This window comes from Triturus cristatus, chromosome 3_2, assembly GCF_964204655.1.
Source record: "Triturus cristatus chromosome 3_2, aTriCri1.1, whole genome shotgun sequence".
In the NCBI taxonomy this organism is placed as follows: domain Eukaryota; kingdom Metazoa; phylum Chordata; class Amphibia; order Caudata; family Salamandridae; genus Triturus; species Triturus cristatus.
In genome coordinates this window covers 298493424-298565512 of record NC_140584.1, presented here as the reverse complement: position 1 = coordinate 298565512, position 72089 = coordinate 298493424, and the positions used below count along the sequence as shown (strand labels likewise).

The 72089-nt window shown below is 47.2% G+C and overlaps 1 long non-coding RNA gene across 1 annotated transcript; it reads right to left on the bottom strand.

Annotated features, from left to right (window-relative positions):
• Positions 1-20812: 20812 nt before the first annotated feature.
• On the bottom strand, positions 20813-28008 carry LOC146857197 (uncharacterized). Its single transcript, XR_014979867.1, has 2 exons — positions 26921-28008; positions 20813-23656 (listed from the first exon to the last, which is right to left on the bottom strand). It is a non-coding gene; the product is annotated as an uncharacterized LOC146857197 (long non-coding RNA).
• Positions 28009-72089: the final 44081 nt, after the last annotated feature.

The following is a 72089-nucleotide window of genomic DNA, read 5'->3' as shown; positions in this document are numbered from 1 at the left end:
AATCTCCAGAAATCTGGAAGCCTAGGTAAACAGTGGGCATAAGCCTAGAGTCGCAGTGTAATTCCGAATTTAGGCCCGAGCAGCGCTCACAAAATATGCAGACAGGGTGGGTGGGGCCTAATGCCAACAAGGCAGACACCAACCCCGCTTCCACAGGCCCCAGACACAGAAGCAACGACAATAGATCTTGCCGAAGCGAAGCAGCGCATGCGCTGCATTCGCAGGCGAGACCTAAATAGGGGCTTGCAACCTGCCCATTGCTTACCATTGGTTGGCCTTCCTGTTACTCTCATTTACCAGCTTTTTATTTGTATCCCAGCTTCTCAATCTTTTGTTTGTTCCTTCCATGGAGCATAGCTTCTTTCCAGTCTCTTTTGATTGTCTGACTTTTATGCTTCCAATGCTTGCTATTGAAGCACAGTTTTTTTCTTTTGAGTTAAGCATTCCATGGGAGTGTGTGTGTTTTCCAGCTGTCTCCCTGATGTAACCCTTTCCCTAGCACCCCATGTGCTTCTCCCCAACCTCTCAACGTTGCGCTCACTGTTGTGTATTTCCCCTTTGTTTTCTCTCCCGTGTATTCTTCCTCGTCCGCTCCACGTTGCTCTCTTTCGCCCGCTTGCTGCTTTCTCCCCTTCCAATGCTCCATTTTGATATCTCTTTCTTTCTCTCCCTGTTGAATGCTTTCCCTCAACAGCATCTCACGCCTCGAGTATGACTACTGCCTCTATTGATGCTAATTGTTCCACTTTCATGATTAGTACTGATAGTACTAGGACTGCCATATGGCCAGGTATTGCCGCGGTCCGTCCCACAGGTTTAATTGTGTACCCCCAAACTCCTTCTTTTTCCAGAGGCACCGATAATAAAGTCATCCAAACACAGAACTTGGATTAGGGGTCGGATAACCCTGGCCGTATTTTTTTAAAAATTAATAAATCATAATAAAAAAAATATTGATACAATTTTAATACGCAGAAAACCCAAACATATTCAATTCCATTCCAAATACACATATTTACACATTTTTATGGATAACCTTAACATGAGTCTAATACATAGCCATACCTAACCTAAAACTAGAGAATGTACACTTTGTTTTCTGCGTATCCCGGATGAGCCTGCAAGGTCATGACTGTTCCCAACTACTTGTCAGGTCCCCCTTTACCGGAGTGACCTTGCGCAGGAGGCCCGTTTGCCCATCAGAATCCTTTCCTGCGGGCATCCTCCACGCCCTCCAATACTACCTCCCAGGGACTGATGTTATGCCACGTTGGCCCCCATGCGCCTGCGCAGGGGTTGGCCCAAGGGGCCTTCCGGAAGCGTAACTTCCTAACCCTGCGCCCTTCAGCCTACCGGCCGTAAGCACCCCTTGGAGTGTGATGAGGGACTTCTGTCCCCCCCATGTAAAAAATTGACCTAGCAATCATGAACTTACCGCCACAGACCACCATAGTTGACCGTCTAACCGGCCCCCCACCCGCTGCTAAAAAAAGGTCATGCCCTGTTAGTTGCCCCTAACATCCAGGATAGTACATTCTCCAGGAAAAAATCATTTCCCAGTTTAGAAAAGTGAACTCTGTCCTGCAGAAAGAACCACTCCCCCCTGAGAACCACTCCCCTCTGATGCAACCATGTGCAATCGTCTGCAGTTTGGAGACCGGAAAAGCCAATCAATCCTGTTATTAATCCTCTTTACAGAGTGATTCAAAGCCCACACAGACTCACTCCCCCCTGCCATTGGCACCTTGGGATCATGTGAGACCATACTAATACTGCCTGTGGGCAATGCTTGGCCAACCATCTTATTTCTGTGATTATTGCCTCCACCACTCCTTTCCTACCCATGTGTACCGGGTCATTGCCTCCAAGATATATTATTACCACAGCGGGTGTCGCTGGAGACCTAAGCAGTAAAGCACCAACAACCTTACCGAACGGACTCAATCACAATCCCACGACCGTGCAATGACACCTTAAAACCCACCTGGCGGTCCCTGTCCACGAAATTTCCTGCGACAAAATGCTGTTTCAACCTGCTCATATATGAATGGCCCACGATCCAGACTTCTCCGTGGCCTGGCACCCAGGTGGGTATCTGGAATGGACAAGGCTCCATTGACCGGCAGACGACGGCTAGCTTCCCTCCTGCGGCACAGGACATGGAAACTTCAGAGAAGTGAAATAAGACCAAACATTAGCAATGATACTTAGAGTAAATGTAGCCGCACATATCGCTTGTAGCAATCCGAAGACCAACGCCCTATTCTTTGAACGTCATGTCCCATCAGTCCCCGAGCCGTGGCTTCGGTGGCTGCCCCAATGCTGAAGAAATGTGTACCAAATTTGGATGCATCCAGGCCTGCCGCCCCCAGCGCTAATGTCAAAATCCTCCCAAACTGAAATCTTGTGAGGGGAGTCCCATGCTGGTGGATTAATAATCGCCCCCCTGCGCCCCGTTGTCTGCAGGCCATATACATCTCCAGGTTGCCCACTGGACAGCATTAGCTCCCTAGAGCTTTGTGCAAGATAACATGTTCCCCCCTCCCATTCTGATCCATTTTTTATCTGGGTAGTGATAAGGATACTTAATAATAGGCCAGGGAAAACGCCGACCTGAACACTTGGACCTCACTGGTGGATCTACATACTTTCCCCAATGACTCCAGGAGGGCTGAGAGTACTTCAATGCTAATGAGGTGTCTAATGTCCGGCTGGGCACCTTGCAGGCGTTGCCACCCCTTCAGAGCCCTCTGAACCAAAAATGAGCCTGTGGGATCCCTATGCCCCAGTATCTTTGCAAAAAAAGGCTATTGCTGTCTTGGGCCGCTTTGCGCATGCCACAGAACGCCGTCTGTCCCTCAATTCCGTTATAAATAAAATGACGGACGCTGGCTCGTGCCATGCCCCTTCCCAGCCTTCCCCTAGAGACACGCAGTATGTGGTAAAGGTCCCCTCATAAACCCGTCTAGTCCTGGGTTCTAGGCTAGCTGCCACGAGGTCTGGTAGGTTGGGGCACCAAGCTGCCACAGATGCCCGCGAAAAGGTGCGGGACAGTCCGCTGCTTCTGGATCGTAGGACCTGGAAACCTGCATCTTGAAACGAGACAATGCGTCAGCCGCGTGGTTGAGTATTCCTGGGACATGCTTAGCCATAAACATCACATTAAGTCTCATACAGTGCAGCACGATTTCTTTAAGCAAGTGAAGCATCATCTTTCATTTGACAGACTGCTGATTGATGCAGTCTACCACCGCCATATTGTCTGACCAGAAAACCACAGACTGAATGTGAAACTGATGTGGCCAAATGGTCACAGCCACCAAAATGGGGAATAGATCCAGAAATTAAATGTTATGTGTTACACCAGTGTCAACCCACAACGCATGCCAATGTTGCGCCGCCCATTGAGAACCCAGGATGGCTCCAAATCCCTCACTCTCTGCCGCGTCTGTCATGAAGCCAAGTTCGGGACTGGACCTGGCGGGGCTGGGCCATGCTACTGTGCCATTGAAATCACGCAGAAATGCCATCCAGATCTGCATATCCTGCTTAACCTCGCTGGACAACTGAGTGTGGTGATGCTTTTCCTTCAGCCCTGACATTGCCTGCGCAATGGAACGTGAGAAAGGGCAGGCCATCGGGATGATTCTCAATGCAAAATTCAGCATACCTACTGCCTTCTGCAGTTGACACAAAGTAACCTTCTCTTTGCGCAAACATTCCGCCATAGCTAGTGTGAAACCTTCTACCTTACTCAATGGCAAGCGTGACACACCCTCGATAGAGTCCAATTCTATGCCCAGGAACTCAATTTGTGTGACCGGCCCAACTGTCTTAGCTTGCGCCAGGGGACCCCAAGGTCCCTCATGAGTGCACAAAATCCTTCTAAAGCCCTGCCACACTCCTGTGACTGTGGTGCCCCCAACAACAAGAAGTCATCTAAGTAGTGCAATACCCAGTGGTGCCCAGTCACCTGCCTGAAAACCCACTCCAGAAAAGAGCTGAATTTCTCAAAATATGAGCAAGAGACCAAGCACCCCATTGGCATGCACTTGTCCATGTAGAACCTCCCCTCTACCTGGAACTCCAAAAGGTGGAAATCCTGTGGATAGTAACCGGAAGGCAGATTCTATGTCAGATTTTGCTAGCTAAATGCCTGGGCGAAGCGATTGCAGCATTGCAATCGCCTGATCCAATGAAGCGTATCTCACGGTGCACAGGGCCCCATCAATAGCATCATTCAGTGACTGGCCCCTGGGAGCGGATAAGTTATGGATCAATTGGAATTCCCCGGGTCCTTTTTGGGTACTACACCCAGAGGTGATCAAACAAAATCATCAACAGGGATTGAGTCAAAGGGACCGCCAGCCTCCCCAAATGCAGTTCCTTCAACACTTTATCTACTGCCACCGACATGTTCTCCCTTACCAACTGCTTATTGCGGCAGTAAGAGACCCCAGAATAGCCAGGAGCAGGAATCCTGAAACTATCCCTGAATCCTTCCAACAACAACTGGGCTGTGTTTGGGCAGCAGTATTTATTGAGCCAGGGAATCAAAGCAATTGTGTTTATGGGTGACTGTGCCTTCGTAAGTAAGAAACCCTCTTTCCTGCTTTTACCTCCCTTGTCCTTCGATTTCTTGAAGCATTTGGATTCTGGTTGGGAGGATAAGCCACAGAAAGAGCACGCATGCTTGAATTTACATGAACCATTGGTCTTGGTGCATGTCCGTTTGTTGAAATCCCAACACACTCCCTTCTTGCTATCCCTTCCCCTGCTATGGGGGGTACTTGACCGAAAGAACTGCCCTTTTGGTGCGTCCTGGCTTGGGCTTTTCATGTGCCTCAACCACAAAATTATATCCATTTGATCCCATGTTAGTGCTGGCTCAGAGGCCTTTGCCCTTCTGAATTCCTTGTCATATTCCTTCCAACACATTCCCCCGTACTCATCATGTGCACATGTGATCCTATTCTGATAGCACACCAATTCAGCGCCCAGCCCTGGGAATTTCCCTACCATTATCGCATGGAAGTTTGAAAATGCCTTTATCCAGTTAATTAAGGTTTCATCAATCTTTTTTCTATTGGGCCAATTGCCCCAATCCCTTGGGTGAGCCCATTCCTTTAACATTTTAGCCTCCTCCCTATCATCCTTATCAACTAACAAAGAAAACATGTTCACATATTCCCCTTTCCAGATTTGCTCTTTCACATCCTGTGCAATGTGCCTCCCCAGACGCTCTCGGGCTGTGCGCATCTCCCCCAAACCTAAACTTGGTGACACTGGGACCGTACCTGCAGACGTGCCTGCTTGCGTCTTTGTGTGTTCAGATCCTGTAGAGCTGTGACCGGTTTGGGGAGCTCTAGGCTACTCTTGCCGCTTCCTCCGCTCTTTTGCCCAGCCCCGCTGGCAGGCCCTACAACTGCTGATGAGCCCGTCTCAACCGTCTGTGGCACCACCTGCTTAGCCCTTTCTACCTGCACCACCAAACTCTTGGCCCTCTCCACTGCATCCCCTTCCGCTAACAGGGCCCCACTGCCCGCAGAAGGAATTACTGTCCCTGCCTTGGCCAGCCATGGGAGCACTGCAGCTAGATTTGCCACTAAATCAGGTGGACATGGCCCCACATTAGGGGTATCGCAGAGGTGTACCACTGGCTGGAATGGAGCCCCCCTAAACCAAGACCCCCCGGTGTCCTAGGCTGACTTGGGCCATCTGTGCCCCACGGTGGTGTCACTACCACTGGCACAGCTCCATTCCCCTCCTCTGGCTGTGCCCCCCCCCCCGAGCTGGGACTGAAGGTCCTGGAATTGCTGGGCATGGCAAATCTGCCAGAACAACCCCCCAGCTGGGACTGAAGGTCCCGGAATTGCTGGGTTTGGCAAATCTGATGGAGCTGCCCCCCCAGCTGGGACTGAAGGTCCCAGAATTGCTGGGCTCGGCAAACCAACTGGAATAGCCCCCCTCCCACGTTTATGCTTGGATCTCCAGGATACCGGAGGGAAAGCCGCCCTAGGTGCCACCCCAGAGCGCCTGGACCTGTCCTCAGCTTCCTCCTGCCCATCCACTCTCCTGCGTAGCACTGCCACGATCTGATTCAAATCAGTCATTGTGCGCATCATTGTCGCCATCCACTCTTCCATTCGAGTTGGAACCTGCCCCCTCTTTGCCTTGGGTGCAATAGCTAGGATTAATCCTGCTCAAATAGATGCCTGCCGCTAGACTGTACTACGATCCAGGTAACGTGGGCCTAGGCCAAAGAGCAAACCTCAATCACCCAGCCTGCCCCCGCTACTAAAACTGGCTCCTGCACAGACAAAAACCTCGGCCCTACCCACTTCAGCATGGCTCAACCAATATTCGTGCTACCAACAGGCCAACCCTTGAGGCACAAAGCACAACTGGCCTGGTCTGGGACAATGCCCAAACCCTTACCTCCCTGTTGGGTGAGCCACCGCAAGCCCATGGTCTGCCACAAGCACTCCCACAGCCAGAGCCACTCCCACCAGCTAATCCAGTGGGTCAGGTGAGTAGCACTTCAACCCGAGTGGCTCCCGGCTGCGGCTAAATGCAGGCCTACCAGGGGGGCAAAAACGCGTGTCCCTAGCTGCCTGCTTCTCCTCGCTGAAAAAACGCCTCTGAACAAACTCCAGCTGATCGCCTGTATCCAGCAAAATCTGCTAAAGGACAAGAAAAAAGAAACAGGGGATTCCTAGCAGCCTCTGGCGCGTGGTGAGGGCGAAGATCTGCTGATTCCAGAAGTGGAGCGGCGAGGAAAAGACCGTGCCGCCGCTCCGCGCTCCTTTTAAAGGAGCCTGGCCCCCACAGCTGGATCAAACAGGTCCCGGCAAGATCTGGGACCTGTTTTGCCTATGTTGCCCCGGAAGTGCTTGATCTGCTTCCGGGGCATCGGCAGGCCATCCAATTGCTGAGCGTGGGGTGCGGCCCCTGGCCATGTCATCGCCGTGCTGCCCACCCTCCCCCCGCAGGAGAAGTGTCCCGGGGACAGGCACCACCGCGATATTGGCGTCGGGCCCGAGTTTCCCGGTGGTGCCTTGTTAGTACTCTTAGTACTACTACTGTTGTTAGTGGTGCATCAAGCAATAGTGTTAACACTGCTACTAAGTCTATTACTACAAGCACTGATACCAGTCATACCCCAGGTATCACTTTTACTACAAGTACTTCTCCTGACACGAATACAATGCCTGTTTCTACCATTAGTGCTTCTACTGGTACCACATCTACTAGTAATAATACTACTAAGACCAGTACTTTCACTGTTATAAGCACCGTCCAAACTACCACCAGCACTATTATTCATGTATGTTACTACTGCTAGTTGCAGTGAAGTGACACCTGCTGGTACCACCATCATTTCTACAGCTGCAACTACCACCAGTCGCGCCACTACTTTCAGTACTATCATTAATACTACTACTCTACTACTACCATTAGTATTACTACTTCTGCCAGCAATAAGCCTAGAACTGAGTTTCAATGGCGAGGTAATCCACGCTGACCTCTGACAGTTTGCCACTTCAAAATTTCCCACTTCTGGAATCTCCAGCTTATTCTGGGATTTTATAAACCACAAATACCTCACACGTTGCTCCAAAGGAATTCCATTGGCTACCACATAACGGTTCCAATCAGGGCCAGACTGGGGAACCAAAAACAGACCTGGCAAAAATGCTCAAACCAGCCCCACTCCCTTCCTCTCCTCTATCAACACCCATCCATCCATCCACCCCCTCCTTTTCTCCTCTCTCTGTTCTCTTTTCCTTTCCTTTCCTTTCCTATCCATTCCTCCCTCTCTCTCTCTCTTGAAGCCTCCCCTACCTGCTGCAGTTAACCTCGGGGAGCTCGGTAAAGTGACAGAGGCAGCAGCAGAGGTCCTGGACTTTCAAACCCAGCCTCCAAGTGCTCCAGCCTACCGGGGAAGTGCCCGGTGGCATGAAGGGCCTGTCCAGCCCAGGTCATCACTTAAGCTTGCGTCCTCAAGGTCACATTTCAGAACCTGTAAGACTAGGTGTGCCTAAGGGAGCAATGATCAATAAAGGAACTCAAGCCCCTACCCGCGGCACTGCGGGAACTGCCCTCCTCTCTCAAAGTACACAAGCCCGTTGTATCCCTTCCTTGCCTTTGCTGTGAGCAGGGTTCCTTTTTCCTCACAGCCAAGCTTACGCTATTTATGTCTGAACTAGTAATATAAAGAAAGGATTTCCTTGGAGACCATGAAATCGAAAATGTCTCGAGCTCATTCATATTCTGGGGCTCGCTCAAATAAATATTGCACCTGGGTGTAATATTTTGACTCCCATGTTTGCCTTAGCAGGTTCCAAGAGATACATGGAATGTAGAGTGAGTCATCCAGTGGGCAGGGAGTTTATGGCGCATAACCACAGGGTTTTATACCTTCAGAATAGGCTTTGTACTCACATAACAAGGTGGCCCATGCTTGTTTGACCCGGAAATACGCAGATTATTGTGCTGCGCCTCGGCATGTTAACACCAGATAATCAGACCGAGGCTATCGCCAGCTGTCTCACAGGGCCGGTGCTGCTTTGACCTAGACACCGCTCTAGGCGTCGCCCCACTTGAGCTGACAAGATGAGTTTCATGTTTCAAGTTTCAAGTTTATTTATTAGCATAGTTCGTTAAAACCATTGCAATACAAAAATATTTCATTTTAAAACAATATATACATATAAAACTCCATACTTCAAAATACCTTGTGTTGAAACTTCTTCTAAAAACTGTTCTATAATTATACAAATTTACAAAAACGGGGTCAATTTCTTAGCCACATTATTTCTTTCTGACTTTGCACATATCATTTGTTAGTCAAGGTATCTAATTCAAGTCCGTACATTTCTTTATTGATTATATCAAATATTAATACGTGCAAATAAGGTGCTTACAGCTCAAATAGAGTTCATTAGTGCCTGACAGGGAGCTCCTCCTGATCCTGCATTTATTCCACATGGCTGGGTTGTGTATGCGGTTTGGTTGTTTTAATAACTATGATGCCGACATTTTATTTTCGCATATCCTCAAGAACGTTACCAAGAAGCAGTTCAGTTGTGGGTCGCTAGGTGTAAAACATGCCAGAACTGCTTGCCTCCTGTTTCGAACCCCTCGCTGATTACATTTACCTTTTAGTAATTGTTTCCGTTCTTGTAAAAGTTCTTTGCAAGAGCATAATAGATGCAGCAGATCTTCCGGTGCTGAACCGCATAGGCGGCACATAAGGCCCACTTTCTCCTTTAGCCAGGGTGGGAGATGCTGTATGCAGGGTAACAGACCAAGTCCATACTTCATAATGCTAATTTTTATATACTTGGCGTAGCCGAAATTAAAGTACTTTTGAGCGACTGGTTCGGTGTAGGTATTCAGAGTCATCCATTCGTGAGCCCTTTCTGAAAGAGATGCCTTGTCCTCCAGCCATGAAATATGTTTGAATGTTTTCCAAACCTGTTTCTTGAACATGCTGGTGACTATAGGCGTTCCCCAAAGTTGATTCAATCCCATCTTGAGTAACCCATTTTTAAGCTAACTTGCTGCAGGTTAAGCGGTATGTTGTTGTAGCTCCTTCCATAGCTGTTCATTTAGAGTTCCCGGATGGGCTTTACGCACTTTGTCCCAGGTAATGATGTATGCCCCTTGTCTTGCGATAGATTGTTTCTGTATGCCAAACTCAAGTCTAATTTGCGAGGGCGAAGTATATTTGGGCAGCCCAAATATGACCCTATACGTAGTTGTTACTGTAGAGTTAAGTATTGTTGGCAGTAGCTTTGCACGAACCACCTGCACTATAGGCAGAATTAATGGCCCATTTAGTTTAGAGTTTAATGGTTTTAAAGAAGTTGCCAGGGCAAGGCCTTTATGCCTGATGCTATTCCTCTGTGCAAGAAATCGGCCACCTTTGTCTATCTTCACGCCAAGATATTTATATTCCAATGTGTCCTGAATTTTTTACTGACCGTCATGGTTCTTGTTTTGTCCAGATTTATCGTTAGGCCATTTGCTTTGGAATAGTCCTGTGTGGCGTTTAGAAGGTGTTGACGGCCTACTTTTGTTTGGCTGATCAGGACTATGTCGTCCGCATATAGGAGACATGGCAATAACATGACTCCCAATTTTGGGGCGTGTGAGTTACAAGCATTTAGTATCGGTACAGGGTCAGCTATAAACAAGTTAAAGAGTGTAGGTGCTAAAACACATCCTTGTTTAAGCCCTTTATCCGTTGATATGCGTCTCGACAGGAATGATCCATCGCCCAACTTAATCTGAACCCATGTGTCAGTGTGCAGGTTTATCAGCAGGTTTAATAGAGACTGTGGCAGCCCCCAGCTGTGCAGTTTGGACCATAGTCTATTGCAATTGACGTGGTCGAAGGCTGCCTTATAATCAATAAAACATGCACGGGGCCTCCTTGCAGTTTCAGCCTTATCAAAAAGCATTGTCATAGTTATTATGTTTGTAGTTGTCCCAACTGATTTCACAAAGCCAGTCTGGTTTAATGGAATTGTGTATTTCTCTTTCGCCCATGCCTGAAGCTCCTTTAGTAGCATTCCAGAAAAATGTTTTGCCTTGTTGTCCATTAGTGCCACTAGCCGATAGTTCTGTGGTGTTGACTTTTCCCCTGACTTGTCAATTGGTGAGATAATAGATCCTCTCCAAGAGTCCGGCAAGGTGTTTGTCATCCTTATTTCCCCGAACAATGGTTCTAGCGCTTCAGCCCAAAAAGTTGTCTCTTGCTTATAACGTGCCGGTGGTATACCATTTTGGCCGGGTGCCCCTTCTCTCCTACCCTTGCCTATTTGCCTTTTGATGATACTAATTCGGCTCGTTGGCAAATCCTCAGTTGAGAAATCTCCTTCTGATTTCCCAAGTGTTGTCTGGTTACTTGTTGCCCAGGCCATGCTGATGTCGTGGCCTTTTGTTGCATCCAAAGATTCTTTCCCCTTTACACTAAGCTCCATGTCTTGATGGAAATGAGACCTAAGGTATTTTACCCATACTTCTTCTGAAATGTTCGAAGAAATCCCATTGTCGTTAGGGTGAATAAATTGATTTATGGTTCACCAGAAACTGGCGCTATTATTTTGTTTAATGTCAGCATGTGATTTTGCCCAGAGGTTGTTCTCCGCATATCTGTTTGCATCACTATTTTGATTTTTTCAATAGTGCCTTGTTCTTTCGTAGTAAGTTTAATTGTATTGTATCGTTTGGCTTACACCGAAGCTGTCTCAATGAGCGATAGATGGAATTTTTAGTGAGCTTGATTTCTTTCTTTGCGGTTAGTGATATGGACTTCACTCCGCCAAATCTCTGCTGGGTTTGTGGTTTGATCTTGGTGGCATATACTGCCATAGTTGTAGTGAAATGTTTTCATTTCCTAACTTCGTCTTGTCCAGCCCTCAATTCAAAGTGTTCTTTTGCAGTTTCCAGCATCCTGCAGACTGCGGGAGTCCTGAGTTTGATTCTTTTAAGGTCAATGGTGAAATCTGATCCTTGAGGAGCCCGGCACCGCTCAGACATAGGAACAATTATTCTGAGCTTGATTTCTTGTGGCCGGTGGTCACTATCTCCTTTGTCACCCAGCTGGAATGAAAAAATTTGATGAAACAACTCTAGGGAGACAAAAGTGTAGTCCAGTATCGTATTTGTTCTTGTTGAGCTGTGTGTTGTTACAGGAGGGTTGTCTCCAGCTGATCTGCCATTTAGTGCTCTTAAATTTAGGTGTCCTGCTTTAGTTTGTTTGCATGGATGCGGTTCCCCTTGCAGTGGGATGTTCCAAATTGTATTTTGTATTAACACTTCTTCTTCTTCATCCAAGGAGGAACCCATTTGATTGAAATGTAGGTCCCTGGTGAGAATGAGGTCAGTTGTGGGCCCTTCTCTGATACATGTTTCTACAAAATTACACATTTCCTTTGCTAATTTGCTTTTTCGTTTTGGTTGAATATAAACATTTATTATTATGATGTTGGTGTCCATTACGTGTGTTGATGTTGGGGAGAATACGTTTACAGCTAAGGTTGCTGGTGATGTAGGACCAAATTCACAGGCAATGAGATTGGTTGTACTTGCAACATATATGACCAAACCTCCCTGCAGGTGTCCGTACTTTGCCCCTGTAAGTGCACTTGTGAAAAAACACAGGAAACCCTGCAAATGAGGAGGATCAATCAGCCAAGTCTCTTGTAACGCCACAATATCAAACGCCTTGATATGGGGGACAAAGTCCAGATCTGATCATTTGTTTGCCAGTCCATTCACATTCCATGAGCATATCCGTATAGACCCTTTCATGCCGGACCTTTGTAGTGGACAAGGAAGTTGACAATCTTTTTTATTATTATTTATTGTTCTCGAGATCCATCTTATGTCAGAAACTCAATTCTGCAGTGTAATAGCATCATGCTGGGTTTCAGGTTCCGCTAGAGGGTGCTCCCCATTCGTTTAACAGTGCCCCATAGCTCCTTTCAGCACCGATGTAGTAGGCCTGTTTGCGGTCACCTCATTTTCCCTTGTGTGCTTTGGCATTAACAGGTCCGGGTATCCTGGCTTGATGTATGGGGTAATAGTATCCCCCAGGTCTTAAAAATGTCGCTTTCTAAGAATATTCTTTGTGCAATTGTAGGTGATCTCCATGTTGCTCTCGTTTTTTCTCCCGCCATGGAGTCCTTGTATTTGATGAATTCTATCGAGTCTAGGTCCGTTGTCTTTATCTCTGTCAAGGATGGAATGTGGGATAGCAGACGCAGTATATGGCCTCGATTCATGATATCATGCCTTTCTTTAGAGGTATATTCTGGTATAAACCATAGGGGGCTTGTTTTGCTTCCCACTTATCCCTTTAGGGTCAGTTTTTTGCTTTGTATATGAAAGGGCAGCATTATTTTGACATCCTCCTATTTCCCACAGGTTCCCTTCTGCTCCTTCAGTTGTGCCTCTTGTTCGAATTCTGTCAATCGTCCTGCAGATTCTATCCGATTTAATCCCAAACTAATTCTGTAATGGTCTGGGAGCGCCTCAAGATGCTGTCACCGGTGATGCTCTGTGTTTATAGAGAAAGGTGTTTGTGTGTCAATCATGTCCTTATGGAGAAAATGGCTGGTCCTTGTGTTCTCCACTTCCTTGTGAACCTTGACCTTATTGAGAAAATGGCTGTGCCTCTGATCACTAAAGACCTGCTTGGACGCTCTGCTGCTCGAGGGGAAAGGTTGCTGAACTGCCCTGCTGCGGGACTGCGAGGACCATGGTGCTCAGCGCCTAGCTGATTGGACTCACCTGGTTCCTCTTCCCGCCCCCGTCATCTGCATCCATCCACACAGCGCCTCGCGGCCCCCGCTTCGCGGGAGCCGCTCGTTGGTACATCGTTATAAATATCCTGGCTGACAATCATTCTGCGTGTGCCTCTGATCACTAAAGACCTGCTTGGACGCTCTGCTGCTCGAGGGGAAAGGTTGCTGAACTGCTCTGCTGCGGGACTGCGAGGACCATGGTGCTCAGCGCCTAGCTGATTGGACTCACCTGGTTCCTCTTCACGCTCCCGCCCCCGTCATCTGCATCCATCCACACAGCGCCTCGCGGCCCCCGCTTCGCGGGTGCCGCTCGTTGGTACATCGTTATAAATATCCTGGCTGACAATCATTCTGCGTGTGCCTCTGATCACTAAAGACCTGCTTGGACGCTCTGCTGCTCGAGGGGAAAGGTTGCTGAACTGCCCTGCTGCGGGACTGCGAGGACCATGGTGCTCAGCGCCTAGCTGATTGGACTCACCTGGTTCCTCTTCCCGCTCCCGCCCCCTCCTGCCCTTTGGTTCTTCTTAAGTCCCCGATTGGACGCGCCAGCGGTACGCGCGCGGTACGTAGCTCGGGGCGAAGACCGGGCAAAGAGCGGGCCGTTTGTGGCCATTCGTGGACGGCCGTGGACGGGACGGGCCACCCCCCTGACAGGTGCTACCATACATGGACTATACTCATCGTGAGTAGTAGTAAAGCTGCTGATAGGCGGGTCCTGCCTTATAGTGTTTTATGTTGTTGCTGTGTAAGTTAACATCTTAGCATTTATTCCCAATTGTGTTCCCTGGTGCATTACTGGTGCATTACTTTAACTGTTTTGAGACCCCTCCATTTTACGTAGGTAGCCTCCCAATAGTCTGACCCGCAACTATCAGTATGACCTCCCTCAGATCTGGTAGGAAGGTAATGCAGGCCACTAAAGGGGGTCAAGTACTAGGGACTCTCGATAATTTTATTACAAGAGCGGCCCGTGTTCTAGAACAAGAGATTATCTTAACCGAGAAAAGATTGTCCCTAGAAATTCAAGAGAAAAGATCATCACTGGGTAATATAATGACGGCTTTGTCCCCAGATAATAGACTGCCGCAAACTGTTCTCGTTATATCGCCCAGTCTTACTGAAGCGCAGTCGGACCAAACGGATCTGGGCTCAGTGGACACTTTACTAGAGCAAACGCCTATCCCCGAACCCAATGCTCCTCTTACATCTGTTAGCACCTCTCACCCACAGTCTATCTCCGAGCAATCGTACACTGTTGCTCCGACTGTGAGTAATAAGCCCAAGCCTACTTTTGGTAAAAGAAAGCGTAGGGGAGTACTGCCCAGGGGTAAATGTGCAAAAAAGTCTAAAATGTTTAAACCGCATGATTTTGTTATTAATCGAGATGCTCCCAATTCCTCAGTACCTGGCAGTGCTACTCCTGCTATAGGGAGCTCTAGGTTTTTACACACTGCTATTACTCAAACTAATGAAGACCCTCTATCCTCTGATTTTCTCCAGCATCTAGAGAAATTAGTTAAATCTCTTCTTTTACCCTTATATGAGAGAGTAAACCGGCTTTCCTCTTCGCTGGAGAAAATAGAGGGCATGGTGCGTACAAATACGACCATGTTGGAGAAATTCACACTGTCCTCCAACTGCTCTAAGTCTCTAACCACCCTTGAAATTGATGATAAAACTAGGTCTGATTCCAATATTAAGACCCGTAGGGGTGGAGCCCCACCCAACTTCCCTGGTCGCAATGACCCTGTTGTTGAAGTACCTTTCTCTCCTGCTAGTGTAGAGGTGCCGACTGATCCAGGGTGTAATAATAATGCTACCTCCACAGACATTAACAAGAGTGCTACTATTAGCAAGCCTAGTATGGAGAGTGTTGATCTCCCTCAAAAGCTCCCATGCATTAATCTTCCCCCTGAGTCGAAACCCTATACTGCTATATTGGTTGGTGTCCCAAGGCTTACCCAGGCTAAGCCTGAGTCTCACAGTGAGCTGAAAAACAAAGTTATACACTGGCTTAATAATAACAGGCCACTACCTCCTAGCTTAAGTGCTGAGATCCTGACTGTCCGCAGGGTGTGCTGGTTGGGAAGTAGAGTTAAGAAAGTGGAGGGTGACTGTGTGATCATCAACTTTCGGGACCCTAGGGTGGTGAGCCATATCTGTTCCTACCCCAATAATTTGAGTGGTACTGGAATATCTGCATTGGACATGTCCTATTTTTATTCATATCACTCCCCTGTTTTACCTTTTGACATGTCCATTCCTTCGAGAAGGGTTACCAAGAGATCGCATCGACAGATTGGATGGGACTTCCATCTTCCACTGTCTAATTCTTATGCTCCATTGAATGCCCTAGACGGGGTCGACTGACTCCCACCAATTACAATTAATAGGGCCAGCCCTGGCGTGGATAATGTGGGACTAGTAGGGAGGGTTGGGTCAAGGAGGGCACTTTTGGGTTTGAGCTTATTGCCAGTTACTCCTGCTCGGGTTTCACCTAGTGGCTCACTTAATATCCACCGCTATTCTGATACTCCTAAGAGCGTGAACAACGGTATGGGCCACACCTCTATTCAACCCGCAATACGAGGTGTGGTTTCTGTACCTTTGCTGCCCATTCCTATCGACCCTCCTTTAATATCTATGGTTTCATGGAACATTGCTGGTTTGAGCAGTAAAATAATCCTGGAAGACTGGTCCGTATGGGTGAATACCCAGGACATTCTGGTCTTCCAGGAAACATGGGCAGTGGAACCCATTCACATCTCCGGGTATTTAAACTTTTTCAAGGGTGCTATACGTGGAGCAAAGGGACGCCCATCTGGCGGCCTCTGCATCTGGGTTAAGCAAACCCTTGGGTATAGTATAAGGGAATTGGTCATAGATAGCCCAGATTTACTAATCATCTCACTTCAGCTCAATGATGATCCTGAAATTCTGATTGTAAATGTTTACAACAGGGGTCTACCTGGTGGTCGTGGCACAAATACTTTTTTACAATTGGAAGGGTTCTTGGACACGGTGAATCTGCGTTCCAATGTTTTAATAGTGGGAGACCTAAACTGTTGTTTTGAGCCTCTACCCATTGCCCCTGAGTCACTCACAGGGGATGTGGACGTAATTTTCAACATTCCACCTCTTGAACTTCCACCCATCAAGAGGTGGACTGAATCCGCTACCCAGTGGATGAGTCTATGTATGGAGCGGGGCTACAGAGCTGCCAATGGACGAACTCCCTCGGATAAAGAGGGAAGGGCAACTTTCTCCGATGGTCGACGCTGTAAAAGTCGAATCGACTACGCCTTAATCAAAGTGGAGTATTGGTCCATATTATGTGATATGGTGGTCCTCGACCGCCCTGAGAGCGATCATAATCCACTGGTTTTGAACCTATTACTCTGTCCAGCACATAGAAATAAACCCACAGAAATAGCGACCGCCGAAACATTATTAACTAACAACCAACGGCGAGTTCGTTGGGATAAGGTAGCTATCGATAGCGCATTATTATCAGAGATTAATCAGAAGGCTTCCTGTGCTCTGGTGGATTTACAGCTCCTACAGAGCACAGAAGATATAATTACAGGGGCCACCCAAATACATGATCATTTATTTTCTGATCTTAAGTCCATCTTCTCCAAGCCAAGTAAGGCCAAGAAATCTACTATGTTAATCTCGAAATCTTGGTATAACAAAGCGTGTCGAGCTTCTTATAGCAAATTGAAACTTGCTATTGCTACTAAAAACCCGGCTGTTATTAGACAATCTAGAAAAGACTATAGTAAGGCTAAAATAACGGCCAAACGAGAATGGGATAACAACCATTGGAATGATCTCCTGGCTGCTAGCAAAAAAAGGAATTTAACCCTGTTTTGGCATATTGTTAAGTGGGGTAACTCACCCAGTACCCAGGTCCCAACCAACCATGTTCCCCCAGATTCCTGGGTTTCGCATTTCGAATCCCAGTTCTCGGACGGAAATCGTGTTGAGGGGCTTGTTCCCATAGAAAGCAGGGACCTGTCCATTTCCCCTATTCTCAATTTTGACTGTGATGAGGTCGCGGCGGCGCTGAGAAAGGTGCCCAGCGGCAAAGCACCCGGAATGGATTGTGTCCCTGCTGATCTTTTTAAATCTGATTTTGATATATGGGTACCTTATATTGCACATCTTGCCAATGCTTTAATTAGAGGGGCAGCTATCCCTGACTCCTGGAGGGGCGCAGAGATTCTCCCGATTTTTAAGAAGGGTGATCGTTCCTGTCCGGGGAACTATCGCCCTATTAGTCTTATTGATTCTGTTCAGAAGATCATTGCTAGAATGACACTGGCAAGAATCCAGATTTGGATTGATCAGGAGGATATCATCTCTCCCCTACAGGCCGGTTTTAGACCCTGCACCAGTACCATCGACCAGGCATTTAAATTCCAACTAATTGTCTGGAAAACAGTTTATCTGTGTGGTGGTTCCATATATGCTGCCTTCGTAGATCTTCGATCAGCATTCGACTTGGTCAATAGGTCCAAGCTATGGGACGCCTTGGTGGAGCTTGGCATTCCGGGAGATCTCTTGAACATTATCATTAAGTTATACGACAACAACTTTGCCCAAGTTCGTTGGGGGAAACAGGGTCAGGTTACAAAAAGATTTAGGGTAACCAGGGGCGTCAGACAGGGGTGCGTACTTGCGCCCACACTATTTTTACTGTTTATTAACAGAGTGGTTCAGTACTTCTCTTCCACCCCTACGGATGCCCCTACGTTGGGTGGTACCAAAATACCACTCCTTATGTTTGCTGATGATACCCTTCTTCTTTCCCAGACCCTCTCAGGGTTACAGTCAGCTTTGAATGTCTTTTCTAATTTTTGCAATGATTTTGATTTGTCAGTGAATGTATCTAAGACCAAGTACATGGTGTTTAACAAAGGGAAAGGTGTGAAGGGTCATATATACATGAATAATGATTTGCTTGAAAGAACTAATGTTATGACCTATTTGGGGGTAGTATTTGAAAATAAACTGGATTGGAGGCCGCAAATTGATGTGCTTAACCTTAAATTTTCTCAGCTTTCGGGATGCCTTGTTAAAGATCAGAAATTATCCCAATCGAAAATAATTGGCCCCCCCATTAAAATATTTAATGTAAGGATAAATTCAGCGATCCTTTATGGAGCTGAACTCTGGGGCTTTGCCAATCTTTCCGCTCTGGTCAAGGCACAACATAAATTTTTCCGAATGCTTACGGGCCTGCCCAGTTCTACCCCATTGAAACCGTTGTTACTGGATCTTGGTTGCCACTCTTTCGATGACATTGCTAGGTACAAACCTTTGGCCTATTGGAGGCGACTATGGACAGTACCTGAACTAGGCCCCTATGCTAAAGCCTTTCTCGACGTCCGTTCCATCATGGGAGCAGGTAATATTCCCTGGTTCCGACAGGTTAGGCAACTACTAGACTCCATGGGTTTGGGAATTTTGTGGTCAGACCCAGGTAACAACTCCTTCCCCTCTAAAAAAGATTTTAAAAGCCTGTACTGGTCAATGGTCCTACAAAAACAACTATCCTCAGTTGCAGCCGACTCTTTGACAGGCAGATTTCTTGTTCAAAAGAAAACCCCACTCCTTGAACCTTATTGGGATACCATTACCAGACCCAAAGACAGGAAACTTTATCACCAGTTTAGAGTTGGTACATTACCAACTAATCTTTTTACAAAAAAATGGAAGGGTGCATCTCGCTATTCCTGTAACTGGTGTACGGACTGTGTTGATTCAGTGGGTCATGTTTTCTTTGTCTGCCCCGCTTACGCTGCCCCACGGGCTAAATGGCTTAAACCCCTATGTCGAACGCTGGGAACGAGACAAAGCCTAGAAGCACTGGATATTTTGCGTTTTGATACTAGTGAACTTATCGTAATTGCAGTCGCTAAATTCTTAGCTTGGGCCTGGCTCATCAGAATTAGGAGGCACCAAAATTAATGTACAATGGTTTCCTGTGATTTTATTGTGAATTGTAGTAACAGTTTTAATACTTGTTTGGTTGCATTTTTATTTTGTAAAATGTCTTTTTTGATGAAATTATCGATAATAAAGACTTATGAATTGAATTGAAAATGGCTAATCATTGTGTTCTCCGCTTCCATATGAACCATACATTTGATTTCCTGAAGGGAAACCTTCATTGTTCAAACAGCTTATCACCCGTGGGGTCCTGCCACATACTCGCCTGCTCTTTCGCCGCTACTGGGGGTCCAACGCTGTTTGTCTTCCCTGCTGCCGCTTTTCCACCGCGCGGCTGTGAGCAGGGGGAGACATCAGCTCCCAGGTACCTGTTCTGCTTGGGTTTTTCCTCCTGATAGAACCTGCTCCACAGAGCCTTTTTAACCCAAACCAGAACGTTACCCCCTCCCTAGGGCCTTTTTACACCTAAATAACCACATATATATGTACCACCTAAGGACAGGGAATTCCTATATATATATATATATATCTATACTAGTGGCGGCCTCGCGGTCCCAGACGGACCCAGGTACTCCTGCCCAGACGGCAGCCTGCAAAGTTCTCGCGGTCCCAGACGGACCCAGATACTCCTACCCAGGCGGCAGCCTGCAAAGCTCTCGCGGTCCCAGACGGACCCAGATACTCCTACCTCGGCGGCAGCTACAAAGTCCTCGCGGTCCCAGACAGACCCAGATACTCCTACCTCGGCGGCAGCTCCAAAGTCCTCGCGGTCCCAGACGGACCCAGATACTCCTACCCAGGCGGCAGCCTGCAAAGTTCTCGCGGTCCCAGACGGACCCAGATACTCCTACCTCGGCGGCAGCTACAAAGTCCTCGCGGTCCCAGACGGACCCAGATACTCCTACCCAGGCGGCAGCCTGCAAAGTTCTCGCGGTCCCAGACGGACCCAGATACTCCTACCTCGGCGGCAGCTACAAAGTCCTCGCGGTCCCAGACGGACCCAGATACTCCTACCTCGGCGGCAGCTCCAAAGTCCTCGCGGTCCCAGACGGACCCAGATACTCCTACCCAGGCGGCAGCCTGCAAAGTTCTCGCGGTCCCAGACGGATCCAGATACTCCTACCTCGGCGGCAGCTACAAAGTCCTCGCGGTCCCAGACGGACCCAGATACTCCTACCCAGGCGGCAGCCTGCAAAGTTCTCGCGGTCCCAGACGGACCCAGATACTCCTACCTCGGCGGCAGCTACAAAGTCCTCGCGGTCCCAGGCGGACCCAGGTACTCCTGCCTAGACAGCAGCCTCACACGTGCTCATCCTATGGTTACCACGACATGCAACAGGGGAATCGGTACCACTATGTATCAGATCACACAAGGACTGTTAGTTGAGCACAACCTGTTCTCCAGTTTGAGGAGCTCCCTTCTCCCTTGTTCAGTTACCACTTACCTGTCCAGGATCGTCCTCTGTACAGATCAAACTACAACTGACTAGAAGAATAGGCCATCCTCTCATACAAGAACACGCAGCACATGTTGGTTCATTACAATCGGGACACTTTATTAGTCATTACATACGCAGTCACATAACATTGCATCATAGCACACGACCTACAAAGAAAAGTAAAAGGTCAAGTTGTATACTCTAATAGTAATACATTATATATATAGACAACCTGCAAGGAAAGTAAAAGGTCAAGTTGTATACTCTAATAGTAAAGGGTTAACGTCACCTGGTTATATACTCAAAGGTCATCTAGGTTCCCTTTCCGTCTGCGCCTTGGCTTCGCCTGGAAGTCACACCTCTGCAGTCACAGATTTACTCCCTTCTCTTTTTCCTCCGAGTCACTGGAACCTCCTCCTCATCAGCTGATCTCTCCTCTTTAGATTCAGGTTCATCATCTGTCTTCCCTGGAATAAGTAGTAGCTTTACTGCTAACGGCCAGATGCCGCCTATGGTCTAGAAGCAAGTGCCAGTCTCTGCCTCAGACTTTCACTAATATAGATGTGCATTCTCTCATGGAAATTTCCAGCTCGAAACCTGCCGCCCACCAAATTCCTGTACCTCCCCGTGCCAAGGACACGTTCCCAGCCGGCCGGCCTGTTGTAGTGTCTTCAGCATGAAGGAGAATACAATCCTTCGATAAGGGCCGGCCTGAACCGGTTCTCTCCAAGCGAATAACACCTCCTAACTAAAACACTGCCTATGACCTAGAAACTTCCCAAGCTGCTAGAGCAGGAGGAAAGATGGAGTCTCTCCCATTTAAGGCCTACCAGGCCTGAATGCAGCACAGCTCCATTAGATACCCTTACTACAGAACATATTACCCCTAATGCTAACAAATCTATCCCCTAGGATATGTATGCAAACCCTGATCTATGGGGAAGAACACAGGGTCATGTTGAAGTGCCTAATAAATAGGCTCTATACACTACTCTAACCCTTAGACTTGAATGGAAAGAGACTGAAGTCACATAGACTGCCCTGCAACACCGGAAGGCCGGGAAAATCGAGCAGTACATTCCACCCTTGACTTCAGTCTATTATACATTCAATAAACATGCTTTCCCGTTTAAGGCCTACCAGGCCTGAATTCAACACAGCTCTATGAAATACCCTCACTATAGGGCAAGTTATCCTCAAGGCTACCGAATCTATCCCCTAGGCTATGTGTGTAGGCCCTGAGCTATGGGTAGGAGCACGGGATTGTGTCACAAATGTCTAATAGCTAGGCCCTATTCACTACTCCAGTCCTTAGACTCGGATGGAAAGAGACTGAAGTCATATGGATTGCCCTGCAACACCGGAAGGCCGGGAAAATCGAGCAGTACATTCCACCCTTGACTTCAGTCTATTATAAAAAAAAAACGAACTGATCTATGTCTAGTACCAAGTGTGCAGAATTGAAGCATTGAAGGAATACACGTGAATAAAGCAACAGATAGAAATCAAAATGCCGATAATAATCAGAATACCTAACAATCGTGTCCATGTTTAAGCAAAAGATAATCAATGGCTGCTCTATTTTGCAAAATGGCTCTACGTTCACCCTGGGCGTCTAATAGTAAGTCGGATAAGACTGTAGAAGTATGATTAATAGATTTGACCATCCAGCAGGCCATTTTCTAAATAGATTTGGCATTATAGACTGCTAAAGCAGAAACACCAATAATTCTCATCCACACAACTTTACACCCACAGAGAAATTTGAAGCAAGGTAGAGTCAAAAGGCAGAATCACATTAGACCACGTCAAAGCCAATAGGTCGAAATCATAATTCACCTAACCTAAATAACATTATACGCTAAATCCCTCAGTATACATCATTGAGCACATGTGTGCACCACCACCCACAAGACTGCACCTCAACATACCATACCTTCTATTCTTGGAAAGACTATTTCACTAAAAGGCAGAACACACTTAGGTCAGTACAGAATGGTGGTGGTTGAGGGTCACCATAGAGTGTCAGACCACAAGAGGCTGATTCACTACTTTGCACCCCATGACCCTCGATCATCACCATTCGCATATGTCAAAAACAAAATCTAGCAAATAGCAACTGTATTACATAAGTGAAAAGCAAAATGATCATGAAAGTACTGCATATCGCAGTTGAAAGCAACTAAATTAAAAGTCACAACTACTAAAAAGCACATGTCGAAACAGCAACTCATATTGTGAAGCTGCTACACAAAAATACATAGCTCAAAACAAAGCATGACTTGAAAAGCAGCAAAAAACTCATCAAAGGTATGTGATAATCACTGTAGAGCAAATAAAGTTCGCATTCTCCAAACACATGTAGTAGCCACAACTACAGGAGCAGCTAGAAATAGCTCATAGACATCCGGATACATGTGGAATGGATACAGAAAATAAATCAAGCAAGCTGTTGAACGCACCTAATGCTTCTAATGATTAAAGTGGAGACTCCACTGTCAAACTCAGATATAGTAGCAATAGCCACAAGTTATCACCGTTCACTAACTCAAAAAAAAGTATCTACTCAGAGTGCTGCAGAGCGTCTCTATTCATGTCCATCCCTAAAAAAAAAAACAGTCCTGCAGCATGAAAAAACACACCGCCTTCATGCAAACAACGTTGGCCGCACGTGAAGGAAAAAGTTCCATACTTCGACGATCCCATGTCGCTTGGAAAGAAGCAGGCCATCATGCTCTCCGGTACACATCAGCAGCTGTATCTTCTTGATAAGGGAGGACCCCATGCAGTCTGGATAGCCACCGGCATCAGCCGCCACCGTCTCGTATTACTCCAGGCTTGGGGGGGGGAGGGAAGGGAAGGGGGGAGGGGAGGGGAGAGGGAGGGCCCCACTCACACGGGAGAAGGGAGTCCCACTCACACGCGGAGAACTGGGCGAATCTGGAAAAGAAACAAGAATCACTTTTCTTGCAAAGAACATTTTCAAAAGTACAATATTTTAATTTCTGTCTATATAGGTCTCCTCCAGCTCTGGGGAATCGGGTAATAATACCACTAACACTTTAGCCTCTAAAGTCTTGATAAAATCCCTCTGTTTCAATACACAGCAAGAAGGGCTGGGGCAGTCTCCTTCTCAGACTTCTCTCACTGCACCCCTCACAGGTTCAGCCCCCCTTCTCAAATCTCCGCGGACTCTAAATGGCCTCTTGCCAAAGATAACAAGCAGGGACTACTCCGCCTTCAAGGTTGGAGAGAATTGCACGCCTGCCAACTCACTTGGACTGTCTGCGACTCTGCTCATGGGGGGGGGGGCCTGCGCCTGTGCAAGCCTCCCAGACAGTTATGCCCAGGAAGCCGTCCCTACCCACGGAGGAGAGGAGCTGAGATGAGATGACCCCTCCCGTAGGAATTCCTTCCCGGACTTCACAGAAAGCCTGAGCTCTGCCCAGCGTTGCTGGACGATCTCAATGCAAGTCTCCCAAACAGCAATCTGAAAGACGCTGTCAAATGACCCACTGCCAGAACAGCTATTTTACAGGTCTGAGAGGAAAAATAGCTGTAACTCCTGCTTACCTCAAACAAGACTGCACATGTCTTAAACTGAAAATGCCCTCCCATAGGTAAATCACATAGCCTCTAACCCAGCTTTGTTCAGTATTTGTTGGGGCGCAAAAGCACAATATGTGCCCAGCATCTGAAATAAAAGGGACCTATTAATTCCCTGCACTTTCCTGTGACTAAAAAGGGCACATTGCTCTAGAAGCACCTTAGGAAATAAATGTACATGTTAATGAAGAGACCACATATCAGACTTATTGTACAGAATCAGCTGTGCACATCCAAAATCACATTGTTGCAATCATCTTTTAAAGCAAAATATATCATACAGAGTCAAGTGTAATTTATGTCCGCAACCGGTGATCGAGAAGCTTACAACATTAGTCTGTTTACTTTTATGCACATTCCATGCAGGCTGAGAAAACTCCCTAGAGGAATTAATTAAAACCGCCTGCGTAGCTCATAGCCTGCCAGCATTCTCTGTAACACTTATCACACCTGAATCATTCTGGCATGGAAAAGTGAACAACTTCACAGCCTGGTACACGTTTAATTGTGACGTCAAAGATATATTAGCAAACTGGGCATCAACCAGCTCTGTGTTCAACTTACTACGTTCTCATTGCAAATGCCCACATGTGTAATGCATGGTAACCAACACATGAAAATAACACCGCTGTCTCTCTCCAAGATGCCATCAATCACCTGCTGAATAACACCCTTCCTTGCAACTACGGAGACTGGAATTTCAAGGGAGTCCCACGTTTCAGAGCCACGGTTTGAGATCTTACATGCACTTTACAACTGAAAACAGTAGATATGCATTCCTTAACTAACACTGGAAAGGGATCCAGCCCTCTCTGCCTCACGTAGCAAGCTATTTACAAGCACCCTTCAGAAGACACGCTGAAATATACACATACCAATTCTAAAGCAGCACAATGAGCTCACTGCACGAGCCAGCACATCATACCGTCTGCCCCCATTCAAATAAATCAAGTGATGTTCAAAAGTCTGTCTCCAATTACTCAGCCCACTCCCGGGCTAGGGCTTCACAAGGCATTGTATCCCAGCCGGGAATATCAATGGGCAACTTAAAAGCATATGTACAATGTTAAGAACAGATTGCAAAAAAGAGAGAGAAGAAGAGAAAGAAAAGAAAGAAGAAGAAAGGCTAGACACAGCAGTATATCACAAAGAACATACAAACAAAGTCACGCACACACTAGAAGCAAACACGGGACCACACAACGCACACAGAATACGTAAACTGTTCACAACGCCAAATGTTCTGCTTGGGTTTTTCCTCCTGATAGAACCTGCTCCACAGAGCCTTTTTAACCCAAACCAGAACGTTACCCCCTCCCTAGGGCCTTTTTACACCTAAATAACCACATATATATGTACCACCTAAGGACAGGGAATTCCTATATATATATATATATATCTATACTAGTGGCGGCCTCGCGGTCCCAGACGGACCCAGGTACTCCTGCCCAGACGGCAGCCTGCAAAGTTCTCGCGGTCCCAGACGGACCCAGATACTCCTACCCAGGCGGCAGCCTGCAAAGCTCTCGCGGTCCCAGACGGACCCAGATACTCCTACCTCGGCGGCAGCTACAAAGTCCTCGCGGTCCCAGACAGACCCAGATACTCCTACCTCGGCGGCAGCTCCAAAGTCCTCGCGGTCCCAGACGGACCCAGATACTCCTACCCAGGCGGCAGCCTGCAAAGTTCTCGCGGTCCCAGACGGACCCAGATACTCCTACCTCGGCGGCAGCTACAAAGTCCTCGCGGTCCCAGACGGACCCAGATACTCCTACCCAGGCGGCAGCCTGCAAAGTTCTCGCGGTCCCAGACGGACCCAGATACTCCTACCTCGGCGGCAGCTACAAAGTCCTCGCGGTCCCAGACGGACCCAGATACTCCTACCTCGGCGGCAGCTCCAAAGTCCTCGCGGTCCCAGACGGACCCAGATACTCCTACCCAGGCGGCAGCCTGCAAAGTTCTCGCGGTCCCAGACGGATCCAGATACTCCTACCTCGGCGGCAGCTACAAAGTCCTCGCGGTCCCAGACGGACCCAGATACTCCTACCCAGGCGGCAGCCTGCAAAGTTCTCGCGGTCCCAGACGGACCCAGATACTCCTACCTCGGCGGCAGCTACAAAGTCCTCGCGGTCCCAGACGGACCCAGGTACTCCTGCCTAGACAGCAGCCTCACACGTGCTCATCCTATGGTTACCACGACATGCAACAGGGGAATCGGTACCACTATGTATCAGATCACACAAGGACTGTTAGTTGAGCACAACCTGTTCTCCAGTTTGAGGAGCTCCCTTCTCCCTTGTTCAGTTACCACTTACCTGTCCAGGATCGTCCTCTGTACAGATCAAACTACAACTGACTAGAAGAATAGGCCATCCTCTCATACAAGAACACGCAGCACATGTTGGTTCATTACAATCGGGACACTTTATTAGTCATTACATACGCAGTCACATAACATTGCATCATAGCACACGACCTACAAAGAAAAGTAAAAGGTCAAGTTGTATACTCTAATAGTAATACATTATATATATAGACAACCTGCAAGGAAAGTAAAAGGTCAAGTTGTATACTCTAATAGTAAAGGGTTAACGTCACCTGGTTATATACTCAAAGGTCATCTAGGTTCCCTTTCCGTCTGCGCCTTGGCTTCGCCTGGAAGTCACACCTCTGCAGTCACAGATTTACTCCCTTCTCTTTTTCCTCCGAGTCACTGGAACCTCCTCCTCATCAGCTGATCTTTCCTCTTTAGATTCAGGTTCATCATCTGTCTTCCCTGGAATAAGTAGTAGCTTTACTGCTAACGGCCAGATGCCGCCTATGGTCTAGAAGCAAGTGCCAGTCTCTGCCTCAGACTTTCACTAATATAGATGTGCATTCTCTCATGGAAATTTCCAGCTCGAAACCTGCCGCCCACCAAATTCCTGTACCTCCCCGTGCCAAGGACACGTTCCCAGCCGGCCGGCCTGTTGTAGTGTCTTCAGCATGAAGGAGAATACAATCCTTCGATAAGGGCCGGCCTGAACCGGTTCTCTCCAAGCGAATAACACCTCCTAACTAAAACACTGCCTATGACCTAGAAACTTCCCAAGCTGCTAGAGCAGGAGGAAAGATGGAGTCTCTCCCATTTAAGGCCTACCAGGCCTGAATGCAGCACAGCTCCATTAGATACCCTTACTACAGAACATATTACCCCTAATGCTAACAAATCTATCCCCTAGGATATGTATGCAAACCCTGATCTATGGGGAAGAACACAGGGTCATGTTGAAGTGCCTAATAAATAGGCTCTATACACTACTCTAACCCTTAGACTTGAATGGAAAGAGACTGAAGTCACATAGACTGCCCTGCAACACCGGAAGGCCGGGAAAATCGAGCAGTACATTCCACCCTTGACTTCAGTCTATTATACATTCAATAAACATGCTTTCCCGTTTAAGGCCTACCAGGCCTGAATTCAACACAGCTCTATGAAATACCCTCACTATAGGGCAAGTTATCCTCAAGGCTACCGAATCTATCCCCTAGGCTATGTGTGTAGGCCCTGAGCTATGGGTAGGAGCACGGGATTGTGTCACAAATGTCTAATAGCTAGGCCCTATTCACTACTCCAGTCCTTAGACTCGGATGGAAAGAGACTGAAGTCATATGGATTGCCCTGCAACACCGGAAGGCCGGGAAAATCGAGCAGTACAGTACCTTAGCGGCCGACGACGCTTCCTACGCGCCCAGAGGCGCTGAAAAGCCCGAGGCTCCCTCGGTGGAGCGGGAAACCTTCATTGTTCAAACAGCTTATCACCCGTGGGGTCCTGCCACATACTCGCCTGCTCTTTCACCGCTACTGGGGGTCCAACGCTGTTTGTCTCCCCTGCTGCCGCTTTTCCACCGCGCGGCTGTGAGCAGGGGGAGACTACAGCTCCCAGGTACCTTAGTGGCCGACGACGCTTCCTACGCGCCCGGAGGCGCTGAAAAGCCCGAGGCTTCATCCGCGTCGCGGGACGCGCGCGGGCGAAGCCGGACGAAGCCCGGACAAAGGGCGGGCCGTCTGTGGCCGTCCGGGGACGGAGGAGGACGGGACTGGCCACCCCCTTTTTCATCTGCATGTGGATGTGACACTGACAAGGCAACGCCCAGAAAGGTACTGTTGTGATTAAGATCCTATCTGCTGCCCCATTCAGGGTTGAAATACAGCTATACACCTATGGGCAATTCGTAAAACGAGTCTTTTGCCCGATAGTGTTTGGTTTTTCGTTATATTTGTACATTATCTTTTGTGCTGTCAACTGTAAAAATGATTAATCGGGGCAAAAAACTTAAAACTAAAACCCCAGCTACACGGTCATATACTAAGTTGCTGACAGCAGACTCTCAACCTCTACCTACCTTGACCGCCATTGATAAAATGCTGCAACAGACCATCGGTGTTGTGGCGAATGCCATCGAGAATACAGAGAGACGGTTATCTATTACACCATCGTTATGTATGTCAACTCAGGGAAGAGACACTTCGACTACTTTGACTGATGCGTTGGAGATTAGCTCCTATATGACCTCATCATATGTAGATTTGCTCTGTAGGCAGATGCCTGTAGAAGTTCCTATAGACCCCCAAGATCGCCCAATCACTTTGACCCCCCCCCTCCTGAGGAAAGGCTAGATGTATGTAAACCTTGCCCTAGGAACAAGAGAGCAAATATCCTAAACAAATCGGGCAAAAATAAGCTTACAAACCACGATCTGGTGACCCCGTCTAGTAACTTAGCTGATTCATCATCAGGAATACCATGCTGGGTCGCTAATATGGTTTCGGACTTACAAGCATCCTTGGAACGGACCATTGTCACCCAACTCAAGCCCCTGGTATCAAAACTTGACAAACTCATTTCCATCATGAACACTAGGGGGGGAGGGACAATTGAGTCAGTCAAATCACGAAGAACCCCTGCACCCCTTGCTACTGAAGCTTTATTACAAAATGCTCCCTGTAACATAATAGCTGGAAATAATAGTCCCCCAGTACAGATTACCAACGTAGGAGCCACGCTAGGTACTCAAAAACCCACACCTGTTCCACCGCAAGCCTTACTTAGTACTGGTTTCCAGAAACAGAGTAGCCAAACTGCAGGAAATCTGGCAAGTGCCACAGACAAAGTTCCAACTAAGGCAAAGGAAGGTGAAAAGGGGGATAAAATTAATTCATTATTGAAAAGCAATGCAACATTAAGATTTACCTCCCAACAGTTGCCAACAATCAATTTACCCCCTGAAGCCCAACCATATGTAGTAGCACTTGTAGGAGTACCACCCCTAAGTGAGGGGAAAAGAGAAAGGGAGGATGAGCTTAAAAACAAGTGCATCCAGTGGCTCACGGTAAATAGACCCTTGCCAGCGAATGCTTCTGGCGAAATCCTGCTGGCCAGAAGAGTGGGTTGGATTGGGAGGGACCCAAAGACAGTAGCAGGTGACGTAATAATTTGAATTTTAGGGATGTCTCCGTTGTAGAGTATATTTGTAATACTCCTCCCTATAGGCAAAACACTCAAATATATCCACTGCATCTCTCATATTTTTATCCTACCCCTAGTTTGGAATCATACCGCCCCAGAGTCAGGTTTGATAACAGGGGGTGCCACCTTCCATCCCATAACCCGGAAAATGGGGGGACATTTAGGGAAGGTAGGCCTACCCATGCCCCCCTCTTTCCGCTACAACCGCATTGGAATAGGTTTAGCTTATTGGAAGAGGTGGACTGACTCAGATCAGGAGGAAATCCAATCCCACAAGTCACCAATGAAGCCCCTAGTAAGGTAGGGACAATAGAGGGAAATGTTTTATCATCAACCTCCAGGGAGGACTCAAAAACTGACCAGATACCTGTGGAAAGGACTAGCACTAGAGGGAGTACGGCAATTGAGGGCTCTGAAAGTTTGGCCGAAGGTTGCCTAAAACTGGTCTCATGGAACATAGCCGGCCTAAAAAACAAGTTACATACTCCGGAGTGGGCCGCATTTATGGCAAAGCATGATATCTGCCTAATGCAAGAGACTTGGGCACTGGAAAAGAGTTCCAGCCCGACTTTTGCTACTTTTGATATTTTGGCAGTGTCCGCAGGTAAAGGCCGCCCATCCGGTGGATTATCAATCTGGATAGGCACACATCTGGGAATCCAGGCAACACAAATTCAAACAAAATCCCTGGATATCCAGTGTGTTTTATTAAAACCTCCAAGTAACCCATCAGTAGCATTAATAAATGTTTACTCGAGACCAACTAGAAATAGCCAAGAATCAGACACAATCAAAGATTTGGGCTCTTTTATTTTGGGGTTAGACCCTTCTACCGCTATAATTCTTGGCGGGGACTTCAACTGCCAATTCGAACCGCTGGGAAGTGTCGAGCTGGGCGAACAGGATGAAGTAGATGTGCTATGGCACATCCCGGATCCTAACATCGCTCCAGTTAGAGCATGGACACCCTTGGTGCTACAAGTAAAATCCCTCTCCCTTGCAACATCCTTGCAGGCGTGCAATGGGAGAGTGGACCCTGACCGCCCAGCAACAGAAACATTTAATCGGGCAAATAAAATATCCATCATTGATTATGTAATGGTGGATGCCAAAAATTGGGATAAGTTGAAGGAATTTAGAATAGTAAAAAGACAGGACAGTGACCATAATGCCCTGGTTTTAACTTTTAATCCAGGGTCTTTTGGATTAACTAATCCTGACCCCAAATTGGCTATGGCAATGCCCCCCCTCGAACTGACTAATAACAGAAGGAGGGTGAAATGGCCTCATCTTGCAGAGTCACCTTCACAGGTTGCAAAAATTTATCACATTGTAATACCCCTTATAGCCCAGATGGGTGAATCAACTGGACAACTACAGGCATTGGAAATACATAAACAACTAGTTATGGTTTTAGGGGATGTTTTTAATCCCGTAGGCAGAACCAAGAGGTGTGTGCTGAAAACCCACCCCTGGTTTAATGACGCCTGCAGGAAATCAAAAAAGGAGCTTCTTGCAGCAATTAAATCAAAAAATAAAGTGAATATTAGGGCTACTAGGCAGATGTATAAGAAGGAACTGTCTAGCGGCAAGAAAGAATGGGAAGAAGCTAGGTGGAAAAAATTGAGGGATGCCCTAGTGTCAAAGGATGCTAAACTATTTTGGGCATTGGTAAACTCTGCCACGAGAGATAACGGGGAATCTTTTTTACCAAATATTTCTTCCTCAGTGTGGGAGGCACCTTTCGCTGCACTTTACACTTCTCCTTTGGTTGTTATACCTGAATATCCGAATAGGGCTACGATACTACAACAAGATGATCCTCTCTGTACTTCCCCGGCCCTAGACCTCCCGAACGAGTATCGACTGCGGGGGGCCTCGGACTGGGGAGATCAGACAGGTCATTCGGACGCCGGGGTGAGGCTGGCCTCTGGAAGTGTTGAGAGTATCTCGGTCAAGGAAGTCGAATCTGCAATTGCTAGGCAGCTCCCTAATAAAGCACCAGGCCTTGATAGGGTACCAGGTGATCTCTTTCGTTCCCAACCAAAAATCTGGGCACCGTACCTGGCCGTATTGTTTAATGCGGTATTGCTGGGAGCCAAATTGCCGGACACCTGGGCAGGAGCCGAGATTGTTCCCATTTTCAAAAAGGGCTGCCCCTTAGTCCCTTCAAACTATAGGCCGAAAAGTCTTTTGGATACCACCCAAAAACTAATGGGCCGGATCCTTCTGGATAGAATACTTAGGTGGGCGGATGAGAATGAAGTAATAACTACTCTTCAGGCTGGTTTTAGATCTGGGATTTCGACCCTGGACCAGCTCTTTAGGCTACAGGTCCTTTATTGAAAGACTGTAAGTATTGAGGGTGGTAGCCTCTACTTGGTCTTCGTAGATTCACGGGCCGCCTTTGACCTTGTGCTCAGGGAAAATCTATGGAGGGTCTTGAAAGAACTAGACCTTCCGCCTTACCTATTAGACGTCCTGAAGTGCTTCCACGAAGGGAATTATGCCCAGGTCAGATGCGGGAAGAATGGGGAACTATCGGCCCCTTTCCCTGTAACTAGAGGAGTGCGTCAGGGCTGCGTTCTGGCCCCTACGCTCTTTAGCCTCTACATAAACGGTCTGGTGCGTGAGCTAGATATTGTTAGGGATAGTGATGCCCCTTGGCTGGCGTCCGGACGGGTGCCTGCTTTGATGTTCGCAGACGACACCTTACTGTTGTCTCGAACTTCTACAGGCATCCAGAGGGTACTGGACGGTTTTGTATCATTTTGCGCTTCGCGGGGACTTGAGATCAACCTAGAAAAGACGAAGTTTATGATCTTCGGTCCCCCGAAACGCACCCGCCCCAGCCCAGTCCTAAATGGTACCCCACTCGAAAGGGTTAGAACTTTTGTATATCTGGGTGTTACCCTGACTGAAGATTTCGGCCGGGGCCCCCAGGTAACCAAATCTGCCCTGAGGCTTACACAGATAGCGGGAGGTATTAGTAAGTTTCAGAGAACAACCCAATTTAAGCCAGTTTCCCCAGTCCTTGAAATTTATGGCGCCCAAGCTAGACCTGCCGCAATGTATGGCGCAGAACTTTGGGGCCATACGTGTATATCGAGCCTCTCTATGGTTGAGCACGCATTTATTAGGAACTTGTTAGGGCTCCCCCAGAGCACTCCGCTTATACCTTTGAGATTAGATCTAGGTCTAGAGTCTATCTCAGAACTCCTAGTGACTCGACCTCTTTTGTATTGGAGAAGGCTGTGGACAGCACCTGAACTTAGTGACTATAGAGCTGAGTTCTCTGCAATTTGGGGCCAGCTGAAGAGTAGAAATATACCCTGGCTCTCCCACATTAAAGCTGTTGTACACCAAATAGGCTTACCTCAATTATGGGAGACCCCAGAGGAAAGTTGCCCAGCGGTGCGGAGAACTGAGCTGCTGGCTCTACTCAGACAGCACAATTTAAGTTTGCTGCACCGCTCGCCAGTAATGGGTAGGTTGACCACAGAATTTCTGCAAATAAAACTTGTGCCCAGGAGAGAGGAATTCTTAGATTTAATTCAACCCCCATGGCAAAAAAGTTATATATACAATTAAGGCATGGTTGCCTCCCGATTGGGGCAATGATTTGCAAATGGGCTGGACGAGGAGAGGGAATTTGCCCAGTCTGTAATGAAAGTAAAGAAGATATGATTCACGTTTTATTCTTCTGCCCTGCCTATAGTGCAATACGTAGATCCTGGTTGGCACCATTGTGTAGAAATCTGGGCCTAAAACAATGTACCCAAGCCTGTAGGATTCTAAGATATGATACCTCACCTCCCATTGTGTTTTCTGTCTCTCGTTTTTTATATGGTATGTGGCGGAGGAGGTCTGCCGTGATTAATTGTTCTTAATATTGATAAATTGAATTGTTTGTTATTTCTTCCTTGATAACCTGTTTAATAACTTTTTTAATTTAGGTGCTTAAATATTTATGTATTTTATCTTGTATGTATATATTTTATCTGTGCTTTTATGGTCTCCGACCGAAATAAAGTTACCAAGAAGGATTTCCTGATTTTCCAAATTTCCCATGTTTGCCTTGCTTCCCTCAGTGACTTGACCGTTTGTTGTTAATGTTTGAGGAAATCCGGATAGCATATGATCCTGATTCAAGTCTGGCAATTGGATTCCCCTCGTAGTTTCTACTTCAGTATTTTTAGATCAATTTATAGTGCTGCTTCTTTCCGAAAGGGGCTGTGTAGATTCTATGTCCGCTGCCTCCCCAGACTGCTCTGTCTTCCTTGCTTCTAGTATCCTGATTGGGGACTTTTGACTTAATCCCACCTTTATTTCTGTGCTTTTTATGTTTGTTATTTCTGGTGTGGATGTGTTTTGTTGATTTATTTCTTTTTGGGTTGATGTTGCCCCGAAGAGGAGCAAAAATCTATTCTTATTACAAATTTGTTTTTGATTCCGACCTTTCCGTTTTTGTGCACGTCTTTGTTTTGCATTCATTTTGTTTTCCCCTTTGTCCTTTCCTGGAATATCCGTCACTTGGTATGTATGTTTTTTTGCTGTTCTCATTTTTTCTGTTGTTTTGTGTTGGGTTGGTCGTGGTTGATAGGTACTCTTCCTTAGCGATTTCATTTGGATGAGTTGTCGTAGCTTTGTTGTCTCCGTTTAAGGATTGTTCCACTAATAGCTCAGTGTGGCCATTGTTTGAAGACTTTTTGCTTTGTGAGCATAAGTCACTCAACATTGTCGGAAGAGTGGCTAGTTTATTGACAATCGGGCTGCATCCACAGGTTCGACTGTTAGCTAGGGCATAATCCTGCATGCTTTGCAGAGAGGTGTTCAACATGCCTAGCTTGCTATCAATTGCAACCACAAAGACTGCTAAAGTATTAATTAAGGTTAGTTGTGTGTCCATTTTATCGGATTGATATTGCAGGTTGCACTGTTCTTAGAAGACTTGCCCAGGCTTTCCTGTTATCTGATTGATGTGTGTCTTCATGTTGATCTCCGGATGCACCCATTTTGCATCCGGGTAGATTTGCTTTTACTTGTGTCCCCTCCCCTGCATTATGAAGTGTGTTTCCCATATGCCCCTCTATTTTATATCTACCGGGTTGTCGTTCCTGCAGTTAACCTGCGAGTAGGTTTCGAGGAGTCCCTCCCATTCCTCCTTATCGAGGTATGAGAAATTGTCCAGGTCTTCACTATCTGCCCTTTCACTAAGATGGGGTGTCATGGACTTACTTTGTGTTGGTGATGTTGCAAGCAATATTTTAAACTCCGAGCCCAGATTTTCGTTTAGGATTACGGATACAACCGCTGTTGTTTTTGTTTCTTCCATTTCATCTGCAGGTATGTATGTTCTTTTCCTCGTCTGCGGGTTTTCTTTAGGGCTGTCTAGCTCGCAAATAGTTAATGCCTCTGTTATAACACAATTCCCTCCTTCGGTTTTGTTTTGTGATATACTCCTGGGTAATGGGGCATTTGAGATGTCTATTGCATCAAAATTGTAAGCGCCTATTCCTTCTGTGGTGGCTTCCCATTGTTCCTTGGTCCCATTCTTTGAGTTCGACTCCTGAATTATCTCTGTATCTTCTCCATTGGGTTTTGTTCCCAAGGTCTGGGACGTCAGGGAGGATGAGGTAGTTTGACACTGAGGATTGTTGTTAGACTGACTAGACTGGCTGGACTGACCGGCCTAGAGTTCTCCGCCCTGCTGCCTTGATCTTTGTTTCCTTCTCTCTCTCCACTTTCCGTTTGGTATAGGGGCTGGAGGGGAGTCCGAAGGCCCATTGTTGGTGTAGGGCCTGAGAGAAGAGTGTCTCCAGCGTTTTTTGGGAAGCAAAATTTCGTATCTATTTTTGGCTGGAAGAGGCGATGTTTTAAAGTTTTATTTTCTGGAGTTATATTGCCTGTATTGCTTGTCTTTTTAGTATCTGGAGTTAATTCAATTATAATGTCAGCTTTCTGTATAGCAGGTCTAACTTTTCCCTGTGGTTCGCGCACTGTACCAAGCAAGCCTGGCTGAAGACGGCTGAAATGCCAGAAACCGGTCCTAGGAAGCTTGTTTACGGTCCAGGGAAGGCATGGCTTGGCAGTTCGGGCTGGACTGTTCCCATGAGGCACAGGGTCAGACTGATTTGCATATGGCCATGTCTGAACTGGGGTGGCAGAGTGGGCTAAAGAACGGTGATGGATCAAACCCAGATCTGTTGACTGGGTGTGAGTGTTTGATTGGTTCTGATGCTCTGTCCATCACCACCCCCTTTTGTACCGCTTTGTTCGCCACAAGTTGGCACGGTAGGCTCAGACGTGAGTCCCTTGCTCACTTTGCCACTGGATTCAAGCAAGCCTGGCTGAAGACGGCTGAAATGCCAGAAACCGGTCCTAGGAAGCTTGTTTCCGGTCAAGGGAAGGCATGGCTTGGCAGTTCGGGCTGGACTGTTCCCATGAGGCACAGGGTCAGACTGATTTGCATATGGCCATGTCTGAACTGGGGTGGCAGAGTGGGCTAAAGAACGGTGATGGATCAAACCCAGATCTGTTGACTGGGTGTGAGTGTTTGATTGGTCCTGATGCTCCGTCCATCACCACCCCCTTTTGTACCGCTTCGCCCACTGTACCAGCAGATGTTTCCAGCTTCCTTTTACGCTTACTGACGTTGTTTGTAAGTATAGTCCCTCCACGCACACGTACTGACCTCATATTTTGCAGTGCTGTGACTTGCTTTTTATGGACTTATGGCTTTTGTACCTTTGCAATTCTATAACACCCTTTTTTGTATATTTGTATATTTATTAATTATTAATTTATTAAAATTTGATCCTTTAAGTGGACACCGAGAATTTTTTTCTCCTTATGTCGTCCTTAAAGGGGGAGAGGGCAATAACCCCAATGCACCAAGTGGTTCCCTAGACTCCAACGGCCAGTGTTCAAGACTACAGGCCACGTGCAGCAGACAGCTGCAGGAGGCAGCAGGCAGGTAGGCTCCACCAAATAATGCCTCACCGCCTGTCTACCCAATGCCCTCTGCCCTCCACACGTCACTCTACTTCTCTACTCCCCTGTCCTCCAGGAGTAGTTACAGGAGCCAGAAAATCCCTGCAGTGCACCCCCTGCTTTGCTAGTCTGGTCTGAGCCCCAGAACTATCAGTCACTGGCACTGGCACGTCTTGCCGCAGGCTTGCTTCTGTAACGGTTACCGATTCCTGGTTCTGAGTTGGGCTGGGGGTCGTGGATGAGTCCAGGCTCCACTCTGCTCCACTTGTCTGGTCTGCCACACACCACGCTGTTCTCCGTGTGCTGCTCCCGTTTATTGCCCGCAGCCAGACAAAAGTCTTTTGTGGATCTTCGAGGTCCCCTAGATCCTCGAGGGGCCACTAACCGGTATGGAGCACTGTGCAGGCTGTGCTAGCTGACCCAGCAGACCCTCCTGAGCAAGGCAGGGGTCCGCGAAGGCCGCGGGGTCCACTGGGGGCCTCAACGGAGCTCAACGATGCAGGGCCACGGGGGACCTCAAACAGAGCTCAATGCAGCCTCGGCGGACCCATCAAGGTGAAGACAGCAAGGAGCAGCGAGGAGCAGCATGGCGTCTCCCACCTCCTCTCCCTCGCTCACAGTGCGGCGGCTGGCGGTGGCGGCAATCATGAAGACGCAAACTGGAGTCTGGAGCAAGAGTATATCTCACACGCTGACAAGATGAGGTTATTGGCTCACAATAAAATGACGATAATTAGGTCTTTCCATCCCTTGATATTTCAGCCTCAGAATTAAGGGTGCTTTCCAGGAGCCAGTTATGGCCTTTTTTATCAGGTCTTGCGTTAGCTATGACTTTTTGATTTTACTAAAATGAAGGGTTTCAAGAAGCCCTCTTCATCCATCGGTCTGTTATTGTGTCATTCACATTTTTATTCCACTCACAGCAGCACAGTGTACTGGTTCAGCCCACTTCAGCCATTGGCTAACATCCCTGTGAGTAAGGGCATTCTGCCCTTTCACAATGAGCACATCCGCATCCTTGGGAAAAAGGCCAAGAGGCTTCAATCTGCTGTGCTATAGTTTATGGTTGATTGTATAAACACAAGGGTATCCGCTCAAAGTCCCAATTTGCACCTTGGTCATGCTATCGTTAAAGGGATTCTCTTCTTTGGTCCAGTCCGACATTCGCCGGCTTCCCCTTGGTAAAAGAATCTTAAGGGGCAGGTCAGTAAATGTGGCATTTCAGTCCGGAACCCTAAACCACACACCACGTGTCCTGTCTTGTGAGGGAAGTGGTTTAGTGCCTGTGACCTTAGCCCAATCACCTGTTTGTGCTTTAAAAAAAAAAAGACTATATTTGTGCAAGCGGTATCTTGAGGGCGTGACGCTCTACAGCTGTAGAACGGGGGTCAGGAAGGCAGTTTAGGCAATCAATTTAGGGAGAGCCTACTTAACCCAGCCCTGTCTATTGCAATTTCCCTCCCGATTTTCTACCCTCTCCCCAAGCTCTTAAGCACTTCACACCTGCGAGTGCCACACTCCTCCTGGAGGGTGGCTGGAATGGGGGCTTGGGGGCAGCCGAGCACGGCGAGGTCTGCCCCCCGGGCAGATTGGGGGGGGGGGGGCTGTAGGATTGGGTAATATTATTGTTATGGAAGGTTAGGTTGTATTTTTTGGGGTGGGGAATATGATGTGGGGTTCGTAGGGGTGGGGGGGAACAAGGGGTCAGGTAATTCATGTTTAGTGAGGTTTTAGTTTTGTAAGGCAGTTGCCAAGGTGATGAAATTGTGATATGCACCTGTTTCAATAAAGTGACCTTTTGCACAAACAAAAAATGGGTCTCGTGTCGGCTTGTCCCCCCCCTCTTTCCCAATGGGGGCTTGGGGGGCAGCCGAGCACGGTGAGGTCTGCCCCTGGGCAGATTGGGAGGGGGGGGGGCTGGCCGGCGAGCGGCCATTTTCTAAGGTTTGGGCTACATTGGGCCTAGCCCAATTGTAGTCCAATTTTCGTTAGGCAGCCCAAAGGTTATTTAGTTAGTTTTCGTGCCTCCCCAGCCACGATTTTAGGTTTGGTGACCTGGTGGCTGGGAGCGCTTGTCAGTCATGTTTTTTGTCAGGCCTAGTAAGGGTTTGTTAGTGCTTGTGGCTTATACTAGTGACGATGGCGAACGGCGATTATCGCGTTATGGAAGTGATGAGGCTTCTTAACGAGGCGGGTCGCTTGGATCTGCTGATCCCGGAGGCTTTAGCGCCATTGCGCCCGGCGCGCGTCAGCTGGGGTGGCAGCCGCCATCGCGGCTTGTTCGCCCCCCCGGAACGTCGATGTGGCGAAGGTGAGTGGCGGGGGCCACGCGAATGTCAGGAGCATGGCCCCAGTTATGGCGACATGGGCGGAGAAGTGCGGGGTGAGGCGCGAGGCAGCGGTGTAGCCCGGCAGGGGAGCGCGTCGCGCGTCTCCCCGCCGGGATTACACTCCGTTGGGGGCCGCTCAAATGTCAGTGGAGCGGCCTCGGGCGGTGTGAGGTCGAATGAGCGGCAAGGCAGCGCGCAGCTGAAGCGCGCTGCCCAGGGAGATCGAGGACGGGGGAAAGGCTTACTGGCAGGAGCGGTTGGTGAAAATGGAGCGCGGCGGGGTCTGCGTCTCGTAGCTCCCCCGGGCGCTCTCAGAATGACAGGGGCCGCTCGCGAGTGAGGAGAGCGGCCCTGATTTCTGATGTGGAGCAATTTTCTGGCACTGGGGCAGTGGGGGGGGGACTCAATACCAATGGCAGAAAAGGGGCAGGCATCCTCAGGGATTGGGGGCACTCAGGGTTTATGTACTGAGGAGAGAGGGGGAGGAGTTCTAGTCTGGGGGCGCAGGCCCATTTCAGTGGGGGGGGGTTGGAGAGGCAGGTAGGCGCTGTTGGGGACTTGGTACTCTCTGGTACCGATCATGAGGGGGTGGGGTGGACAGGGGTTTTTCGCCTCTCTTAATAGGCTCGGAGGGGAGCGAGTGCGATTGGGCTGGTCTGGATATTTTTGAGTCATGGGCTGAAGGGGTGTCTTGGGCACAGGGGATTATGGGGTCGGATGGGGTTTGGTTGGGGGGGTGGGGGTTTTGGGGGGGACAGTGAGGGAGTGTCTGGGCAGTTGTCTATTGGGGGTGTGCAAAGACGGTCGGTTTCGGATCTGGGTGAGGTGGGAGCTGGGCCAAGTTTTCGGGGGGGGGTCTGGGGCTAGGGGTTTAGAATGGAGCAACGGTGAGGGGCCTGGGGGGGAGCAGGAGGAGGTGGTGGACCTGGGTGCGGTAGGGCGGGCGTGGGTAGCGAGCACTTTAGGGGCCGCAAGTAAGAGGGGTTGGGATGGGAGAGAGAAGAGAGGTAGGCCCAGCATACCAGACTGTACTTTTTTGTTTCAGGCGGGGGAGCAATGCACTGAGCACCGCGTGGTGCCAGACTTGGTAGGGTTGGGAGCGGCCCATTGGCACCAAGGAGAAGGGAGGGTGGAGCCTCGGGCGGCGTACCCAGTATCGTCGGGGGACCCCCGCACGGCTGGCAGAAGAAGGCCCGGGATGGGCTCGCCGCCCCCAACACCCACGGGGTTGCAACGCCCCGGGGGACAACGCAGAAGACCGAGTGCCGAGGAGGAGGAATTTTGATTTCCACGAAGGGTGCATTCTGCGCCTCCAGCGGGGAGCGCTGGGGGTGTGAGGCAGGAAGAGTTGGGTTATGACGATGAGAGTATGGAGGAAGGAGAGGTGCGGGATATTGACGAAGGGGGAGAGGGGGGGCCGAGTAATGTTGTGCCTAGTATGTTACAGGTGTCACGACTCCAGGCACTGCCCACGGGTCGGACATCGCGTTGGGAGGAACGGTCGGCCCCTTTGCCAGGACGCAGGGTGGAGCAGCGGACGGAGTCTTTGGCGACAGGTAAACAGTCATTGCACCTGCGTCCTGTGATGGTATCTGTGGGTGTGGGTGGACCGGACAAGGGGGAAGGGACGGGAGGTAGGTTGAACAAGGGTGCGTATGTGGTAGATGTCGGGGTAGGAACTGAGGACTCAGGTAAGGGTTTGGACACAGGTAAGACGTCCATGGACATTGGAGGTGTGACGGACAAGAAGGTGACAGGTGAGATTCAGACGGGGGAGGTAGAGACTAAATTGGAGAGCAAGGAGGTGAAAATTAAACGTTTGCCATATATGGGCGTTACAAAGCCCTTGGGCGCTCATTTAATGTTGGCCACGAAGGAGCGGATATGGAAGGGAGAATATGTAGAAATGCTTAAATTACTTCACAGGGAGGTGCGGGCAAAGGAGGGCTCAAAAGAGGAAGAATTCGAATTGGCAAAACGGCCGAAGGTGCCATTGACTATTGAGAACTGGACGGCGGCGTTTCTCATTTATGCCAGCGTTTATTGCGAGAAATACCCTGAAAGGTCTGTGGCCATGTTTAAGTACATGGATGTGATCGGGAAGGCTCAGATTACGGGGGGCGGGTACGCCTGGGCGAAATACGATGATGAGTTTCAGGCACGCATGGCGTGGGACCCGGAGGCAAAATGGGGAGAGCTGGATACGGATTTGTGGCAGCACACTATGGGTTTAGCGGGGTCTGGAAAAAACATTTGTACGGCAAGCGGGCTCCCGATTGTTTATCGCCCCTTTCGAGGTGGCCCCACCCGGGGCGGGGGTGTGGGGAGCAGGCAGAGGTCAGCCAGGGGCGAAAGGTGCTTGCTGGGACTATAACAAAGGTTTGTGCACCCGTGAGTACTGCCGTTTCCGGCACGATTGCTCAGGGTGCGGCGGCAGACATGCGCTGGTCAATTGTTGGGGCGGCCAGGGTCAGCAGGGCTCCCAGCAGTGGCGGGCAGGGGGGTTCAAGTCAGGGGGTCAGCAGTCGGGAGGGGGGCGAGGAGCAAAGGGGCCTTGGCCAAAGGGCTCGTACTCCAGTTAACGTAGCTAATTTGGTGGCAGCCTTACAAGGGTATCCTGATGGGATGGCTGCTGAGTATTTGCGGTTGGGGTTTTTGGAGGGTTTCAGACTGGGGTACAATGGACCAAGGACGAGACAGTGGGCGGACAATTTGAAATCGTCAAAAGAGCACTTGCAGGTAGTGCAAGACAAACTGGATAAAGAGGTGCGTGAGGGCCGCATGGCGGGTCCCTTTCAAGATTGGCCTTTACCTAATTTGATTGTGTCACCCATTGGAGTGGTGCCTAAAAAAGAGCAGGGTCAGTTTTGTCTCATTCAACATTTGTCGTGGCCTGAAGGAGGTTCAGTGAACGATTTCATTGACGAGCGGGAGGCCGCAGTCTCTTATTCATCTGTTGACGTAGCCATGTCATTGGTAGTGACCGCCGGCGCAACAGCAATGATGGCAAAGTGCGACATAAAGTCGGCTTTCTGGCTGCTTTCAGTTCACCCGGATGACTGGGATCTTTTGGGCATCCAGTTTGGCGGTCACTTGTACGTGGACAAAGCGTTGCCGATGGGCTGCTCTATGTCATGTGCGCTTTTTGATGGTTGTTTACGGAACGGATGGGTCACCAAGAAGTTACGCACTACCTGGATGACTTCTTTTTTGTTGGCACCTCAGGCTCCGCGGACTGCCAGAGGGCTCTGGACAGTTTTCATGAGCTCATGAGGGAACTGGGCGTGCTGTTGGCACCGGAGAAGACTATGGGACCCAGCATGGCCCTTTCCTTCTTAGGAATTGAATTAGACTCACGGTTGATGGAGGCATGACTTATGGCAGACAAAAAGCAGCAAATGTTGGGGCTGCTGGAAATAATGTTGGTAAAACAGAAGGTCACGGTTAAAGACATTCAAGTGCTGCTGGGTCACCTCAATTTTGCTTGTCGGGTAGTCAGAGTAGGGAGGACTTTTTGTAGGCGACTGTGCAGGGCGCTTGTGGGGCAGAGGCCTCCACATCATCATGTACGACTGTCAGCGGGAGTGCGGGAGGACTTGAGGATGTGGCAGTTTTTCTTGCAACATTTCAATGGCATACCTTTGATGAGGGAGGCAGACATGTTATGGGATGTTCAATTTTTTCGGACGCGGCGGGGAATACTGGATTTGGTTTGTACTGGCAAGGGAGGTGGTGTGCCGAGCAGTGGCCTTAGGAGTGGTTGGAGGGGGGCATGAGCATTGCTTTCTTGGAGTTTTTCCCTCTGGTGGTGGCAATCACATTATGGGGGGAACTTTTGGCACACAAGAAAATCACTTTCAGAATTGATAACATGGCGGTGGTGCACATTGTGAACCGCCAGTCTGCCCGAGATGAACAGGTCCTGAAGTTGTTGAGAGTCTTTGTGTTAGGGTGCTTGAAGCATGATATTGCCTTTCGCGCGGTGCATGTGCCAGATGTGGACAATGACAGTGCGGATGCATTGTCTCGTTTGCAGTGGGGGAGATTCCGTGGGCTCGCCAAGGACGCGGACCAGATCCCGACCAGAATGCCGCAGCTTTTCTGGTACGTAGGCAACACAGGATGTTGCAACTGGTTCTAGGTTCCCTGGCTCATTCCACGAAGGTAGCGTATCGGGCGGCTTGGGAGGATTTTTTTCGCTCCGGCGCACGGCGGTGGGACTCTTTGGCAGCTAGAGGATATGATTCAGTTTATTTTGGACTTGGTTGAGAAAGGTCTTACGAGTGTCACGTTAGCGGGTATGCTGGCCGGGGGTCACGATAGCGGGTAAGCTGGCGGGGATTGCTTTTGTCGGGAAATTATTGTGGGGTTATGCCCCATCCGCGGGGGAACTGGGGTTGGGCGCACGAATGCGGCCGCGTCAGCAGGGTGCGGAATCCTTTGTCTTGGGAGCTGTTGGAGAGGGCGATTGGGGTGTTGCCTGCAATTTGTTTTGATGTGGGGAAGCCGTGCTTTTCTCCACACTGATGTCCTGGATGTTTTCCGGGGCTTTTCGGGTATCGGCGTTGTTGGGAACAAAAAATGCGTCTTGGAGGGAGGTGTCTTTTAGTTTCGATAGGGTCAACATATGGCTGAGGAAAGCAAAGACGGATCAGAGGGGTAAGGGAAAATGGGTTTCTTTGCAAAAAGGGGTTGATTCGCAGGTTTGCCCTTATCAGTGGGGTTTGAGGTGGACGTCTGTTGTAGGGGTTTTTGGGGGTTTGGTCTTTGGACATGGGGACGGACGGTGTATTAAGGCTTGACAGCTTTTAGCTGTTTTTCAGAAAGCACTCGGGAGGTTGGGGATTGAAGGGAGGGAATATGGGACGCATTCATTTCGGATTGGGGTGGCTTCGGAAGCTCACACTAGAGGTTGGGGGTGAGGGGACATTATGCGGTTGGGCAGGTGGTCTTCTAAATGCTATCAGCCTTATGTGCGCAGCGTACCTGGGGGGATGTAGCGCGGTCGTCCCTTTTTCCCTGTTGTTCATTTCTGTTTTTCGTTTCAGGTTCGGTGATGGGTCCCCTCACAAGGGAGATGTCCATTTGGATTGTCGGCCATTTTTTTGTGAAGCGGGCGCAATTCCAGGCCCGCTTCAGCTATTTTGGGGAGAGTTTGGGGTTTAATAAAGAACTGTTTTCTGTGTGCTGGCGGGGAAGGGGCGGTATGCGTTGGAAGGAGTTGTTGCAGGTACTTAATGGGATTTTGGTGGCTGGTAGGTGCCCGATGTTTTGGTGCTGCATTTAGGGGAGAATGACATGGTAAGGGAGACGGGTCTGGCACTCATGCGATGTATGAAGCGGGATTTGGCTTTGATTAAGGCTCAGTGGGCGGGTTGCACAATTGTCTGGACGGAATTTGTTCCGCGCAGGGTTTGGAGAGGGGCGGTTCATCAGGGTGCGGTGGATAAAGCCCAGCGCAAGCTGAATACGGAAATGGTGAGATTTTGTCGGCAGGTGGGAATTTGTAGGATTGCGCATAAGGATATCAGGTATGGCTCGCCGGAATTTTTCAGAGATGACGGGGTCCATTTATCCCGGCTGGGTATGGACTTGTACTTATTGGAATTGAGGGAGGTGTTGGCCAGGTTGCTGGGTGTTCATAGGCGTTGGGCAGGGAGTGGGGGGTTTTGTTGTGGGGGCAGAAAAAGGGGGAAGGCGGCGTCTCCGCCTACTCTCCTGCCTTTTTTCTGGGTGGCGGGGTGGTTGTCAGTTGGCCGGGATTGGCTGTAGTTTTTTGTTATATGTTGCTAGTTTGTGAGCAGGACCAGGGAAAGGGTAACCAGGTACAATAAGTTTAGATTAGAGGTTGTTTAGTTACAATAGCACAAAGGCAGGTATGGATTAGGGTCAGGGGAGGTTAGGATTTGTAAATGCTAGATTGTGTAGGATTGGGTAAGATTATTGTTATGGAATGTTAGGTTGTATTTTGTGGGGTAGGGTATATGATGTGGGGATCGTACGGGTGGGGGGTGGAACAAGGGGTCAGGTAATTCATGTTTAGTGAGGTTTTAGTTTTGTAAGGCAGTTGCCAAGGTGATGAAATTGTGATATGCACCTGTTTCAATAAAGCGGCCTTTTACACACACAAAAAATGGGTCTCGTGTCAGCTTGCCCCCCCCCCCCTCTTTCCCAATGGGGGCTTGGGGGGCAGCCGAGCACGGCGAGGTCTGCCCCCCGGGCAGATTGGGAGGGGGGGCTGTCCGGCGAGCGGCCATTTTCTAAGGTTTGGACTACAATGGGATTAGCCCAATTGTAGCCCAATTTTCCTTAGGCAGCCCAAAGGTTATTTAGTTCGTTTTCGCGCCTCCACAGCCTTCATTTTAGGTTTGGTGACCTGGTGGCTGGGAGCGCTTGTCAGTCAGGTTTTTTGTCCCCGCCCTCCCTTCCCAGTTTTTAGATAGTTTTTGGGGGAACGCTTGTTTCTTTCTTTCCTATTTTGGGGTTTTGGGGTTGTGGGGCAGCATTTGTTGGAACAGGTACATAGGGTTGGCATACGTTGTATTTGTCGCTTGGAACAGGTGCAGGCGGGGTGGTTGTCAGTTGGCCGGGATTGGCTGTAGTTTTTTGTTATATGTTGCTCGTTTGTGAGCAGGACCAGGGAAAGGGTAACCAGGTAGAATAAGTTTAGATTGGAGGTTGGTTAGGTACAGTAGCACAAAGGCAGGTAGGGATTAGGGTCAGGGGAGGTTAGGATTTGTAAATGCTAGATTGTGTAGGATAGGGTAATATTATTGTTATGAAATGTTAGGTTGTATTTTGTGGGGTGGGAATATGATGTGGGGATCGTAGGGGTGGGGGGGAACAAGGGGTCAGGTAATTCATGATTTAGTGTGATGAAATTGTGATATGCACCTGTTTCAATAAAGCGGCCTTTTACACACACAAAAAATGGGTCTTGTGTCGGCTTGCCCCCCCCCCCTCTTTCCCAATGTGCATCCGACCGGCGGCATCTTTCTTTGTCGGCGCCAGCGGTCTCCACACCGACAGATTTCTGCAGGCTGTCCGTCTCGACAGTGAAGGTTGGGCCGGTTCAAACTCCAGGCATGCAGCTGCTCATTCCCTCTTCCTCAGGATTGGTCCCGACGTCTCTCCAGCAAAGCATCCAAGCTCCTTTCTCCTCGGTATTGAGGATGCTGGCCTCTTCCTCACCGCCCCTTTTCACTTCCGTGTTCTTCCACGCGTAGCCCGATGGCCACGCCCCTGCCCCGGGGAGAAGGCGTTTTTAAAAGAGCCAGGTCTGCTACATACGGTGTCCTGCTTCACAAGACTCACAGTTTGGATTTTTCGAGCCCAGAGGGTAGGGGAACAAGACAAAACCCCTGGTAATTCCCCCGTTAAATGTTCCCATTCGTGAAAAATGGGATATCAAGAGAGGAAGTCCGCATTTCCTGATCTACACCCTTCCTATGATGGACCTCAAATTGGTAGGGTTGCAAAGACAAAAACCAGCAAAGCACCCTGGGCTCGTTACCCCTGTTCCTACTGAGCCACATGAGGGGAGCATGGCTGGTACAGAGACAAAAGGACCTACCATCTAGGTAATAATGGAGTTTTTCTATGCCCATTTGATCGCCAAACACTCTTTTTCGATGACAGGATACTTCATCTCTCTCTGGAAGAGTTTTCTACTTATGTAAACTATGGGTCTCTCCTGACCTTGCTCATCTTTTTGTGATAGAACAGCTCCGATGCCAGCATCAGTCTGAAGGATAAAAGATTTCAGGAAATTGAATGACTGCAACCCTGGTTGGGTAGTAAGGGCTATTTTAAGATGTTGAAATACCTGTGACACAGAAGGAGATGGGTTCTTAAAACAGGTGGAAGGGCTGTTCTTTTTGAGGAGAACGGTAAGAGATGCGGCCAGCTGAGAGTACTGGGGAATAAACCTTCTATAATATCCCAGCAACCCCAGGAAGGCACGCATATCTCCTTTGTTGTTAGGGAAGGGTCTCTGCAATGTCTCTGACCTTCTCTATTTAGGGTTCTATCAGTCCTTTACCCAACAAATAGCCCAGGTACTTCACCTTACTGCAAGCAAATGTTGACTTCTTTGATTAATGTGCAGAGTGGCTTTCTGTAATTCAGACAGTATGGCTTCTAGATGACTCAAGTGGCCTTCCCAGATTTTGCTATAGACGGCAATGTTGTCTAAATGAATGTATGATGGTACAACGCAAACATTTACAACGCATGCCTTTACAACACAGTTTTTACATCGCTACATCCATTACAACTCATTATTTTACAACACATTACATTACATTGCATTATACCATTACAACGCATACCATTACATTGCATTTAAGGTATGTGTTGGATAGAGTTTGGGTAAAAATTACTATTCTAACTCCAGTGAGTGCGACAGTAGGGTAACTGTTGGATAGTGTAGGGGTAAAAATTACCATTCTAACTCCAGTGAGTGTAGGGGTACTATGCGTTGTAATGGTATGCGTTGTAATGACATGCGATGTAATGCCTGCATTGTAGTGACATGCGTTGTAATGACATGCGTTGTAGTGACATGGGATGTAATGGCTGTGTTGTATTGACATGCGATGCAAAGGATGTTGCGTTGTAATGACTGCGTTGTAAAGGTAGTGCGATGTAATGACTGCGTTGTAAAGGTTGTTTCCATGTCTAAATAGGCAGATAAATAAGAGTGATGTTGTTGTAATACGGTATTCATAAGCCTTTGAAAAGTGGCCGGAGCCCTATGAAGGCCAAAAGGAAGGATGGTAAAATGGTATAAACCATCATGGAAAGTGTTTTTTCTCTTGATCTTGTGGATTTAAAGTTACCTGCCAATAGTCTTTTGTTAAAATTTATTGTGGTGATAAACCGTGCTACACCTAACTTATCCACCAGCTCGTCCACTCTGGGTATGGGGTAACTAACCAGTTTTGAGACTTTGTTTACAGCCCTAAAGTCTATACAGAACCTAAGGCTCCCATCTGTTTTTGGTATGAGGACAATGGGAGAACACCAGTTGGTGGTGGTTGGAACGATAACCCCCATGTCTAACATTTGCTTCACTTCCTTCTGTAGGGCTAGTCTCTGAGCTTCAGGGACCTGATACGTTATTTGCTTCACCACTACACCCTCCTCTGTGGTTATATAGTGCATGGCCAGGTTAGTTCATCCAGAGTTGTCAGAAAAAGTATTAGAGAAGGCCTGTAAGGTTTGCTATAACTGCCTTCTTTCCTCACTGTAAAGATCACCACTCAAATAAGTGTTGTCTAGAGTGGAACTATGGGTCCCTGGAAGGGTATCAACTCACACTATGTATGGGGTACAGAGATACAGAGGAAAATGAGGAGCACTGCTTATGTTTGGACGAGAACCCTCACTCACCCTAGGGTGATATGCTTCATCATAGGGTACCCTGAAAGGGTAGCCACTTGAACGGAACGAGGGAGTGCTCCCAATTACATTTTTAAAAGACTAATGTGGTACACCGACTGGCAGTGTTTGCCCATCTGTAACCTATAGGAAACCTTTCCTATTTTATTAGCTGTTTTATAGGGTCCCTGACATTCTTTCTTAATTTTTGATGGGGAGGTCGGCAACAGAACTAAGACCCAGTTACCGACATTGTATTCCTGCTATTTTCCCTCTATCAAAAAATGCTTTCGATTTTCCTGCGATTTCTCTAGGTTGAGTTGGGTGAGACTTGTGATCGAAGGGCAAATAATGCAAATGGTAGCAACCGGTCCTAGTCTCTACCATCTCCATACAACATTATCTTAAGGGTTAGCTTTAGGGTTCTGTTGTACCTCTCAACAAGACAAAATGCCTGTGGATGATATACTGAGGTGGTCAGATGCTTGATGTTGAGTTGGCGACACACCTGTTTCATCAGACCAGAGACAAACGGAGTTCCTTGATCTGTAACAATTTCTCTGGGGAACCCCATGCGGGAGAACACCTCAATTAAATGTTGGGCGATGACTTTCAAGGTGGTTGACCGTAATAGAATGGCTTCTGGATATCTGGTAGAGTATTCCACCATTACTAAAACATATTGATGCCCTCTTGCAGACCGCGAAAGGGGACCTATTAAGTCCATCCCTACTCAGTCGAAGGATTTGCCTATAATGGGTAGAAGTTGTAAGGGTTTGCGAGGAGGTTGATAGGGGTTCTTTTTTGACCGACTTTGCACTTCTAACATAACTTTTTGATCTGAGTGTGAATGTCTGGCCAAAACAAATGTTTCAGGATAGCTTGTCTGGTTTTTACTTCCCCTCCATGTTCTGCCATTAAATGGGAGTGGGAATAGAACAAAACCTGCTCCCTAAAATCAAAAGGGGCTAGCAATTGAGGTTCCTCCCCTTCTTGAGCTATCCTTTATAACAACCCGTTCTTCAAAGAAAACCTGGGATAAGAGAATGGGTTGTTATTGTTCCCGCATCTGGCTTTGGCAAAGCCAAAAGGCTGGTAACCAACTCTGGACCAACTGACTTAGGCAATGTGTTTGTTTTGGTTGGGATGGGGAGGAAAGGTGACTCTCCCTTTAAAAGGTAATACTGCATGAAAGGATGTGTGCACTGTGCTTTAGATAGCACATTTCTTTGTTCACATACATATATTCATATATTGGCCCATTAGTGGGCAAGATAATTGGAGGAAATGGAATACAAAATGGGAGAGGTTGGTTCAGGCAGATTGGGCAATTTCACTGCAGCAAACTCTGTTTATTTGTAATGCCCAAACAATAATTGCTACTCGGTGACTATCAAGGTACAAAATAACAATATATATATATATATATATATATTCACTGAAAAAACCATAGGTTTCACACATGTTATAGTTAGCGGAAATTTTACTGATAAAAAACCAGTGAAATTCCCCCGTTATAGTTAGTGCAGGCAACTATAACTCACGCGACCGCAATCCTCTGCTGATGCTAATACTGTATTTAGACACTTATTTGCCCATGTCTTCTTCCATACATTTTTAGCTATACATATATAACAAATATTTTTTTTTCATAAAGACACATATGTCATCAGCAGAAGATTGCGGTCGCGTGAGTTATAGTTGCCTGCACTAACTATAACGGGGGAATTTCACTGGTTTTGTATCAGTAAAATTTCCGCTAACTATAACATGTGTGAAACCTATGGTTTTTTCAGTGAATTTGCAAGGTTTTTTAAATGCTAATTCCTAACTATAACGTGTGTGAAACCTATGGTTTTTTCAGTGAATTTGTACGGTTTTTTAAATGCTAAGTTACTTTACGCCATTCGTGGCGTGCGCGCCCACTTAACGCAGTTCGTTCCGTGCGCAGGGTGCGCTTCGCGCACCGTGCGCGCACAGTAAGCACGCGGTGCGCTTCGCGCACCGCGCGCCCACTTTACGCAGTTAGTGCCGTGCACGCACGGTGGGCACGCGGTGCGCTACGCGCACCGCGTGCCCACGTTACGCTAGATGGGCCATGTACGCACGATGCGCTTCGCGCACCGTGCGCACATGGAGGACATATGATGCACTTCGTTTTGAAAGGTAATATTTTAATTTTTCGTAATTTTTATAAGCCATGCACAAATGGTGCCCTTCGGGCACCATTTGCACACGGGGTGGAGAGAGTGTGGATAATTTTTTATTTTATTATTTTTTTTAAAAATAATATAGTTTATCACAAAGCTTATAAGCCATGCACAATTGGTGGCCTTCGGCCACCAATTAGACACGGGGAGGGGAGAGTGTGGATAGTTTTTTTTTTTTATATAATTTTTTACCGTACGCGTACGGTAAGCGTAATCGGCGAAATTAGCGAAAAAATAAAAATGACATTTTGGCCCTTGGGGGATCTTTAGGGACTCCCTCAACATGGCTATGTGTGTGGGAGTTGTCTAAACAGCCCCTTTACATGTTTTTGGGCTTTATTTTAAAACCTAACTCTCAGTGCGAGAGAGAAAATGGCGGCCGCCGCTTCCTGGTTTCGGCCGATTCGAATGTTTACTAAGATCTAAGAGCCAATCAGAATAGCGCTCGCGCACGCCACCGTACGCGTACGGTAAGCGTACCGTAAGCGCACCGTAAGCTGGCTCAGATATATATATTGATTTAAAGGCTATTTTCTCAGAATCTACTGAACAGATTTACACCAAACCTACAAAAGGCACTTCCTTGACCTGAGGACTACCTCTCTGCCAAATTTCTAGTAATTCTGTTCAGCCGTTCGGGCTGTAGCCCTGTCTAAAGGTCCTATGGAAAAATGCATTGGAAAAACGCGTTTAGGGACCCCCCTTTTATCTCAGCCCCCGCTTGACGAATCCCCCCGAGACTTTCAGGGTAGGAGCGGAGCGGAGCGCCCCACCTATTTTGAAAAATTCGCGAGGATTCGTCGACCGGCGCCAAAGTTATTCAAAATAGAATGTTGCGGATTTCCTATGGAAACGTGGTCCTAACTATAACTACCTACTGGCGACCACCAGTAGGTAATATATATATGAAACAACCAACACGTAAACCGTGTAAAGCGAAGAGCACTCGAAGCAAAATCCAGGGACAATGTTTCTTAAAGCATGAATGCTTCCCCCCCGCGATTCCCCCGAAACGCTGACAGACGCGTTTCGCCGACTGGCTTTTTCAATGTCAGTTTCCTTTGCATACAACCGGCACATTTAAACTTGAATCGCATGTCACATGACAAAAAAGTATTAGCATAGAAGATAGACTAGCAGCGACATTGTTCATAAATTCATGGCGGCCATCTTGTAACGACAAATATAACCAAGTAAAGTGCCTTACATTCATGCAAACAATACATATAAAAATTAAAATTAGAAGTTGGACGACAGTGCAGTGTGGCAAATAACTCTTTTAGTGTTTATATGTCAAAGAGTTTTTAGGGAGAGACACGTAAATGCAGACTGGCAATATTCCAAGCTTATATATGTTGTCATATATAGACTATGATGTGTTCTCAATATATCCAAACACCTTATATGTTGCTTTAAATTAATGTCAAGGTGGGCGAAGAGGCTAACGAATAACAGTATTATTATACTCAATTTGTAAACATAATTCATCTAGATCTCATGTTGCCAATAAGCCCCCCCTCTCGGGCATCTCATCCGTTTTGCCTAGTCATCTGCCTATATGTGATAATAAAGCCCTGAATGGGCATAAAGCCAACTACTGAGAGAGAGTACTCACATGTGTTATGCCATAAAACAGCAAATAAGAAAACAGTTTTTAATTCTTTATGTTTAGAAATAGATTATGAAGTGGCAGACCCAAAAGGGGAAAGGGTATCTAAGATGTATTTTAAGAAATACCCTTATAATGTGTGTATATCATCTACCTCATAAGTGAACCCATAGTTCCTCATCGTTGTTAAGCCCTATAGGGGTCTTGGTCTGGAGATCTATTATGTAGGTTGACTCTAGAATACGAAGTTTTCGTACTCTATCACCACCTCTCTCCGACTTGCCGACTTGATCGAGACAATAACATTTTAATAGGTCACGGTTGCTTTGGTGGTACTGTTCAAAGTGTCGGGCAACCGGATATGCTGGATCTTTATTAGTAATTGCCCGCATGTGTTCCAAAATACGTTTTTTTGTGGGGTGTATGGTGCTCCCTATGTATCTTTTGGCACATGGACAAGTGAGGCAATAGACAGTAAAGTCTGAGTTGCAGTTGAGGAAAAGTTTCATCTTGCGTATAGGTCTGGGGTCATTGGGTCTGCCTGAATATGTAGTTGTTTTTTCACTAAATTTACAGGCTTTGCAGTGGTTGCAGGGATAAAATCCAGCGAGGCCTATCCTGTTTTTGACTTTGGGGACTGGATCAAAGTGACTATGGACAAGGTAATCACCTATTGACAGGCTATGCTTATAAGTTATTACTGGGCGTGCCGGCAACTTTTTTTTGAGGATGTTGTCCGTTTGTAAAATGTGCCAGTTTTTCTTGAAGATCTGCATTACCTGACTGGACTTCTCATTAAAGTTGGTTATCATCCTAACCTGACCTTCATCTGATTCAGTGGCTTTCTTAGTGATTAATAGATCTTTTCTATTGATGTCTTTGATTTTGGTTTCAGCTATGGAAAGGTCAGTGATCCTGTAACCTCTTTCCCTGAATCTCTTGGTGGCTTCTGTTTTGACCTGAACATAGTCTTGTTCTTTGGAGCAGTTTCTTTTGAGGCGTATGAATTCCCCGAATGGTATGTTTTTTATGGTACTGCGTGGGTGGTGGCTGTCTGCATGCAAAACAGTGTTGCCTGCTGTAGGCTTCCTAAAGAGTTTAGTAGAAAGTATGCCATTCTCTACATAGATCTCAAGATCCAGATATGTAACTGACTTGTTACTGATTTCCCCTGTGAATCTTAAGTTAAGGTCGTTTATATTTAGGGAAGCCACAAATTCCTCAGCCGAGGTGTGGCTGCCACGCCAAATTATAAAAAGATCATCTATGTATCGGGCCCAAAGAGCGATCTTTTCCACCCAGCATTCGATGGCCTCGCCCCAGGCCACATGCTTCTCCCACCAGCCCACGAAAAGATTCGCGTAGCTGGGGGCGAAGCACGTTCCCATCGCAGTCCCCCGCAATTGTCGGTACAGTTTTCCTGCAAAGGTAAAAATGTTATTTGTGAGACAAAAAGTAATCATTTGTATCAGCATCTTGTTGTGTTGGTAATACTTAATGGGTCTTTTGTTCAGAAACCAATCAATAGCAGTTATGCCATTCTTATGGTCAATACAGGTGTATAGACTTGTGATGTCCAAAGTTATAAGTAGCATATCTGCTTCCCAGGCAGTATCTTCAATGAGTCTTAAAAAGTCTTGTGTATCCTTGATATAGGAGGCCAAGTCTTTAACTAGTGGAGCCAAAAATAAGTCTATATAGATAGATGTACTTTCCAATAGACTGTTGATAGACGCCACTATGGGTCTGCCGGGGGGGTTGGTTACGCTTTTATGCACCTTAGGAAGATGGTAAAAAGTTGGAATCATAGGTGTTTCACATCTCAGGAATAGGAATTCGTCTTGGTTCAACAAGCCATCAGCTTTCCAGGTTTGCAAAAGACTGTGATATGTATCGATGCTTTCAAAATAGACTGTTCTGGATATTGGCATATAGTAGTCCTTATCATTAAGTTGCCGCATCGCTTCTTCCTGGTACTGTTCTTTATTAAAAACCACCATGTTTCCCCCTTTATCCGAAGGTTTGATTTCAATGGTTTGGTCTTTCTCTAAAGATTTTAGGGCCTCCCAGTGTTTCCTAGGGATGTTATAGCGACGCTCATTAAAATCCTTATGGTTGGCCAAGGTTTTTAAATCCAAGATTACTGCCTCACTGAAGACATCGATGGCGTCAAACGGTGTCTTAGGGATTGCTCGAGACTTCATTTTGAGGTTACTATGTCCCCCTACTTGATTGATTCCAGTTTCTGCCAAACATCCATCAGTCAGTTGTTCCCCAGACTGTGTGTCTGTTGGTGAGGAACCTAGATGTTTCATTGTCAGGAGAGTTTCCAAATCATGGCCTGTCAGGGCATCTGACTCGCTAATTCCCATGTCTTCTGTTGTTGTCAAACCTCCAATTCTCGGATGCAACAGGTATATTTTCTGGAATTTCAGCTTTCTAATGTATCTAAAAAGATCAATTCTGGTGCGTGCGTAGTCAAAGCCTGAAGTCGGGCAAAAAGTGGGTCCTAGCTGTAACACCTTAATTTGTTCCTGTGTGAGAGTCTTATTAGATAAGTTGATGACCGTCATTTCGTTCTTAGTTTGGTTTACCATTTCCCCTTCTTCCCTCTGCTGCGAGTTACTCTCGGGGTTAGGTTGTCTCCTCCTGCCTTTGTTTCCCCTCCTTGTTTTTCATTTCTTTTGTTTCGTGGCAGGGTCTGTTGAGGAGGGTGGGTTCTGGGTGTTGGTCGTTGTCGAGTTTCTCTCATGAGTTGATACTCCTGAAAAAAAGGAGGAGAAGGAGGTTCCATATTTCTGCTTGGCTCTGCCGGCGTAGTACTTTGTTCGCCTTCCAATGTTTCTACTTCCGATTCTGAAGTGTCTATGTAACCACTTCTGATCGTGCCTTGTTGGTTTAATTTTCTCCTGGGTCCGTCAAACTTTTTAGCAAAAGTTAGAACACGCCCTGTAGCGTAGTCTTGTTCGTCTCTTAGGAACTTAGTTTGTTTACGCTTTCGGATAATAGACTCATAGTCTTTGAGGCGTTTAATCATAGCGTTCTTTAATTCTTCTGCTTGTTTGACATCTTTTTCCTTAGCAATTAAGTCTTCCAGTCTTTTGATTTCCACCAGGAGTTTATCTCGGTCACTCCAAGCATACTTTATAAGGATCCTGACCATTCCCTTGGCAGATTCCGTAGTGTGTTCTGCCCATTCTTTTAAAAGAGCTGGATCGGGATGTTCATATGAGGGAACAGTGAAGATACGGAGACCTCTCGGAATTCTGTCACAGTCTATGTATCTTTGCAGTGAGGTCCCTTCCCACCATTTTCGTAATTCTCTTTCCTGAACTTTCTCCAAGGTTTGATACAATATAGCCAGGTTACTTTCTGGAGATGTTTGGATTGTGTCGCCTTTAGCCTGTATATTGCTAGCGCTAATTCCTGTTTTAAATATGTCAGCAGCCGCTTCCTCTCTCTCAGTAAGGCTTGACATCTTGTTAATTACTAGTGTCCAAATTATAACAGAGCTGTTCGGGGAGGAGGGAACTTGCTGATTCTATAATCCCTATTGCTTTGCAGGACTGAGGCTTATTGTTTAGCTCGGAACGCAGAAGAAGAAACGGAGATCACTCACCACGATGACAAGCACTCACAGCCGCCGAAGGAGCCTCCGGTTCGTGGTGCGGTCCGGTGGCGGAAATCGTCCGACTTCCTGCAGAATCCGAAGTTTTCAATTACGGGTGCCGCATTATCCTACGGCATTGTCGCTTCTTCCCGGTAAGCCTCGGGGCTGGCAGCCATATCAATTTCTTCAACAGCACTTCACCGCCGCCGCTCCGTCTTTGTCCTAGGTGCCTTCTTCCGGCGGTGGTGAGCCGCCAAAACACGAAACAACCAACACGTAAACCGTGTAAAGCGAAGAGCACTCGAAGCAAAATCCAGGGACAATGTTTCTTAAAGCATGAATGCTTTATTCAGCAAGTTCCCCCCCGCGATTCCCCCGAAACGCTGACAGGCGCGTTTCGCCGACTGGCTTTTTCAATGTCAGTTTCCTTTGCATACAACCGGCACATTTAAACTTGAATCGCATGTCACATGACAAAAAAGTATTAGCATAGAAGATGGACTAGCAGCGACATTGTTCATAAATTCATGGCGGCCATCTTGTAACGACAAATATAACCAAGTAAAGTGCCTTACATTCATGCAAACAATACATATAAAAATTAAAATTAGAAGTTGGATGACAGTGCAGTGTGGCAAATAACTCTTTTAGTGTTTATATGTCAAAGAGTTTTTAGGGAGAGACACGTAAATGCAGACTGGCAATATTCCAAGCTTCTATATGTTGTCATATATAGACTATGATGTGTTCTCAATATATCCAAACACCTTATATGTTGCTTTAAATTAATGTCAAGGTGGGCGAAGAGGCTAACGAATAACAGTATTATTATACTCAATTTGTAAACATAATTCATCTAGATCTCATGTTGCCAATAAGCCCCCCCTCTCGGGCATCTCATCCGTTTTGCCTAGTCATCTGCCTATATGTGATAATAAAGCCCTGACATTTCTTTGTTCACATACATATATTCATATATTGGCCCATTAGTGGGCAAGATAATTGGAGGAAATGGAATACAAAATGGGAGAGGTTGGTTCAGGCAGATTGGGCAATTTCACTGCAGCACACTCTGTTTATTTGTAATGCCCAAACAATAATTGCTACTCGGTGACTATCAAGGTACAAAATAACAATATATGTATATATGCTCAAACACACACACAACACACCTACATGTTAATTCTGGTGCTTACATGTTTCTAAACACACTAGTTGTGTGCAATTGGTATAGGTGGTTTCCAAGTTAATAAGCCTGCAGTAGATTTCTGCTCTAAACTTCTAAGTCACAGGTTTGAATTCTGGCAGATCCTCTTGCCTTTCATTATGCTTCCAGGCTTGATAAATGTCCTGGGTTAAGGGGTCCACTAAAAGGTGTTGCCCGCAAGCCCTATTACAACTCATGACACCACTAGCTATCGCTTTACATATGTATGCCTTTTATAAATCTCTTTAGTCTTTAGTAAATATTACTTTACCCCACCTGGACTCCCTGCATATGTGTTAAAATATCGTACACTCCTGGAACAGGACTCACAGGTTAAACCATTGATGAACATCCCAGATGACATACAGGAGTACAATAAAAACAAAGACACTCCTACTGAAGAATGTTTTGTATTGTGGAAAGAAATCTGTGCTAGTTGCAACAACACAATGATTATTTTGATCTTCATGAGTAGAAAATACCAGGAAGAGCGTGAATCTTATTTTGCGCTGGCTGTTTGATCACCCATGAAATGCTGACGTAAAACCTAGATCTATCTTGAACAATGAATTCCCCTGCTGTCCATGATTGTGACACTCAGTTTCTCTATAAATTACAACCAAAGAAATTTCATGTCAGCAATAAACCTATAAGAACCCTTCTGCTAGTTGAAAGAAATGTTGGAAATCCAAACAAAATACCCAAATATGGTTTCCACGAAAATAAATCAAGTTTCACAAGAACAAAACTAATATACAATTGCAAATTTTCCTAATTGAGGATTTCCATGAGAGGTTCATCGTTCAATCGTCCCTTGGCTCAAGTCAGTGTGGGTGATGTTGCTTGCAAGCTGTGGGTTGTCCCTATGTTGGTGCTCCGTAAGAGCATGTGGTCATGCTACCATCCAATCTAATCCTCAATTACCTTTTATATCATAGATTGCCTCCGCAGAGTGTTTCATAAAGGGTGTTGAAATTGTGTGACCATCCAATTAACCAATGCCAGTTGCAGCAGTGTTTGCTTTGATTAAAAATTCTTCCAGCTGATTCCTCACTTTATTAATGAATATCCTCCAGATGTGAGACTGGATCAGGAAATGTTTCTATTAGAAAGTGTCAAGTGGTGCTATGTAGCTACATAATAAAAACAAGAGAGAGAGAGAACGGAACTCGTCCGTCTTCCCTGAACTAAATCAACAAAACAATAAAAGGAACGAGCCCACTACCTACTTAACCCAAACTCTTAAGGGTTTTCTAGCTCAGAACCAGGAGAGGGGGCAACCATAGGGTTTTTTCAAATAACCCTCACTCACCAACCTAGTTGGTGGCATGCTTCATCATTGGGTTCCCACCCTGGTTGCTGAGTGCTTCCAGGGTGTGCTTCAATGCCTGATTACAGAACAGCTATTGTTTGTGTGTGTGCACTGCAAGTGTAAGTGGTCTAAAATTGACTCAGGGTCTCCGACCTCTAAAGGTATTTTAATAGTAGAGGCCCTGGGCAAGTTTTTAAAAACCGTGATAGACACCTATGAGATTGTGGTGGTCTCCTGTATCCGCAATCATGGTCATCATGTTTCAGCCATCCTTACTCAGTGTCCCATGGGTCAATATGGCTTTCGTCAGGACCGAAAAAGGAATTACATGCAAGCTAAGACATGCAAAGTAAGCTTGATTTTAAAAATAACAGAGAAGTGGTCATGTGTTGCGACAATTTCTGCAATATAATGAGGATGAGAGAGACAACATGGTTATATAGGTAGCAAATTACAAATATTATCACGGAACGGTGGCATAGCACAAATGGGGCGCAAAGATCAGGCACTATGTTCCAAAAGTACTGGAACTTCCAGCGTCTTGTAATAGTAATCCACGGCATTTCAAATCATGCCGTGGATATTTGGCATACTGTGCCACAAGGTGATAGTGATGGCAGATAAGTGTCAAGCTTGAATCACACTCATGTACACACAAACATTAAAAAGGTATCTTGACCTACGGATGTGTAGGAATTCTTCACAACATGGGTTGCTCCGAGGGGATAGACTCTGTCGTCACACTCTAGAAGTTTATAGGCATATGCATCAAGCAATTTTGCGATCGCAAACAGTGCGATTCGCAAAAATCCTCCGTTTGCCATCGCAAAATGGCCGTTTCCAATCCATGAAAGTTTTTTAAATTCACAATTTAGGTAATCACAATTTTGGGGGATCCCCTAAATTGCGAATGCAAATAGGGAATCTCAATTTGCGATTCCCTAATGCACATGCAAGATGCCTTTCCTAAATGCGAACTGTGCATTTAGGAAATGCTAATTAATATCAACTTCAAGTTGATGTTAACCATGTGCATACTTAGAAAATGCACAAAACTGCATTTTTCAAAGTGCCATGTGGCACACACATGCCCATAGGGCATGTGTGTGCCTTACTTGAGTACATTTTATTTTAGGGGTGCCTCAGGAGGGCCTTAGGCCCCCGGGCACCCTTGCCTTTGCATTACCTGATTTGCGATTACCAATTAGGTAATCGCAATTTAGGCAATGCCTGAGGCCCATAGGAAAGAATGGCGTCGTAATTGCAAATTGTGATTCCCTAATTGCGTTTGCGATTCTTAAGGAATTGCAATTAGAGAATTGCTATTTGCTCTTTGTTTTGATGCATTGCATTTTGCAATTACCAAAAAGCGATTTCTAAAAAATCGCTATTTGGTAATCGCAAAATAAAACTTTGATGCATGTGCCCCTTAGTATCTAAAAATTAAGATGAGCCAGAGCCGTCCAAGGGTACTTGGTTGAAAGAACCAGTCATAACCCATTCCCCCCAACTTACTTAATCAAGGCATCTCATCCTCTGATTCACCTCATGCTCCTTCTTGAGAGTCCCAGATATTTCTGTAAATTACTGCTAACCCTGATAAGTACTCTGTGTGGCCAATCGGCTGTGGTTCCAGTGGACGCGTGAGCCGAGCAGCTGATTGGACATCATAGCAGCAGCATTCTGAGCCATACATGTCTCTTGTGCCGTGGGCTTTGTGGCAACCCCCATGTCCCAGTCATTCTATTGGCCCGAAGGGATCTTGCTCCCTAATTGGTTGTATGCTAATGCCGCTTCTGATAGTCAAATTAAAATTAGATTGCCTCATTTAAGTGTTGCTGTGAAGACGCTGCCTTGCCAAGGACTAGGTGTCTCGTATGCCATGTGATTGCTTGAATATGCCTCCATGTCGGCATCAATCTCGAGGTCTTAAAGGTCTTGCCTCTTAATTGGTAATGTGGTACACCGACCTGTGCTCATCCAATCAGAGTAAGTTGCCTCTTTTAGCATTGCCGTCACAGCACGGCTCTGCCAAGGACTGGCTGCCCCTGCCTCCTGATTGGTTGTCTTATGGCTGGGTTGAGCCGAACAGAGAAGGCAGTCTCCACTAATGTGGTGCCTTCCCAATGTGATTTCTGAAAACAGTGTCATTGCCCATATTCGTTTGTCGATCAAATCAGTATGTGTAATCTGTTCCATTACCACCCACTACATATCATTCATAGTGTTCCGAGTTCTTAAGAAGTGGTCCACCATTTTTGTAGTGTTAAGAACTGGGCACAAGTCATAGCCCATAGCTACCTCTAAACCCCATTTAAATTAGCATTTACTTACTGAAATAGGAAGCATATCGCTTCATCTCTGCATCTGTATTTAGGAATTAAAAATCACCTGACAAAAGGTTGTGTTTAAATGCCATGTCCAGTTACAGTACTAATTTAGCACTTCAAAACAGTAATGGTGGAGTGCTAAAATAAACTACAAGTTTACATTGCAAATCAGACTGTTGATATTTTACAAATAGAGGTAGAAGTTACTGTGAAATGCTGTAAAAGACACACCAATTTCATAACTAAATAACAAATACAATTCTTTTTTTTTTTACACAAATGTGAGGGTCCCTTGGGCACAACTGAAGGAAAATAAATCAATGGTTTGAACCAATAAATGTGGAATAAGACATAAAGGGGACATGTCTTAACACCAGGAGAGAAGGACCCCCGGAAATGTTCTTACTAAGAGAGGTAATCTCTATTACCCACCTGGAAAGGGTTTAAGTACTGGATCAATGTACTTTGCACAACAATGTACAGCATAAGAGTTGATATTATTAGTTTGCACCAGGTTTTGACTAGTCTGTGTTTTGGAAGTGTTTGTTGAAGCATATATGATAGGGGGTTATCAATGGATTCAGACTTCTTTCCTTCTTATAAATACAAATTGAAAAAAACATGAAAGACTGGTTTAAGTGTAATCAAATAGCACATTCTAGCATTTTTCATTGGATTTTATGAAATAACATACACACAAATTAAGTTTTATAACAGTTGTCAATCAAGGGAGAGAAAAGGAATTACTCGAGTTATGACAGTGTAAGTGCTTTTAATAGACTTTGGCAATCTATTTACAGAAGCTATGCCCAAAAGATGTTCTCATTAACTGTCCATTTTTAGGTCTCGCCTAGAGAATGCAGCACATGCGCTGCTTCGCCTTGGCGAGACTATTGTTGTCGGTTTGGTGCACGAAGGGAGACAAACCATGTGCGCGCCTGGACAGGTAATGTGCACGCGCACCGCGTCTCTTTTGCTCCCGGGCCTGTACAGGCGTGAACCGCACGGCGTCTCTTTTGCTCGCGGGCTTGTTTCTCTTTTTCTAACTTTATGTGTAGGTGAAGGAGGGTCCTCGGGCAACAGACGTCTCCCCCTTTCTTTGACTGAAAAAACCGAAGTCCTTTAAGAGTTTAGAGCTGCCACTCACTGTGGAACATAAACACAGAATGAGCTGCTTTGAATGAGGCCCGTCTGTGCATCGTACATCACATCATGAGAACAGATCGAATAGGGACAGACGGCCCCTGTCAGGCAGAGAGGTAAAATTACTGAGAGGAAGTTGAGGTCAAGGCCAGAAGAAAGTCGGACACAACCCAGACTTGACACAGTGTCACTGCTACAACAATATTGGCACTGCCACAACGAGGGTATAAAAGCAGCAATAATAAAAACGGGAAAGGTGGCTCGCGGTCGTTAACATCGCAAATCTATCTAATCTGATTACTGCAGTCAAGCCAGCCCTGCTGCGAGGTGCACACTCGCTCAATACCAGGGTTTAATTACAAGACTGGCGTGTCGCAAAGCCCGGCGACGGAAACGGGGCAGGACTCATCCTGTTTCCAAGGAAATGCTCTGCGTCTCTGCATTGATAATAGCAGATGTGAAGTTTAATTACAAACAGTGTCAAGAGAGGGTCTCTTGCCTAGATTCCTCATCCTGCCCTATTGGGCCGATAAGATGCGATCAGCCGTTCAGGGGCACGTTCGAAATGTAAACAGTTCCATCATTTCCATAGCAGGCCCCTAGGACGAGCGATGGCCTTTAGCAGGCAGAGCTAGCTGCGAGGCAGGCTGACATACTGTCCGGCTCCTCCCAGCAGCTTCTGAAGACATACCTAATGTTTAATGCATTTCCATTAAAATGAAAGACACTTAAACGCCTGACGCCGCAGCCTGACATTTACAAATGGCCGACAACAATTGAAATCTTCTTTACAATCTCATACATGGGTTTCCCTGCCATTCTTCCGGTGAGATGTGCTCCGTTTAATCGTATTTCTGGGTGAATTGTTTAAATAATATTGTGACGTGCAGAAATATGTGCTTATACCCGAATTCTGCCCGCAAGCTCCCTCCCCAAGCAAACAAACCCCTGTGAAGTAGAGCTACCAACCAGGTAATGATCCAGAGGGCCTCAGTTCAGGCTCAGATTGGAAAGAGGGTTAGGACACTGCGGACGAGTGTAGGCCAAAATAAGATATTTACACCACAACGCTGTCTGGTAAGGTAAATTCACAGAACAGATGAAAAGCCTAATAAGGGATTAAGGAAGTACCACCTTCACACAATAACCCGCTTTAACATATGCCAATGTCTGGAATAACAATGGCAATTCAGTAGGGTGAACTAAGTCTAAAAATACAAGTTAGTGTTCAGAAAATATGACTGTAAAGCACAGTTAACCGAACATGCACCAACCCTTGCGAACAAATCTAGCTTAATATCCTTGTCAAACACTGATATGCACAAATGAACTAAAAGCTAGCACGTCTGTTTCTGGATGTCAGTGTTGAGGGAGCTACAATCAGACCTCATAAGGAAATAACCCGGCAAATTTAAATGCGCTCCTAATTCTAAAACCTCCACATGAATGATCACGTTTGTGGCTTTATGAATAATGCAATGAACAGCATAGCATGTGCCTGGACGTTTTAAGTTTGTTTTATGGATTATTTTGTGTTGTTCTCTCAACATTCTGGGCCAAAATGTACAAACAACAGGTTTCTTTCTATCTGTCTATAACAGAACAAATACTTAATAGATTTTACATGCATTTCACAGAAGTTTTTGTTTCTTTTTGCTACAGAATACATTCCATAGATACCTTTTGTGTAACGTTCCGCAGTAGGCCACATCTAGGGTCTACCTCAGTTTAAGATGTATTTTATGACTGTCATTACATGTTCTATTCTTTGAAACCTCTCCATTGTGAAGAGAGGAAGAATTCCAGTGTTTTTCTTTCTCCTTTTTGTCATTACTGTTTTTTAGGACTCGCCTAAGCCAGCGCTTTAGCGCTGCTCTGGCGAGAGTTTTAGTAAGCGGGATTTGAAAGTGCAGACTAGTGGCTTTTCAGGCCTCCAACTACAGTGCATGTGCGCCGGGCGCGCACACCATTTGTCAGCCTGCCTGATCACTTTCGCGGCCGCTTTGATGTTCTCAGTGAGCCGCGCGGCCACTGAGAACATCAAAGCGGCCGCGAAAGTGCTCACCATTTTCCACCCCCTCCCTTATCCCACTTCCTGCTTGTCTGACTCCCACCAGGCGCTTTACATTCACACAGGGTGTTGGCAGCAGCCTGGCGGTGGTGCGGCTGCGAGGTGCAGCTGGTGTGAGCAATGCCCTGCTCTCAACACCATCTCCAAATACACACGGGCTTCCAGCAGCACAGGATAAAAGCTACTATCGGGTGGTTGTAGGGTGTCACTGCGGGATTCAGCGCTGAACTCTGCTGCGCTACGTTCATCACTCACGTCTTGATAAGCCTTGTGTCTGCCACACACTGCTGCCGAGCTCTTTGGCACACGTGCAGTTGGCTAATGCATTCAAGAATGCTTCTCTGACGGGGTATTTGAGCACAGCACGGTGATCTCATAGCGCTCGACTCAAGTAAAAAGCCCCCCGCCCCCTGCCTCGAGATGCGCTGGCACCAAGCATCTTCATGGGGGCTCGGAGCATACATCAAACACACACCAGATGCCGGCCCGGCTCTCCCTGCTACAAGGACTCCGCAACTACAAGGCGGCTATCGAACGCATCTTTAAAACGAGTGCAGAGGCCAGAGTCGAGCGAAGCTTCCGAAGGAGGAGGAAGGCTTCTACGTGTACGGCTCTGTCGTTATTGCCAGAATAATAAAAAGCAACTACAACAAATCAAGGTCCAACGCAAAGAAAATACACGCACAGCGGTTACAGGCACCCCCACTTCTCATCTATACCGTTAATACAACCCCTCTAGTTCAAAACAAAAAAACAGCCACTAAGCTTTCTTATTCCCCCCCCCCCCACCCCCACCAAAACAAGCATTGGCATAGCCAATAGGTCTCGCCTTTGGGACCTTATAAGTATTTAGTTATGTAGCACAATATCCTTGGTGCAGCAACATCAACTGTGCATGGCTAAATACTTATAAGGTCCCAAAGGCGAGACCTACTGGCTATGCCAATGCTTGTGTTTCTAGAGATCCTAACCTTTTCCCCTTTGGATTTGCGCTAGATTTCTGGTTGTGTGTGATAATCAGACTCCAGTACATAGCTGGCTGCAAGAGGGGCAATCTAGCCACCTTGTGTAAAGCATTGATGTTGCAAATAAGTATTCCGTTTTTAGAGCTACAATGTTCTTTTCAGTCTTGATCAACTTACTGGCAATACGCGCTTTAAAACAGCTTTTCACCACGCATATATAAAAACAATGTGGGCACTGACGCTACCCAGCAATATTTTTCAAAAGGTCGAAAATCACAATCTGTGAATTTGGGTAATTTAGGGGGGTTGTGGGGCTTATTTTGGACCCCAATCGGTTTCTGATTGATGAGAAACAAAAAGGGCAGGAGGATGGATGAGAAAACAAACATTTGCAATGTAATAGATCTCGCATTACGGTAAGTTTGAGCTAATGGCGTAGCAAATAATAATGCAACGCCAATAGCTCAAAATTACGGTAATGCGAGACCTATTGCCGTGCAAATGCTTGTTTATAATTTGAGTTTTCCTACAGAACTAATTGAGGACCGAGGGACATGCAGTACCCCTCACTCAGATGGCTTTGTGGAACGATTTTGTAGGACTTTAAAAAAAGGAATATTGAAGAATTTAGTGTTGTTCAAGGGTCAGTAATGGAAAAGGGACATGGATGGATAGAAAGGACCCTCAGTCCTCCTCAGAATTCAGCCTGTTTTAACTTTTGTATGGACGATATCCCAGTGATGTTCTGTATATGATGTAGGAAGGGTAGGAAACACTATCACAACCCCCTGATCCTGAACATGAAAATATTATACTCAAGTACCTATGGCATAGTTGGGGAATAAAATTGTCATTATGACCACAACAGCTGGCCAAGACTACATTTAGCCAACGCACTTAATAGTTTTAGCAAAGTTTTGAGTGATCTCACATATCGTTTACACCTGTACAATCACTAGTCTATAATACTAACCGGGTCCTAAAGGCAAGAAATATTTCAAAAAGACTAAGGGCCTGATTTAGAATGTGGTTGACGGGTTACTCCGTCACAAATGTGACGGATATCCCGTCCGCCGTATTGCATGTCCATAGGATAATGGACTAGTACTACGGCAGACGAGACATCCGTCACATTTGTGAAGGAGTAACCCAGTCTTCCAAACTCTAAATCAGGCCCTAAGCATTCAGAGGTTCAAGATAAGGATGTCTGTAATGTGGTGCCTGGGAATAGTTCCATCTCTGAGGTGGGGATCGTAAAGCGCCACTATTCGATATTGTGTCAGGACGTAATTTGGATTGAGCCTTTGTTCTTCCATTTAATTGTAAATAACATTTATTCTGTCTTTTATTCTGAGACAAGTCCTATTTTCCTATGCCTTAGTTTCAATACATGTGACAGCATAATGGTGCTTCATTGTTTCTCAGAGAACCTTGTGATAGTGCACAAGAATGTCATGTTTCTCTTCCCCTTGGGTTTCTCACGTCTTATCCAAAATGAATGTAGATTGTACTTGTGCTACAGATTTTGCATTGTATCCCTCAGTGTTCTCATTGTACAGCCTAAACTAGCTCTGACTGCTTTTTCTCACCTCGTGGTTTGCTCTTACTGTATAAGTATCTGTCGCGAATATCGAAGGTCAACTCACTCCGGCACACCCTCCTAGAGACTGAGTGGACCTCTGCCCACTCGAGTGTTTAATGAAATACTTGGGCACGCTGTTTCCTCTGAGTACCTGGTCTCTCTGTGTATGTGTGGACAAGAGTGGTGTTTACCAGAGGAAGATGAGCTTAGTAGAGAATTTTCCTTTCCACAAATGGCACCCAATGTGGGGCCTCTTCGAGAATGATCAACCAGACGAGTCAGGGGATCGCCTGAGGAGGAGGAGTATCGACCTGAGATGAAAAGATCTCAGGGGCCCCTGCACAAGAGACTGGTTTCTTGCAGCTGTAATCCCAAGTTTCGATCTGAGGCTCCTCAGCAAGAGGTCATCCTAACAGAGGTCCTGAAAGGGTTGTTTTGGAGATCACCGCTTGGTCCCCAGGCAGGTGGTCGGACGGAAATTTTGCAGGAGAGGACAAACAGGTGAAATTGTTCTGAGTTAATCAGTTGTTTTGTCTGATAGAGGATTTGCTAAGTCCCAATACAATGTATGTAGTGGGGGGCGTGGCTTGTCCACTTACCAAGATGGCCGCAAGCTAGCGGAGATCTGGACCGAGCCCGAGAAATCAGGAAATAATCCTGGTCCTGCATGGTATCGCCAACAGTAGTGGTAAATAAAGGGGACAAATACCCCGGGTCCCGGTAGTGAACAGCGACTCCTAAATTCGAGCCGGCACGACAGAAAGTGAGCCCGGGCCTTGGGTGGTGACCGTGAGGAGCATGGAGCGGGGCTGATGTAGCCTGCGCCGAGCCCAGACAGCACGAGCGCTGAACATTCAGAACGGAGCATGGCAGGCCCATGACGTGGCTGCTGAACAGAAGGATCCTCTGTCAGAAGAAGATCGGGGGAGGCGCTCGACCCCGCTGCCCGGGAGGTGCTCCAGAGCAAGGCCGTGGAACACAGTGGTAATGCACCTGTTGACGAGTCCGTGCCAAATAAGAGGCGCGCCACCTGGATCCGCTCGCATGGGTCTCGGGGTCGATGAGGAAGACAGGGCAGTTGTCGAGACAGCGGCCAAGAAGGGACGCAGGGGTGACACGTCGCCGCAGTCGGCGATCGGGCCCAAGATTGAGCTCGCAGAGGAGGGAGAGGCCCGGCTGCCTGGACACTGATGCGCTCAGGACCATAGTCGGGCCCAGGTGGAACGAGGCGGCGCAGGAAGGGCCCCCCAGCAAACCGCAGGCAGCTGGACCTAACAGACTGGAAAGCTAAAATAAAGCCTCCCACAAACCAGAGATAAGCGGGCTAGGCCCGCAGTGATCAATATTGCAAACCCAGGTGAGGGTCTCCCAGGAGATTTTAAAACTAACGGCCCCAAAATGAGAAAAGGCTCCAACAGAGACAGTCCTGGCACGGGGTAGAGGTGCACCCGGGACCAAGTAAAACTGGACAGGAGGCATATACTGGTCAACCGGAGAGACCCTTTCCTCCCACCTTCACTTTTCCTATATCTCGCCCTGTGCTGGAGCCAACCAATGTAGAACTGGACTGGGGCCATAGGGTGTGAAACAAATTACAGTTAAGACTGGGGAGGCATCGATCAGCCAGTAAGGTCCATAAAGAGAGAATCAGAGCACGGGGCCCGTTGCACAGAATATCAAGAGGGTGAGCTGCAGTTCCCCACATGGAAACCTGGACAAAGGAAGAATGGGGAAATGTCCAGTCCAACAAAATGGATAATTATGCCATCCCAAGGCCAGCCACGAACGCCGAAGAAGAGGGGGGCAGCGGAGTCCTCACTGGCCGCCATTATGGCGGAGATTCAAGACGTTAAAGGGTCCCTGGAACCCAAAATAGATTCAGTGTCCATTGAGGTCACCCTGATCAGGGCAGACCTCTCCAAACTGAGTGAGAAGGTGTCCACAGCAGAGATCCAGGTATCCCAGCTCCAGTCAAAGATGAAAGGTCTCGAAGAACAAGTGCACACGTTAACGCAACAGGCCACGCACATGGCCGTGTAGCTTGAGGGTCAGGAGGGACGGGCAAGAAGGAACAACATATGGGTCGTGGGGGTGCCGAAAGGGGCGGAGGGGCCCAGTTTTGATCTGTTCCTTGAAGATCTGATAACCAACAAGCTACAGCCCCTATGCCTCTCCAAGTTCTTTTCCGTCAAGAGGGCGCATAGGGCGCCGGTGCACACAATCATCAACAGAATATTCAGCCATAGTGACAGAGATGCTACACTTCAAGGGGCAAGAGCGAAAGTCGACATGCCATATGAAAACACCTTGATAAGATTCTTTCCGGATTATACCCAGCAAGTACATCGTTAAAGAAGGAGTTTCGAGCCGGTGAAAAGAAGAACTGAGAGCTAGGAATATGAAATATATGATGCTCTTTCCAGGTAGATCACGCATGATAGCCGGGGGGAAGACATGGCACTTCACAAATCCGGAGGAGGCCCGGGAGTGGCTGTAGGGCTGGCGCACAGCCTGCCAAGACAAAGGCCAGGAATCAGGACAGAGAGGTGGACATAGCAAAGGAGGTGGAGAGACAAGAGCAGGACAGGAGCAGCGGTCAGCATCGCCAAGGCCTGCTGGTCCCCCCGGTGCGGAGGCAGCGCTAGAGTAATGAGCGGTGAGACGGGTCGAAGGTAAGACTGAAGAGATTTGATTTTGCCCACAGAGGCAATTCTGCACTGCAGGCAGAATACTGAGACACTGAGACCGCCCGGAACAACCAGCCGAGACTATGTCTATGAGACTCACAGAGGCAATCAAACTATAAGGGGCTCGGGCGGGAAAGAACGGAACAAATTAACAGACCTAGGTTCTGTTGGATTGAGCACTCCCAATTTATCAGTTAGAACTGTTATGCATAGTCAGAGGCGACAGGCACTCTGCGGGTTGGAGAGTTGGGGTTTGCACAACCTTAATAAATAGCAGGGTCGCAGGGTGGGGGTGGAAGGAATGTTGGGGGGGAAGTTAACAGTAGGTACGGAATTTTGGGGGAACGCAATGGGAGCAAGCGTAAGTCTGCAGTTGTGATAACGCTCACCCTAACAAAGGGTACTGATCCAGAGCACACTTTACGATGGCGAGCCAAAAAAGCACACAGTCCTTAGTGAAGGTATGGTCCTGGAACGTCAATGGGTTCAGTGGTAAATTAAAAAGGGTGATCGTTTTGCAATTCATTAAAAGATATGCATCAGATGTGGTTCTCCTACAGGAAACACACCTTAAAGGCGACTACTGCAAAGTCCTTGATAGGTATGGCTATACCTTGATAGCACATGCTGGATATACCTTGGGTTCCAGGGGTGTGGGAGTTCTAGCTAGAAAGGCTTTTCCCTTTATTCAGGGTAAGGTATAGATGGACCCGCTCACGAGATATACAATGGTGAGCGGAACATGGGAGGGGAAAAGACTCCATTTGTGTTCAGTGTACTCCCCCCCCCTCCCTAGTCTACAGATGACCACAGTTGAGGAGTTGGGTCACTTGTTGTTTCAACTACCGGAGGGCAGACTGGTCATGGGAGGAGACATGAACGACATAGTATCATTTGACTTAGACGTAGTGGGTAGAGGCCCCTTCGGGACAAACATCACAGGGCAGACTGGTCAGTTAGGGAGATTCCTTAAGGCAATGGGACTAGGCAACATCTGGAGACACCAACACCCAGCGGCAAAGCAATACCCATTTATCAGCCACAACAGAATGCCTCGGTAGGCTTAACTATCTTACTACGCAGGTCCCCGGATTGGAAGAATTTGTAGACGCCACCCATGTGGTTCGTGGAGTATCAGATCACTCCCCAGTGGAAGCAAAACTTTACGGGCCAGTAAGAGACTATACACTGCCACAGTGAATAAGCCCATGGTTTTTCAGGGATGAATATTTCAGGGAGGACATGAGAGAGGGGGCGGAGCAATACTTTGCGGACAATATGGGTACAGTCGATTCAAGTGTGACCCTATGGGAACCATTTAAATCAGTCCTCAGAGGCAGAGCCCAAGGGAAAATTTGGGCCCTCAAAAAGGAAAAAAACCTCAAATGTCTTGTCCTTGAAAAAGATATAATATAGTTAGAGGCTCGTGCTTCAGGAACTGATCCACAAGCAAACTCCACAAGCAAACCTAAAGGTGCGGCAAAAAGAACTCTGGGATCCACTGGAGAACAGTGCCAGGGCACAGGCACTGGCTACGCAATATAGACTCCACGATGCAGAAGACAAGGTAAACAAGCTGTTGGGCTGGTTAGACAAAAGACGGTCGAACGGGGGGTGGGTTCGTGGTCTTGTAGATGAAAAGGGAGGGAGATATGAGACTGGGGTGGAAATAGCGGAGGAGTTTGCCAGATATTATTAGGGGATATACACATCCTGATCAACACATACGGAAGAGGACTGCACGGAATTTCTGCGCAACATCTCTCTGCCAAGCCTCACTGAGGAAGACAGAGGGATGCTCGAGGGTGACCTAACAGTCGACGAAATAAAATCAGCATCCCGAGCCCTACAATCTGGTAAAGCAACGGGCCGAACGGCCTCCCAGATGAAATGTACAAAAGTATGTTGGACGTAACTGCAGAACATCTAGTGAACATGTTTGAACAGGCACAACAAGAGGGCATACTTCCAGCAGACTAAAGCATGGTGGTAATTGCGGTAATACTGAAAGCAGGCAAGCCACCAATGGAGTGTGGGTCATACAGACCGATCTCACTATTTAACTACGAGGTTAAAGTGTTGGCTAAGCTCCTGTCGATGCGCCTGGCCGGTGTGATTACCACCCTCATACACCCGGACCAATCGGGGTTTATGCTTCACAGGGGCACTAGATTAAATCTCTGCAGGCTGTTTGGTATACTCCACTTGATAGAAAAAGGCTCAGCAGAGCAATCAGCTCTCCTGTCCCTCGATGCCTAAATGGCATTTGACAGCATGGAGTGGACCTACCTCTTCGCAGTCCTTGATCGATTAGGCATGGGCCCCAAATTTATGAAATGGATCAGACTCCTCTATGAACAGCCACTGGCCAGAGTGCGGGTCAACGCCAGGGTGTTCCGGGTGTTTGTCCTACAGCGGGGGACGAGACAGGGACGCCTGCTGTACCCGATCCTGTTTGTGCTCGTCCTTGAGCCGCTAGCGGCTTGGGTTCAGCAGGACCCCATGATCCTGGGGATACAGATAGGGGAGGAATGGGAAGACCGAATCTCACTATAAGCAGACGACGTCCTCCTGTACGTGAGGAAGCCTAGACATTCGGTAGATCGAATATTGCAGATTTATAGAGAATATTCGGGAAACCGAATCAACAGGGATAAGTTGTTGCTATATCCCCTGTCAGGAAAAATTCCCGCCCTTACAACCTGATGTGAGGTACCCATCGTAACAAATGGCTTACAATATCTAGGGATCCATAGAACAAGAGACGCTAAAGAGTTCTATCTATCGAAAGAATGTGGGCCAACAGCTAGAAAGATTCATTGCGGAT